The 72,089-nt window shown below is 38.2% G+C and overlaps 1 protein-coding gene across 1 annotated transcript; it reads left to right on the top strand.

The window, feature by feature from the left end:
- The first annotated feature begins 33,276 nt into the window (after nucleotides 1-33,276).
- ADGRF2 (adhesion G protein-coupled receptor F2) lies at nucleotides 33,277-69,322 on the top strand. The gene is made up of 8 exons (XM_049764731.1): nucleotides 33,277-33,409; nucleotides 33,557-33,658; nucleotides 45,239-45,390; nucleotides 49,147-49,389; nucleotides 52,007-53,368; nucleotides 59,071-59,112; nucleotides 61,150-61,209; nucleotides 69,143-69,322. The coding sequence occupies exons 1-8, from the start codon at nucleotides 33,277-33,279 to the stop codon at nucleotides 69,320-69,322; spliced, it is 2,274 nt and encodes a 757-aa protein (XP_049620688.1).
- The last annotated feature ends 2,767 nt before the right edge of the window (nucleotides 69,323-72,089 follow it).

Genomic DNA, 72,089 nt, shown 5'->3' with positions numbered 1-72,089 from the left:
AGAGATAAAGATGAGGAATAGGATTGTTTTCCTCAACAATGGAGTTAAGGAAAAGGCAGGGAGTGGGCAAAGGAGAGGGAATGTAACTTAAAGTTGTGAGGGTGTTTTAGAACTTGACAAATGCATTTTTTTCTGGTGACTGTGAATTCAAACCAATGTATTTTCCTGTCCTGTCAAACAATAGTGGGTCTAAGCATTTCTTCCTGCCTGGCTGCAAAATAATACCAAAAACAAACACATACCACTCAGGTCCTTGATTTCTGGGAAATATCTGCTCTTAGAAGATAAACTTTGAACCCTATAAAATGACTCATTAATACTAGCAGTTTATGGGTCAGGATGCATGGCTTAGGGACCGAAAACCTATACAGATGTGTATGATGTTGAAATCAGCAACAGCAACAGCAGCAACAGAAACCACAAAAATAGCAGTTTCTTCAAGATTGGTTAAAAGCTTTTGCTGTTGAGTTCATCTAGTCAAATGATAATATTATAAAATCTACTCAAGCCCCCAAAGCCCCTAATTTTCAAGGTTTATGTATATTGTAAATATCCTCCCAGATTTCCTCTTCTAAAAACCTATTAACACTTCATATGTGGGGCCAGAGAGTTGGCTCAATGGGCTGAATATGTGCTTTGCAAACAGAAAGTCTGGATTTGATCCCTGGTCACACAAGAGACACTGTGCACCATCAGCCAGGTATGACCCACCTGATCAACAAGAAATAAAAAATTACCAAGGTGGCATTATTTTATTACATGCAATAGATCTAATAACCACAACTTCACTTGATCAAAAGATTTTCCAAGAGTCATTAGTTAGTTAATCTACCAATAGGGAATTGCTGATAAGATCCTCTAAAGAGTTTTGTTGTTTCATGTTACACTATATCATATCAAATTGCCATTTGACTTAATTAAATGTCAGGATTTTTCTGTATCCTTCCAAAATCTGGGATCTAGTCATTTCTGAAAATGTTTTTAATATTTGGACATTCAAAAAGTGCACAGAAACCTTATTTCAACATTAGTTCTGTGTGTTTTGAAGTGGACAGTGTGTGTGTGTGTGTGTGTGTGTGTGTGTTTGTGTGTGTGTATAGGGGGAAGGTCACTTTTGAGCCACATCTGATAGAACTCAGGGCTTTGCCTGGCTCTTTTTTTTTCTTTTGCCTGGCTCTTTTTTCGAGACACTCCTAGTGGTGCTTCCCTCCTTCATTATATGGCAATTCTTCTCTTCCTCTCCTCTCCCTTACCAGTATTCCTAGAGACCAATTGAAGCAATGATCGTAGTTGAAATTACAAGCCTATTGTGTTCACATACCAATATTTACCATGTGTACTGCTTTTGTTTTTCTGGTAGGACAAATAATATTGTACTGCAAGTGTGAATCCGAGGTTCAAGATCTAGCACCTCAAAAATAAATAAGTAGGGGCCGGAGCAGTGGTGCAAGCAGTAGGGCATTTGCCTTGCATGCACTAACTAATTCTATCCCCCCGATGTCCAGTATGGTTCCCCAAGCCAGGTGCGATTTCTGAGCGCAGAGCCAGGTATAACCCTGAGCATCACCAGGTGTCCCAAAAAGCAACAAGTAAATAAATAAATAAGTAAACAAATAATAGATAATTATCAACTGTGTTAAGTAAAATAAGCAGGGTCCAGTAATTCAAAATGATGATGTTGGTAATAAAGGATGGAGAAAGCTATTTAGGAAGAATGAGGGCATCCTAAGGGATCTATTGATACCCAGACCTGAGATAAGAGTGAGGTGGAGCTCAGTGGTAGCTGCAGAGTGTCCTAGGACACAAAATTTAAGGAGATTCTCACTTTCAGGATCATGCACATGCAAGTTTAGCATATAAACAACCCTGAGAACGAAGGTTTCCTTAAGGTTCATTCCCAGGATCATCTCAACAACCAAATATTTACAGATAGATGAACAGATAAACACATGTTTATATATACAGTGGAATGTTTTTCAGAGGACATGTAACATCCTGTTACATGTTATAATATGAAAAACAAGAATAAAATGTGGGATGAAGAACATCTTGTCACAAAACAATTCAGTATTATTATGCTTACTCAATTATTTTAGGAACTCAGACTTGCAGAAACGTAGTAGAAGAATGGCTGTTGGTAGGGTTGGTGGGAAGTCATAAGTTTAGTTGTCAGTCATGTGAGATTAAAAAAAGAGAAATCAATTGCACAGTAACATGAATATATTTAACATGAGCACTTTGCTCTCTTAAGTTTGGGGGTGGTGGTGTTTGTTTATTTGCTTTGGAAGCCATAATGAGCAGTACTCAAATGTCACTCTCAGAGCTTAGGGGTATCTTCTCCAACTAGGCCCTGGGGACCTAATTGGGGAATGACCTGCTGGGGATTGAACTCAGTTTTCCTGAACAGACTCTTTCTCTTTCTCTTTTGATTTTCAGGTCACACCTGGTGGTCCTCAGGTCTTATTCCTGGCTCTGTTTTCAGGGATCACTTTTGGTGGGACTTGATGGACAGTCTATGGTATTGGGATCCAACTGGATTAGTCATGTGCAAGGCAAATGCCTTAACTTTATCTGCTGTACTATTTCCCTGGTCCTTGAACTGTACTCTTAAAAATGGTTAAGACAGTAAATTTTATGTTATAAATTCTTCTTCTTTTTTTAACCCACAATTAAAATATAATTCCTCTTTTATGTTGCAGTTGTGATGACCAGAGCTCCCACATATTTAGTATGATGTGCAAAGGTTGCTTACACACAGAGATCACACCCTGCTTTCCCCCAAATAAAGACTATCCTAGCTTCTTCTTCCCTTCACTCACTCCTTTGAGATGTTAAGACAGATCTAGGCTTGATTAGCACGAAATAGGTACTTTTGTCTCTTAACAATGTCTGCCCTCAATTTCACATGGATTGAGCCTGGTCAAAGATTGTAGAGGAAGGTTGATTGGGTCCATGAGGCTGGAAACACTTTGATCACTAATCTTTTTTCTCTCATTTCTTGGTTTTGTAATTTTCGTGGTGACCCTGCTTTAGACTCATTCTCTTGGGATTAGATTATGGCAAATGGAGCCCTTACATGCTAGAGATTTTCATTTTGACTGTAGTGAGGTTCCCGAATGGCAGTGCCTGTAGGATGGATTGTGCTTGGTTTAAAGGTATTTTGCAGTTCAAACTCTTGGCCTCACACTTACTAGGCAAATGCTCTATCGTTGAGTGCAAACTAAGGCCTCTTTAGAAACTATTTCTTTAAATTAAAAACAAGAAAAGAAGTGTTTTTCCAAAAGAAGTAAGTGCTTGCCTCAGAATGCTGACAAGTTAACAGGCAAGGTGTGACTGTAGTGAAAGCATAACAGATGGAAACCATCCAGGAAGACGTGGTGTGTGTGTGTGTGTGTGTGTGTGTGTGTGTGTGTGTGTGTGTGTGTGTGTGGCCCAAGAGGATGGTTCTCAAGCAGCATATTAGCTAGAGAAGAGTAGAGATAGTCATGAATGATGGGGGCTGTCAAGATAGTATAGTAGGTGATGTGTGTGTGTGTCTGTGTGTGTGTGTCTGTGTGTGTGTGCGTTCGCACGGCCCAAAAAGATGGTTCTCAGCAGATTAGCTAAAGAAGAGTAGAGATAGTTACAAATGATGGGGCTGTCACGATAGTACAGTAGATAAGGGGCTTACCTTCAAGATCATTGAACTTTGTTATATCACCTCATCACAAGTCTCTCTTAATCAGTGCCAAGAGTGACCCCTGTCATAGAGCTAGGAGTGGTCCCTGAGAACTGCTGGGTATGGCCTCCATTTCCATCCCAAAGAATAAGGGGCCAAGGGAATCTTTGTTGTATCTTGTTTAAAAGAAACCAGCTGAATTTATTCTAATGTTAGTGGAATGATTGGGATGTGCTGATTGGAATGGAATGCTTGGGATGATTGGGATGAGTTAAAGGGAGAGGTTGAGAAGCAAGAAATGGGAAAGCTGAGCAGGCTAAGGAAAGGGGAACTTCCTGAAAAAGGATAAGTTTTAGTTTTGTTTTATTAAAATTGTATTGAGTTCAAAATGTGGCTCATATAACTTTTTCACATTTGAGGCCTTCAGCTTGATCCCCTTAATTACCACCAGAAACAAAAAGTCACGTCACATGATAATATAACCGTCTATAAAGTTCAGGTGTGCATCATTAAAGTCAATCTCTCTATAGAGACATTAAGTTTATTGCTAAAATTCTAGGCTATCTTTCACCAAACATGGACTCCTTTTACTCTAAATACCACCCACCTCTCTCACATAATAGACTTTGGCAAAAGTTCTTCAGGGGATGCAAGAGAAGGTGAACTGCCTACTGGGGAAGAGAGGAGAGAGTTTGGAGATGAGAAGTGGATAGCATTCTCATCAGCTGGTTTCTATTTTCTCTGTAATAGGTGAAGTCACCAAATGCCAGGGCCTGGGAGAAGTTGTGTCATTGGTTTGAAAAGACTAAATGTTTGTCCATTAGTCATCCAGGATTGTGGAATAACGAGGCTGTCTGTGAATCACAGCCAGAGAAGCCAACTGCATGGAAGGCTGTGGAATTCTCTGTTTATTATTTTATTTTTAGTGATCTATTTTAAATTATGTAAATCTTTAAAAAATTGCTTTTATAAGTGTAAATGTGTTTAGGTTTTAGGGATGCAGTGTTACTTTCGCACACTTACAGAGTGGCAACATCTCTTATAGTTAGTTCATTGGGCATATTCGTTATTTCTTTTTCTTTTTTCATATTCATTATTTCAATTCTCTCCTTTTACTTTTTTGCATTGCCACAATATTAAACCCATAGTCTCATACATATAAAGAAAGTGATTTACCACTGAGCCTCATTCCATATTCATTATTTTAAAGTAAAGCAAGCATATTTTATTTTTCATTGATGCACCTCTGAAATTGGGCTACATTCTGATATTATTCAATAGCTTTAAAATTGGGGGTGTTAAAGTTGACCAAAGCTGGCCTGGACCCAGGTTGGGGTCCGGGGTTGGAGATAGCCAAGCCTGGGGAAACCAGGTCAGCGATGCCCAAGGCCCAAGGAAAGCCCACCGCTCAATTGAGGAGACACAAACCTTGGAGGATGCAATCACATGTAGGTTTATTCTTTTTCCAGGATCCTGGGGTGTCACCGCAAGCTGGGAATTTGGTCTGCAGTGAGACCCCAAGAATCCAAATTCACAAACATTTAAGAGAATTCATATGATAATGAGCATGATAATGAGCATACAGGTCAAAGCATTTCATAGTTTTATACAGTTTGAATCATCCAATGATTTTTTTACAGAAAAGGCACAATTTTCTGTCTGTTCCGCCCCTTCATGACATCATTTATCCCCAACTCCTAGGCTGATGGCATGCAGAGATATAGGTTGAACCCTTCAAGTGGTCGCTTAATCTACAGGGTGGAGAACCCATTTTCTTGACAGTGTAGTGACTGGAGCGATTAGGGGAAGGGAGCCTTATTCATTATATCAAGCAAGCCAGGGACAGAAGTGAGAATAGCATTAAACTAGATTTTACCCTTATTCTATACCTATGTGTTATTCTATCTATACCTATGTGTTATTCCTTTTTAGTGACTGTATGCAATTATTTCTCCCTAATCTTCAAGAGCTATCTGTCCTCTGCGGGGGATCTCCTTCTTGAGGGTCGAGGTGTTCTCCTGTTGGAATGTAAGGTGTCTGGTGGAAAATAAGATGTCCTTGCATTCCGTGGAATGTCCTTTGTGATTTACAGCCTGGTCTCAGGAATCAGCTGTCTCCTTGGGCCTAGTCTCAAAAGTTACACACTTAAATCCAAGGTTAAAAGGCTACACCCCAAAATCAAAAGTCACCTCTTTTCCAGAATCAACACGGGGAGGCAGTTATGTACTTAATTTTGGGTTTTGGGTCACACCTTGTGGTGATCAGGGCTTAGTCAATGGTTCTGTGTACTCAAGAAATCTATTTTTTTAATTTTGTTTTTGGGTCACAAAGAGTGAGGCTTGGGGGTTACTCCTGGTTATGTGCTCAGAAATCACTCCCGGCTTGGGGGACCCTATGGGATGCCAGGGGATTGAACCGCAGTCCATCCTAGGTTATGTGTGCAAGGCAAATGCCCTACAACTTGCACCACTGGTCTGGCCCCTCAAGAGATCCTTTGTTGCCAGAGATCAAGCATAGGGTAGTTGCATTCAAGGCAAGCACCTTACTTTTTGTACTAAAATGTTCTGAAAGGCCATTTCATAACCTGTGGCTTCTTAGAAGCAGGGAAATAAGGTAATGTTGTTTTTCTGTCCAGGTTGGCTTCTGTATGATGACTAGGAAAAGTTTTTTCTTCCCAACTTGTGTTTCAAAGTAAAAATTAGCTAGCAAATGGAATAAAAACAAACAAATGGTGTCCCATTGAATTAAGACATTGAGTTAAGAACTTTCTGCTTTTTAAATGATGACCAGATATTCTGGTCACACTTCACAGGCTGGGAGAATATACTTGCTCACCTGACAGAGGCTAATATTTAAGATATTTAAACCACTTATAAAATTTAACAAGAAATAAAAATAAACCCCATTTTAAAAAAATGTGAAGGCGAGAATAACAGAAACTTTCTCTTAAAAAAAAAACTTTGATTTATTGGTTGGTTTTTGGGCTACACACAGTGGCACTCAGGGGTTATTCCTGGCTCTGCACTCAGAAATCACCCCTGCCTGGCAGACTAGGGGACCATATAAGATGCTGGAAATTGAATCGGGTCCCTCCTGAGTCAGCTGCATGCAAGGCAAACGTCCTACTACTATGCCATCTTTCCAGCCCCAACAGAAAATTTCTTGAAGAAGACATGCAGATGACTAACAGATCTATCTATGAAAAAATTCTTTGCATCACTTATCAGGGAAGTGCAAGTCAAAACAATAATTAGTTATCAACTCATACCAGTGAGATTGACATACATCACTAAGAACAAATGCAGCCAGTGTTGTCTTGGATCTGAGGAAAAAGGAGCCCTTATTCACTGCTAGTGGGAACTTTGACTAGTTCAAACTTTTTGGAAAATATTACGAACACTTTACCACAAACTAATTAAGCATCATCGTATGACTCAGCAATTCTATTTCTTGGTATCTACTCCCAATATCCCCCCAAACTGTTGCAAAATGCAGTTTATGCTCCTGTATTCATTGTATGACCATTTATAATATCCAAAATATGGAAACAACCCAGTGTCCAACAGATGACTGGGTAAATAACTATGCTATGGGGGCTGGAGTGATGGTGCAAGCAGTAGGGTGTTTGCCTTGTACACAGTTAACCCAGAACAAACAGCAGTTCGACCCTCCAGTGTCCAATACGGTCCCCAAGCCAAAAGCTATTTCTGAACACATAGCCAGGAGTAACCCCTGAGCATCATCGGGTGTGGCCCAAAAAGGAAAAAAGAAAAGAAAAAGAAACTATGCTACATATATGCAATAGACGACTACTAATCTATATGAAAAGACAAAATCATGCAAATTGCCACTACATAGATGCTCTGGAGAGTATTATACTGAGTGAAGTTAGTCAGAAGGAGGTCAGAGAATGATTTCTCTCTCAAAGTAAGGGAATAATAAATAGCTAGAGGCAAAAGAAGCTGAGAGCTTATCTACAAAACTGAGCTTACCATGTTAAAGGGAAGGGAAGGGATAGGAAATGGGTTGAGGAGGGAACATTGAGACAATGGTTGAAGGAAGCTGACACTCTGGTGTAGAGTGTTGGAACACTATGTATGAAACTATCAATAAAAGTATTATAAACCATCGTCCTAAAATAAAAATAAACAAAAGGACAGTAATGCCAAATAAAAAGGTTAAGTAGATAGCAGTTTGAAAATAGCTGTTAGTCACAGAGAAATCTTTCCAGGTTCATTTAGGAAATAAAATTATAACATGGTATAAACACTGCCTTCTCAATTGGTCAGCTCTTTAGCATTAAAATACTTCTCTGGAAAGTCAAAAGGCCAATTTCTAAAATCTTTATCCAGGTGGAGACCTGGAAGACTCTCATATGATCTCAAATTCTCAAGTAACAAGTTTAAATCTTTGTGCTGAGGTGCCTTACCATTGAATGCTTAGGACTTACATATCCTGATAGGGAAGAAAGAAGCTTGTGTTTCTAGTTTATTTGCCAGACATTAATTACCCATTTGTTGCATGCCAAACAATCTATGTTTTAATTTTGTAGGAAGGTAGAAATAAAAATAAACAAATCTGGGTCTCTGATCTAAAGAATATTGCCATCTACTATAAGAGACAGACAAGATATAAAGAGTTGCCACCAAAAGTATCCATTCCTCCAATCAGTTGTATAACTTTATGGAGTTGCTACAGTGGCAGACACAGTTCTAGTGTCTAGGGACATAGAAGCAATAAATTACCCCCTAGAAAGAAAAGATAATTTACTAATAACATACAACAATAATCACGATAACATTGGCTAGTGATTATACACATATAAATATTACCGATTGATCTCTACTTTAGATGATATCAATTACACTATTCTGACTACAAGTAATAGTAACTTTAGTAGTGGTACTGAGAGAAAACTTAGGACCATTAATTATTTACTTAAAGGCCTATAGATGATTGATTCCAGAGTAGTCTGAGTCATTTCCTGGCATCCTCAAGGACAAAAGAAGGTTGTTTCTATCTTTCTGTTCCTCTCAGGTTTGTTGCCTCATGCTTGCAATGTGGCTTCCAATAGCTATAGACATTGCATCCTTTTACAGTTTCCAAAACCAGATGTGAGAAAGTTGTGGGAGCAGGAGGCAAAAAATAAATCCTCCACCTGGTGCCAATGTAGAGCCCCTTTGTATCCAGAAAGCAACCCACCTTCAAAGTTCTCTTACACCTTAGCATATTTTTTCCTAAAGCTTAATGAACATAAATGTTCACCTCCCTACAGAAATTCAGTGAGCAGCAAAGGAGATCTGTTATTATAACCAGTGTAAAAATAAGCTTGAGTCATCAAGTACAGATGTTAGTCAGAAATTAGGCAGCACACAGTAGATATATTATACATCATTATACATATATCTATACATATACCACATGACATATACAGATACTCCTCACTTAATGACCAAGTTCCATTTCAAAGACTTGATTGTTAAGCAAATTAGTAGTTAAGTGATGAACCGCATGTACTATATACAGTAGTACAGCATATGCACAGCACTTGACAATACAGTATTCTGAATAAGTAAAATAACGAGAAAGATCAAACTGAAAACTTCCACTTGTTTTAATTTGCATAGATTGTGTAATTTACACACAGTACTGCAATGTATCACAGAACATAAAGTTAGTAAAGTGGGTACATTAAAGCACCAACAGCCACAGTACTATACTGTAGAGTGTACAAGATGGAAAGAGAATATTTAAAATAAAATAAAATAATGGTGAAGAGATGGACATAAATGCGTGCGAGCAGTCGCTAAACTGGTAGGTCATTAAGCAACTATGGACCATGGACTGGTTCTCAAAAGAGATGGCCTTAAAGCTGATACCTCAACAATACCATGATGCCAGTCTTGTGCCATATACCAAGGTGATGCCAAGTGAGGATCTGGGTCGGAGTAATTGTTATAGACAATGTGGTGGTAGAGGTACTTGAGGGCAAGAATTAGCAAGGTGGAGTGATAGTTGGAAATGGGTAGGGCCTTTCAGGCTGCAGTATAGGTCATGGGGGAAGAAAAGGATTGAAGATGAAGCTAGGAGAATAAGTCATATCAGGTTATAGGCATGCTAAAAATGATTTTAGAGGGCAAATTTATATTCTACCATTATAAACTGTAAGGCTAATGAGGGCAGTATTTCCTTATAATTGAAGGAAACTTTCTTAGCCAACAGATTTGTTGGGTTGAACATGATTGAGGACAAAGAGTTAGCCAACCGGTAGGGTGTCCTTAGAATAGGTCACAGGGCCAGGGTGATAGCTCAAAGAGCATGAGCACAGGATTTAGATGTGCAAGACTTAAATCTGATCCTCTGATACCACATGGACTCTTGGTTCCCACTGGGCATAACCCCTGAACATCACCAACTCAGGCTTAGTCCTTGCCCAAAAGACAAAAAAGCAACAACAAGAAAAAAGAATGAGACACCACAAAGGATTGCGATGATGATACCAAGAAAGGCATTTCCAGGGTGTAACATATAAGCCAGGAAGCAACTGGAGATGAAGACCTGCTTTGGAGTGCAGCTTTATTAGCTCAGGCTCACATTTGTCAAAAAATACCCACATGCCAAAGATTTCATTATTTGAATTGTTTTTTCTCTTTTTCAAGCTTGACTGATTTCCAAGAACCATCCCATTCTTTTCATTCCTGCTCTCCAATAAATACTCAACCAAAGCATTCTGAGCAACAAACTAGGAACCAGCAAGCCTCAATCTTTCTTACTGTCAAAATCTTATTCATCAATATAAATTGAATATGCTTTCAGGCTTGTTTCAGATTATATGCTCTATGAAGTGGTCTCTGACTTCCAGTCTTCCTCAACCCTTCTCTTTATGAGGACTTACTTCTTCAAAAGCAATCAGCAAAGAATGATCTTGTGTATTTCCACATTCATTCAGCTTCTCTGATCAGTTGGACAGTGAGGTCATATTTTCAGTGAGTAGTTAGTTTACAAAAACATGGCATATTGAAAGATGGTAGATACACCATGATAAAACACACTTTTCCTGTCAGATGAGCAGACTAGAGAGAATTTCCTCAAGGGAAATTCTAAAACATCTCACCACACCTAGAAATGATCCCTCCAAAACTATATGGAAATGAATTTTTAATCATAAAATTCAGAAAGGAATTTTGCTGTTCACGTTGCTTTCCAAATATCTTGGTCCCTGCCCCAGTCAGACAGTTAGGTACTGATCAGAAGTGAAGGTAACAAATAACTCCAAAATTGCAATGATTAAGAGCAATAAAGTAATTGGGAGTGGAAATGAACAGATATTTTGATGAAGAGGATATGTTGAAGGCTATAAACATATACACATCTGAGTGTACATTATTATTGATTATCAGGAAAATGCAAATAAAAGTAACAACGAAGCATCACCTAATACCAGTGAGACTGAGACGTATTAAAAATATTGGAAACAGGGGCCAGAGAGGTGGCACTAGAGGTAAGGTGTCTGCCTTGCAAGCGCTAGCCAAAGAAGGACCATGATTTGATCCCCCGGTGTCCCATATGGTTTCCCCAAGCCAGGGGTGATTTCTGAGCGCTTAGCCAGGAGTAACCCCTAAGTATCAAATGGGTGTGGCACAAAAAAACCCAAAAATAAAATATTGGAAACAAAAAATATGGACAAGAATGTAGTAGAAAAATAATCATCATTCATTGCTGGTGTGAATGTGGTCTGTTTCAGTCCTTTGAAAAAGAGAGTGGAGATGTCTCAGTAAACTAAAACTAGGTCTTCTGCAGGACCCAACACAATTCTACTTTCTTGGCAACTACCTCCCAAATACAAAGACGCTAAACTGAACAGATATATACAAAACTATATTCATTGTTGTGCTAATTAAAATAGCCATGTTATAGAAGCAACTCAAATGTTCAATGACAAACAAATGACTTAAGAAGTTGTGGCATGTTCTTAATGAAATACTATGCAGCTGTAAGAAAAGATGAAATAAAACCATTCACTGCAGATACTAGTAGAAGACTGCCAGACTACACGTGTTTCACCCTCTGCCTGATCTGGATTATTTCTTGTACATCCCTGATTCAGACTCGTTCATCTGGGCCTTCAAAATATGATGTGTTGAGGTGATTTTACAACTTGCACCTGAACCTTGGACTGACTTGAAACCTGGACCCAAGAAGCAACAATGGTGAGTGCTTTGCCTTATGGTGGTTTTTCATGGCTTTCTTAAACTGGACTGAGAATGGAGAGCCCAGAACACACATGGCATCTGTTCTGAATATGGTGGAGGTTTCTTCAGGTAGGACATGCACTAAAAATGAAGGGGGGAGAGCTGATCATTTGGAGCTCCCCCCAGAGGCCTATGCATGCAACCTCTCTCCTACCAAAGGTACCTTTTTCGAGGACTATGACCTCCCAAACTGCAAATAGAGGTAGCTGGTTGAAAAAAAGCCAGAAACAAATCTCCTTGGAAAGAGACTGGTAGCAGAAAGAGTAGTGGGTTCCCTGTATCCCAGATTCCAGCCCAGAAGATCTTGGCAACCTAACACAGCATGTGAAAATTGAGAAGATGTAGGATCCAAGACCAGGAAGGAGAAGCTGTTTTTCAGAACTTTCAGCATCTTAACTTTGGTTCAGGTTAAATCTCTTGGCTCTATTTGCATCTGTCATTGTCTTCCTGGTTAAATTGTGTTTTATCTGTATTGTCTTGCTGGTTAAATTGTGTTTTCTTTGTAAGGATCTTATCGTTTTGTTCTAAGCCCCATTGCAAACAGAAAATTTTGTATCTAACTTTGATGGGAAATGCATGTTAGAGTTTTGAAAGTTCTTAGCTGTCCTAGTGAATGTTGTTCAATTTCTATGATGTTTTATTGTTTATCTAATATAACAACCTTTTCTCAAATTATGTCTGCAAAAATGTTCTGATCTCTTTGTCCACAGAAGTAGATGGAAAAGGAACTTGGGATGGAAAGAAGTAGATGGAAAGGGAACTTACTATAGACTATTATTAACAGTGCTCGTTATAAGAATGTTTAAGCAAACTTATTTTTAAACTCTATATATCGGTGGAAATGTTCTTGTGATTTTTGTTTAATGAAGTTTATGGAAAGGAACTCAGATGTTCTAGACTTCTATTACAGTGCTCAGTGTAAGAATATTTAAGAATTTTCTAATTAAGTGTATCTGCAGAAAGGTTCTAATGTTTATCAGAGAAGTCTATGAAAAGTGTTGTGAGGTGTGAAAAATATGAAAAAAGCTGATTGTTTTGAGAATGATGTATAGAGTCTAAAATTTGATGCTATTACAGCCAACTTTTACTGTGCCTATGCAAAATAACAACTTTTGCAAATTCTGATCTGGGGTTCCTGCCTCTAGCAGAGAGCAATAGAACATGGCTTATGTACCCTTCAATTTTTTGAACAAAAAGGGACTGTTGTTGGGTTACACCTTATTTTACCTAAAACAAAATTTATTGCTGATTTCTTTGTATCTGTTTGTTTACCACTTGGTTTCACCCAAAACTAAGATTGTCTTACTTTTAAACCTAGGTGGGTTTACTGCCCCACCCAGGAGTGATCTCTGTACTCAATAAAAATGGTAGTTTTGGCAGGCATCGAGCCCCATACTAGGTAGAAGACTGCCAGCCTACATGTTTTTACACCCTCAAATCACTGCAACTTGGATGGAATTAGAGGGCATCACGCTCCAATAAGCCAGAAGGAGAAGGGCCAACACTATATATTCAATATATCAGTGCTGTGTAGGGAAACAGTAAAAAGGTATATATTCTATCAATAGATAACCAATTGGATGCTAGTGGACTGAAGGTGGCACAAGGGCTTGGATGAGGTGTGGTAGGTCATGGGCACTTTGGTAATGGTCAGATGAGGTAACTTTTTTTAGCAAGACTATAGATGCCAACATCAATAACTGTTAGTAATTAAGGCCAGAGAGATAGTACAACAGATAGGGAGCTTGCCTCACATATGATCCCCAGAGCACTGCTAAGATTAATTCATGAGGGCAGAGCAAAGAGATTCCCCTGAGCACTGCCAGGGGTGTGCCCCAAACCAAATAAAAACACCCCCCCCAAATACCACCCCAAAAACTATATTAATAATTAAAACAAAGCTTAAAACAATGAAAAGTGCACTTCTTTGCTCCTGCTTCTTGCTTGGGCTGCAAAGGCCTCTACTTACCCTCTCTCTTAGGGAGTCATAATGATAAAAGAATTCCCATTTTACATTGCTGGAAAGCAGGTCAGAGCAATAGATGTGATGTCATCCAACCACAGAAAGTTCAACCTGGTGCTTGATACTGGGACAACAAGAAACCCTTGGAGAACCCTCTCACAATCAACCAAGTGATCAGAAAGCCAACCCCAGTCAGAGCCTCAAACATAAATGCTGTATGTTTTCCATTCCATTTTCATGGCTTAGGCAGATTCAGGAGGTGGTTAATAGCTTTGTCCAAGTCCCAGAGTACTGAGAGACAACTGACTCTCTTGACAGAAGGGGAAGTCTTTGCTTCTTTGTGGGAGTCCACGTGTGTCACCTTCTGCATGACTCATCTGTCCTCCAGCAGAGGGCCCCTCCCACAGTCCTCCCATGCTGGACTCGTCTATCAGGCTGTACTGCCCTGCATATGGGACTGGCTTCAGTGCCAGGCTAGAGCCCAGCCCCGCCTTGGGATCCATCATTTGGAGCTCAATTGACTGCTCAGAGGTGCTGGAGCCCAGCCTGCTGATTTGGGACAAGATATGGCAAAGAAAAGCCACTGATGCCTGTGTCTCCAGTTGCCAGGGAGTGGGGCAGCTTTGGTGATGATTTTGGTCTTGTCCAGCCACAGTGAGTAGGAGCAATTGGGCCGGTTCTTTCTCCTTCTACTGATTCGCTTTGGAAAGAAACTTCAGAGATGAGCAATCAATTTGGATATGATAGTTGTGAGGTTTTATGCTTAGGCGGACGGGGCTGAATGAACTCCATCTCTATACTGATTAAGTATCAGAAAGGAGCTTGGTAGACTGGAAGTCACTTGATACCACTCTCTTGGGGCACTAGTCCAGTATAAAAATATTTTTGATCTCATTGATTACTTTGTTCTTAGATCTCATCTAGGAATCTTTGAGGGAATTATTTCCTTTTACTCTTGACATAAGTGGCTAATTGGAGGCTACTGAACTGATATTCTTATTTCTAATTATGAATTTTTCTAGAGATTCATCTATAAATTTTGGGTATTATTAAGATGTAGGCAACTTTAAAGGTTCTTTAAACCTAGAGGGATATTTTTACAACTTTTCTGACAATCACGCATTTCCAGGAATAACCAGCTTTATTTAGAATTCTGAATTTGGGGGCTGGGCTATAGTACAGTGGGTAGGGTGTTTGCCTTGCACGTGGCCAACCTGGGCTCAATCCCTGGCACCCCATATGGTCCTTTGACCCTGCCAGGAGTGATTTCTGAGTGCAGAGCCAGGAGTAATCTATGAGCACTGCCAGGTGTGTTCCGAAGAACAAACAAAAAAAGGAATTATGAATCTGTTTTCCCCATATCAAATTTTCTCAAAAGGAGCATAGGCCTTGCGGACATTTCTTGTGGTTTATAAGTTTGTTTACATGGGTTGGTCTTTGCATTAGAGACTTTGCATTAGAGGCTTAAATGTGTCATTGTTAAAAATATAGTTATATTTGATTATTAGACCTTTAATTTTTTCTTAAACAATTCTTTGCCAATATTAGTTGAATGTAAATTTAGAAAGTTTAACTTTGTCTACAAATGTTTATTCTTTGAATTTTGACAAATGTGATTTCTCCCTAAAGCAAATTTATAGAATTGAACTGATCTCACACTAGATTTGGTTTATGAAATCTTCTTTTCCTTTTTATATTTTTTTAGTTTTGGGGCTATATCAAGTGGTTCTCATGGCTTACTTCTGCTTCTGCACTTAAGTATCACCCCTGGCAGTGCTCAGAGGAACATAGGGGAAGCAGGGCATTGAACCCAGTCGGCCATGTGCAAGACAAGAGTTCTGCCACTGTACTATAGTATGATCCCTTAAATCATCTTTTGCAAGATTCATCCAGATTCTTATATTTTGGGAGGAAACTGAGGAGAATTCTTTATAGCTCAGACAATTTATTCCACATCCATTTCTATCAAACGATGAATCTAAAAAGGACTTAGAGTTTATGTCTGTAGGTGTTCTAAGATTCTTTTGATTGAAATTCCTTTCTGATAGCATTTGCATCATACTATTATTAGACTATTATCATACTATTATCATACATCAGATTATTATTTTTTTCAAATAAATAAAAATTCATAGGCAAATATAAAGATTAAAAGACAGTGAAATTAGGGAATAATTATATTTCCTATAGATAATGAAATAGTTTTGGGACACTTAGTTTTTCTAACATTCAAAATGGGAGCAGGGAGATGGGGTAGAAGTGATTTCACTTGGTTATATTGGGGTATAAATTCTATAGAACAAAACATTAAGATATAAAACTAAAATAAATAATGCAGCTCACTAAAATTAATTTGCCTTTTATTATTAACATCATGTGGCAATTCTAAACCATGGCACTGAAAAAACACTCCCCACTGGGGCAAGTCATGCTAACTGCTCCCTTTTTCACCTTCTTGGAATGGTGCCTAGCTGACATGGTACAAAACTTGGCTTTTTATGTCAGTGGACAAATTCTGTTTTTTGAACACTGATTATTCTATATAACATAGTTCTCCTTGTGGTTGAACAGTTAATGCCATTTTCTTGGGAACTCATCACTTTTAGGTTTTTAAAATGTATTTCTTTAAACATAATCACATTTTCTCATACCAATAAACCCTCTCATTTTATTTGCCCCTGTGATTTCAGTGAATGAACTCCTAAGATAATTCCCTAAATTGCCAAAGTATATAATATTATATGACACTAGGGACTCTTATGGAACCAATGTTCTACATAAAATAGCAGGTCTCTAAGGTCAACAGATTCTCTTTCAAATCTTTTGCTTCTTGATGTAGCTGCTCCATTTTGTATTGTCCTTTATGCAGCTCAGTTGTTCACAGGTGCATATTATTACCCCAATGGCTTAGTCTCAATTTTTAAACTATTAGCACCTGGGGAGTTTCAAACACTCATCCATCCTAAGGAAGAGTTTGATTTAGATATCTGAAGAAGTGAACCAGTGCTCAAGTCCTATTGTTTCAATTTTCCAGTGGTAATAAAATGATTCAAAATAAAGAGTTTCACTGGGTAACACTAGTGTTCCAGGTTTACCTCTAGAAATTCTAACGGAAGAAAATAGAATGAGAATCAATACTACTTTTTTATTCTTTTGCATTGCTGGGAATGGAATCTAGGATCTAACACTGGCTAGGAAGACACATCCAACTGAATTTCTTTTTCAGCCCCTCGATTTTGACATTGAAAAAAACATCCTCTAGGAATCTTAATATGCAAAGTTGGAAATTTCTGCAGTAGGCTACTGTCTTTTTGAATTCTCCAGGAGTTAGTGAATCTCATTTCTTTGCTTTTGCTGAATCTCGGAAATCTCTGTGGTTAGGACAGGTTGGCTCAGTTTGGATAAGTCAGTCAGCTCTGGTCTGGCAGTATTCAAAAGGGCTGTAGGTACATATACTCCACAGAAAGGGTCAGCAGTTTCTGGACAAGCATGGGTGGGGTGAGGGAACAGCAAGGCAAAGTAATAATATAATAATAGGCATTATAGTGCTAATGATAGGTGGCCAATGTCTTCCTTTTACAAAATGCAAATGTTCTGAACAGCTATTCTTGAGAACATCTGACTATTGAGAAACCAAAGTCACTCCTATTCATGGCTATTTTTCAAGTTATGGGTTTGTTTGAAAAGATTGCATGGGGGGTAATTTTTTTTGTTAGTCTAAAAACAAATTAGCCAAGTACAAGATAAAAATGTTTCATAACATGACCCCATACTTTGGTGGGCCCATGCAAACGATAATTGCCACACTAACACAGTTTTTACAGTGCTCCTTTGACTCCAAACCTTAAAATAAGTTGATGATCACTATCACTAACACGTATAAATAGCACAAACCTGAGAACAACAATCCATTTTAATTTATAAGAATTGTGTCCTTGTGGTGTCTTATAAATAATGCACTGTATGCAGTACTGAATAGTTGCATCATGCTGATATATTTAATTTTGTGTGTATGTTGTAATGTTTTCAGAGAACTTATTGTAAAGGACAAGATATACCTTTGATGTACTATACTAAGCATTGAATGTGTTGAGTTTAGAATGGTAATACTTCCTTATTAAAAAAATGTTTCATGATAAAAAACCTAAACACCATCAGCTTGAAAAGCAGACCTGACATAGAAAATACTACCAATAAAGGTCAGTGTGAAGTCTAATGTTCTAGTTATACCAGATACAAAGTTTACCCACTTACACCTGACCTTTTAAATCTTCCATTTTCAGATTGGGTAAATGATTCTAAGGGCTCTATTGCATGCTTTGCATAAGAGGGTTCATATAAGCTAGCTTCATGGTCCCTATCTAGCACTGTTGGGTGTGCTTTTTCCTCTCAAAATTTTTCATTTTCACAAAAAGCTCTTTATTATTTAATTTTTTATCACACTCATTCATGCACAGGGGTTTCTCCTGGCTTTGCATTCAGGAATTGCTCCAGGCAGAGCTTGGGATGACCATATGGGATGTCAGGGATGGAACTCAAGAAAGCCATGTGCAAGACAAGTACCCTACCTGCCGTATTATCACTCTGCCTCCTTTACTAAGCAATCTTGCAAAAAAGGACAGAAATTATGAATTCCTAAATACCTCAGGGTCCTGTGGGAGTTCTGAGAGTTTTAAGCATTTTCCAATTGTCTTCTTGCTTGCAAAGTGTGGCACTGTCACTTCTGTCTAAGTTTGATCATGAAACCTTTTGTATTGGTATTTCATGCCTTAGATTTCAGGTTTCCTATATTTTTTGCTCCCCAAATCACCCACATTAGGTTCTGTTACCTCTAAGGACACTATGTAAAAACTAGTTGTCTCTGGGAAAAGTGACACTTTGGGGAAAATGTTGGTGAGAGAGGCAGGCTTCAAATGCCTGAATTCAGCTGGTTCCAAAAAGAACTGTAGCATGAATTTGACTTTAAGAGAGAGAAATACTCTGATATCTGTAGGAAAGGAGGGAGGAATAAAGAAGCAAGAAGATGTAAAAGTAATTTTATAAGCTTCCCTGGAAGTTACAGAGGCTGCATAGTCACTGAGGCCTGAGAAAAGAGAGAGATACTGCCACTGACTGTTCAGAAGGGACCTAAGCCCAAAGAGCAGCAAATGATCAGCAGAAGCTTATTCTGAGATGCTTTTATCCCAGTGCCTTGATATCATGCCAGCGGAAGAAGGAAAAGGAAATGAAGGAGGAAATGTTGAGTTGATTAAAAGACACTTAGTTTATACAACAAAGTCAATGCATTTATTTACCCTGCAAGGAAAAATTTCTATCCTGGCTTAAATCAGAGCTACAGTGCTAAGAAAATTTTGCTACAATGCAACAAAATACACTTGCACAAGTGTGTGTGCATGCATAGATTACTGACAGATATGATGATTGCAGAATGTGGACTGCTATAGAGTAATTACTACTTTTATGTATTTTTTTGCCACACCCAAATGTGCTTAGGGCTTTCTCTTAGTGCTGCTCTCAGGATTCACTCCTCATAATATTCAGGAGCCATTTGCAGTGCTGGGTATCACATGCACTGGGCCACATGCAAGGCAACTATCCTGTTCACTGTCACATTTCTTCAGTCCTTCTAAGTAGATATTTCACACATTCTTTTTCAGTAGACTTCCCCTGAAGACCTTACTTGAAAGTTTCCTCCCAAATCTAAGCCATGGCCCTGAAGTAATTGCCTCTTTCACCATAGACCCCATATCTGAGTTTTTTCTCTTTCAAGACCAGCCTTCTATGATCTCATGCTGGAAACTCTTTTCAAAATATACTTAATGCAGAAGGAGTTTTCTTTATAAGGACCATGTTTGAAGCAAACCCAACTTTCAGAAAAAGACAGTGATCTTTTGTTTCTGCACTCACTCACTTAATCATCCAGAACTGATGTACAAACACAATGTTTTGTCAATCTACGGGTGAAGTTGCCACTCAGAGAGGTCTTTATTGAAGATGTGTGAAGAGATGCATCCTAGCTAGATGTAAAACAGAGAAAATGCACACAATAAAAATAAGAATGTTAAATACCAGGCATCCTCCAAAGGAAAAATGTCTATTTCTAATATATACAGGATGCTTATTTTTTTCAGGTTGAGGAGCTGTTTACACATTGCCTTTTGTTTTTCAAAACCTACTTGAGAACATTTTTTTGGTCTATTTTAGGAAATAACTGCTTAAGATGCTTCCACATATCTGAGATATGAATAATTATTTTTATATAATGTATTAAGGATACCAAATGTGAAATGAAATAGAACTAAAGAAGAATTAATAGAAAAATTAAGAAGATGTTCAGGGGACCATATGAGATGCTGGGATTTGAACCACTGTCCATCTGCATGCAAGGCAAACACCCTACTTCCATGCTATCTCTGCAGCCCAAGTTCTGTCTTCTTTTAACACTAACAATGCACCTGAGAATGCTTGGCCCTGGCTCCCATCCTTTCATATTTGTGTTTCTCCTCTTTCACTCAGTTTTTTTCCCTTCTACTTGCTATACAAGTGGGGCAAAGGGTGTTTGAGGCAACTCCCATTTTGACCATTGCATTTCTTCATGCAATCATTCTAAATGCCACATATAAGTGATATCATTCTATATCTTTCTTCTTCTGGCTTATTTTATTTAAAACAATATCTTCCAGTTCCATCCATGTAGCTGCAAATTGCACGGTTACATAATTTTTTTACAGATATGTACAGTATTCCATTGTATATATGTATCACTTCTTCATGATTCATTCATCTGTTTTTGGACATGTAGGTTGATTCCAACTCTTGGCTATTGCACTAAGTGCTACAATGAATAGCGATGTGCATACATCCTTTTATGTTTTATGTCTTGGGGATAGATATTCAAAAGAGGAGTTTCTGGGTCATATGGCAGCTCATTTTTGAGTTTATTGAGAACCCCTAAACCATTTTCCAGAGAAGTTGGACCAGGTAGCATTCCCACCAACAGCGGATAAGAGTTCCTTTCTCACCACACTCCTGCTAGCACAGATTATTCCCAATATTTTTGATATGTGACATCCTTATAAACCCCCAAGTATATGGTCAATTGTTCTTTGACAAAGGAGTCAAGAATTTGAAATGGAATAAAGACAGTCTCTTCAACAAATGGTGTTGGAAAAATTGGATAACCACATGTAAGAAGTTAAAGATTCATTCGTATCTCACACTTTACATCAAAGTCAATTCAAAGTGGGTTAAAGACTTTGAGATTAGATCTGAATCCATATACTTTATTGAGGAAAAATTAGGCAGAACACTCCAGAAGTTATACATCAAGGAAGTCTTCAATGGTAGGCTGCCAATGGCAAGAGCTATAGCATCAAACCTGAAGAAAGGGGCTACATCCAACTTAAAAGTTTCTGTATGGCAAAAGAAACAGGCTAAATTTAGAAGACAGCTTACTGAATGGGAGAAAATTTTTGCACTCAGAGCATCTGATAATGGTTTGATATCTAGGATATACAAAATACTCGCAAAGGTTAACTCCACAAAACCTAAAAAACCCCATTAAAAATGGGGAGAGATGGGGCCGGGCGGTGGCGCTAAAGGTAAGGTGCCTGCCTTACCTGCGCTAGCCTAGGATGGACCGCGGTTCGATCCCCCGGTGTCCCATATGGTCCCCCAAGCCAGGAGCAACTTCTGAGCGCATAGCCAGGAGTAACCCCTGAGCGTCACCGGGTGTGGCCCAAAAACCAAAAAAAAAAAATGGGGAGAGGAACAAACACTTTTCTGAGGAAAACTAACAGATGTTCAACAGACACATAAAAAAATGCCCATAAACACTTGTCATTTGTGAAATCCAAGTCAAGACAACACTAAGGGCCATATTATTTCTTTCAGGAGACATGAAGCTTTATTATTAATAGGCCTTAGTTACTATGTGTGGCTTCTAAACTACCCTTTTAAGTAGCTCCTTAAGCTGCCCTAAATTTAATCTCAAATCTGCCATCTCTCCATGTTGCCTACTTCTGCTCAGGCTTCCCAGGGCCACCTTTATAAAAACCTTCCATTGCTGTACTGATCCAAGTAGGAATATTACTTAAATTTTCTCACTTGAATATTATCATTTTATATAAAAAAGAATAACGGTTCTTGGTGAACATAATCATGAGAGCTTAAACTATATAAATATTGGGTAAAGAACATAGATCAGGAGTTGGAGTGATAGCACAATGGCATTTTCCTTGCAAACAACTGTCATGGGTTTGATCTCCCACATCCCATTATGGTCCCCTGAGCCTGACAGGGGTGATTTCTGAGTGTAGAGCCAGAAGTAATTCCTGAGCATCTCCAGGTGTTTCCTCAAACCAAAAATATATAAAAGAAGGGTCTGGAGAGATAGCATGGAGGTAAGGCGTTTGCCTTGCATGCAGAAGAACAGTGGTTGGAATCCCGGCATCCCATATGGTCCCCCGAGCCTGCCAGAAGCGATTTCTGAGTGTAGAGCCAGGAGTAACCCCTGAGTGCTGCTGGGTGTGATGCAAAACCCAAAACAAATAAAAAAATAAAAAAGAACTTAGATAATTTTGGGGAAGAACACAACCAGCAGTGTTCAGGGCATACTCCTGGCACTCTGCAATAAGGGTTCACTCCTGGCCCACTTGGGGACCATATGTAGTGCTGGGGAATTGAACACAATTGGCTGTGAGCAAGGCAAGCTCTCTCCCTGCTGTTTTATTACTCTGATCCAAGAACTTAGATCTTTTGACTTTCAGCTTGTTTCATACTCTGTAACATAACATTTCAAACATGTTATTTTTTTCCTCATTATTAATAACTTTTAGGAAATAGAGGCTACATAGAGAAGGAAAATTAAATTTTTCTTATAATCACTAATATTTTGGTACCTTTCCAGTGTTTTTAACTTTATGCTGCCTTCTAAAAACAATAATTATAAAATAGTAAAATTTTAGGAATAAGTATGAAAATAATAAATCACCCACATTTCTAAACTCCAGAATTATTTACTATTAGCAATGGCTATATCTGGTTCCAGTCTATTTCTTGTTTAATATATTTTTAGGTTAATTCTATGTTTTGGTAGAAATAGTATATGCTTATTCTTGATGACTACAAATAGAGAAGAACAAATTGTGTGTGCTTGGGAGCTGGGATTGGAGGAACTCCAGGCTCAGGGGTGGGGGCGACCATGAGGTGCTAGGTTTGAATCCAGGACTCCTGCATGCAACATAATTCAAGAATTCCTGCACGTTGAGCCTTTTCCATGGTGAGAGCTGAAAATTTGAAACATAAAACAAAAAGGCACTATGCCAAATTCTGTTAACTAAAAGTACACATATTTAATATATATTTCATATATGTATATAAGAATAACAAAGCAATTATGAAGTGGTGGCCTATCATATTTGCTTCTATTGAGGAAAAGTCGCTAAATTTTATGTAAATTAAATTGAACATAAAAACTCAATTAAAACATGAGGGACTCTTGAACTTAATTTTTTTCCTTTTACAAAAGATTATTATTTTTGAGAAGATATTTCTCACATTTATAGTAATGGTGATGAGGCCAAAGGGATAGTAAAGCAGCTGAGACATTTGCCTTTCATGCAGTTGACATGGATTCAATTCTAATACCACATCTAGTTTGCCAAATCCTGTCATAAGTGCTCTTTGAACACAGATTCAACAGTAAGCTTCAAGAACCACTGGGAATGGGCCTAAAACAGAACAATAACATGGGGACTAGAGTCATAATACAGCAATTAAGGCACCTGCTTTCCACAGTCAACCCAGGTTTGAATACAGAATCAGGAGTCACCCTACAGCACTGCCAGGCATGACCCGTCAAAGTAATAATAATAATATTACTATAATGCTTTTAAATGAAATTAAAGGATTTTGAGATATATTGAAGTTAGAGGTAGCCTTTTAAAATAATATCCCTGTTAATTTAGTGTGGATTAAATTTCTACTAGAAAGTTGACATCACTTTATATTTCATCTACTTACATAGTGATGTTTTTCTCTTTTTGTTTTTCTTTTGGGGCCTCATCTGGTCGTGCTCAGGGATTACTCCTGGCTTTGCATTCAGAAATCAGTCCTGGCAGTGCTTAGGGGACCATGTGGGATACCAAGGATCAAACCCTGGTCAGCCACATAGAAGGCAAAAGACCTACTTGCTGTGCTATCTCTCCAGCCCCTACACTGATGTTTTGAATTCCTTGTAAACTCTAGGAAAGTATATATATATATATATTCCATACTTTGGATTGTTATTAGAGTTCATACCCATCCACTCCCTTTTAGGAACTACAATTATTCTTGGTTTGTATCACTTTGCTTAACATTCCTTTTCTTTTTTGAAAAATGTTTTAATAGATATCTGGTGAGCTACGAAGTTATTCATGATTGAGTTTCAGGTTTTGAAACACTGAATTCCAACAACAATCTCTTCACTAGTGTTTGCTTCTCTTTCCAATCAGTGTCCCAATTTCCTGCCCACTCTTCCACCTGCCTCTATGACAGGCATTTTATTTCTCTTTTAGGCACTGTGGATTATGATAGGTGTTAGTTTCTGGTTTTATGTGTGACATTTTATCATTTTCCAACACCACACCCTGCTCCAAGCAGCCACTTTCTCCCACCCTCCTCTATCTGCTTTTAAATTAGAATTTTAAAATTAGAATTTCTCTGAGTTCTTCCAAAAATTTCTTTTATTCAATATCTGCCTAAGATTCTTTTGTTTGTTTGGGGACCATACCTGGTAATGATCAGTGCTTACTCCTGAGTGCTTACCACAATTGATTAAAAAATGTTTTAAAATTAAAATGAAAAAAGAGAATGATTTCTTAGCATAGAGTATTGAGTATAGCTGGATGTGTACCCAAAACAAAAGAAAAAAATATAAAAATGGAAGGAGAGAGGCAAGGAGAAAGAGGAGAAAGAGGGGAGAGGAGAGAAGATGAGAAGGTGAAGGAAAAGGAGAGGAGAGAAAAGAAGGGGAGGGGAGGAGAAGGGCAAGGAGAGGAGGAAAGGAAAGTGGGGAGAGGAGAGGAGGGGAAAAAGGGGAGATGAGAGCAGGTGAGGGATGGTGAGAGGAAGGAAGGGATGGGGAGGGGAAGAGAAGGGAGGATGGGATGGGGAGGGGAGGGGAAGGAAAGATAAGAATGGGAGGGGAGGGGAAAGGAGAAAGATAGTAGAAGGATCCCAATACATATTGAGATCTGGAAGAGAGAATGCCCATTAGGAAGTGGGTCCAGAGAACTGTCACAGTAAGGAAGAATAGGTATTTCCATCTCACTGCTCTTTTATCATATTATAAAATGGTCACATAAAATAGTACAGTTACTGCACACAAATTATCAAAGTTCAAAATTCTCTACAATTATTTTTACTGTATGCTTTATTCTTTGATTTATTATAATTTACTGTTTTTACTCAATTATTGACATCCATACCATTTCTTTTTAATATTATTTTTATTTTTATTCATTTTTTGTTTTTTTGGACCATACCTGGTTATGCTGAGGGCTTACTTCTGGTTCTGCACTCAGGAATTACCATATGTGGTGCCAGGGATCCAACCTGGGTAAGCCTTCTGCAAGGCAAGTCCCCTATTCACTCCCACTGTTCTATCTCTCTGGCCTGACATCCATATTCTTTCTATAGACTTCATTTTGTTACGGAATATAATTACCATTAATAAGCTTGATCATCATGCTTTTCCTGTCTGAGTTATGACTAAAAGACAGCAGCAGCTCAGAAACTCTAGCGCTTCAGTGGTTTGGCTCTCCCTGTTTATTTAGAGTTCTCCATTCTGCGTGCTATTACAGTCCTTTAATTTATCCACTGACTTTCAGGTTAGAGTCTCTCTTTGGTTTAGAGATGACTCAGAAAGTAGATGATTCCTGGGACACACCTTTATCAAGTGCCTTATTTGGGTGCCATTTGCACCTGTTCATCCTTGTTTACTATTTTTCAGTTAGGGCTGAGTACTCAGCTGAGTACTTCAGCATTGCTTAAGACCTGCAAGTATTACAGAAAAGTGTTCTATTAAAACTGGTTTAGACTAACTGGTCAAGGCTCAGGTGAGCCAATCAAAATCATTTAAAGTTGAAAAATACTGGGCTTCTGGAGCCAAAAGGAACTTGCCTAAACATAGGGGTTAGCAGCACTGGGAGTATGGTTTGAACATGGATAATCTTTTCTGATTTCAAGAATTTGAACTACAGACTTGTCAGTGCTAATATTTTCGATAACATGGGAGAGGCTACTTCTAAAAAAAAATCCCTGTGAAAATGTACATTGAGTTAAACCCCACAAAACATTAAGGTTCAATGTAAACTAAGTGCAGAACAATTAATTTTATTAATTAATATTAATTAATATTTAACTTGTCCTTCTTGGCAGTCAGAGGAATTGTCAAAAATTAAGACTCCAAATTAGAGACTCTTTCTGAACAAGATTGCTATGGAGAGAGGTGTTTTGTTTGAAAAGGACATTCTAGACTGGAGCCTGTAATGAGTCTGAGATTTTGGGCCCAGCATAGGAGAGAAACCCAATACTGTGTGTGATTTTATGTGATTATACACACATACATACACACATGTACATATATATAACACATACAATATATAAATTTGTTTTTGCCTCTCCAATAGGACAGGAATAAAAACAGAGATAAAATAATGTAGATAAAAGAGCTCTGGATCAGAAGTCAAAAGAGAGTCTTCCTTTATATATATATACACACACATATATATAAATTACTTTATTAAAATTAGTTATTTAAGCACTATGTGACAAAATTGTTCATGGTTGAGTTTCAGTCATAGAATGTACAGAACCCTTCATCATTTTAAGAGCGACTGCTTCTTCTAATAACTTGAGATATGACCTTAGGGAAGTTCCCAACCAGTTAGACAAATAACTCTTTGTTAAAATGAGGAAAATGGGTAACTTCTCTTAAAATTATGCAGCATGTCAACATGAACATTACATATGAAAATGTTCTTAAATATCATAATTATTCTCATACTTCAATCAGCATTTCTTATTTTAGAAATATAGGATGACATGATACCTAACACTCACCACCTAACACTCACCCCACAAAATCACATACTTGGGTACAGATACCACTATTCCACTGAGCACCAATGAGGTTAGGCAAGGTCAGCTTTTAGTCCCTTACCTTCAGAAAATTGTGGAGCTCACATGGGTTGTGTAGTTACATGAAGACATTAAAAGCGTGAGTGCAGACACAGAGGAAACACACAATCACTATTTGTTTTATTTTCTTCCTCCCGTCCATAATGTCTGGGTCATTCAGATGGGAGGGATGGCAGGTCATTGACTTGAGATGAAACGGTGGAACAGCTAAATGACAGACGCTGTGGAATCTCTATGCCTGAGATCATTTGAAGTCTATTCTCACAGTCTGTCTGGAAATTTAATAGCATTTTGTAGAACCTCACTGGAAGCCTCAGCAATTCACTCCAAAACCTAATTAAGCAAGTAGTAACCATAGAACATCAGCTGACAAAGCTGGCGTTTGAAAATATTCCTGCATGGCCGATCAAGTTCTGTCTGGAGTTGTTTACCTTAGTTTATAGCTACTGTATCTGCTTTTCTACTACTACTCTTCTAAAATTCTAATTAATATTTAAGATTTTTTCTTGTATAGTTTCTCCCAATCTCCCTTCAAATAACTCTATAAGATTGCTTTTGCCTCGTGTGTGTGTGTGTGTGTGTGTGTGTGTCTGTATGTGTGTGTATGTGCACACATGCGCATGCACATGATTGTATTTAATTGCAGCCAATGTTTGGGTGTGCTAGGAACTTCACAAAACATGTCCCAGCATGGAGCTCAGAAGTTTACTAGCTACTTGTCTTTATTACTAAGCTATGTCTATTGCCAGCCAGCTATATGCTTTTGGGATAAAGAAATTTGACCAAAAAGAAGGGATTTTTAGAAATGAATTGTAAACAAACTTGGAGCTCACTTTGTGGAACCTGAAAATTTAGGATACTTCCTCTCATATTTATTGAATTAGTTTTGACTTCTAGGGTCTGGGAATCTCTAGCGAACAAACCTCCTTCAAATCTCCAATTCTAAATCCCATGTCAGGATTCAAACAGCCCAGTGTTGACTTTCCCAAGGTGAGGTGAGAAAGAAGCCATCTCAATTACTGCTGGCTCATTTCTACCTTTAAGGACATTGTATTTTGTTATATAAACACATACATAAACACTTTAAGGACTTATTTAAGATTTGGAAAGCAGACAATATGGAGCAAGAAAATTTGTTCTGGCTGGGGTGGCTGGAACTGTTATCTCTTTGTAGATCTAGCGATTTACAATGGTTCTTGCTGTTCCCTTTTTATATTTCCTGTTTCTTTTACAAGAAGAGGGAAGCAGTTTTGTAATTAAAAAAAATGAACACTTTGTGTTTGGCTCACTTTATTTTGTGATAATTCAGAGTTGATGCAATTGTTTCTTTCTGGTGGTTGTGAATCACACGGGAGATGCCTATTTTTTCAGGTTGCATGTTCTTGAGTGATAAGCTTATTCTGAAATGCCTGTAATGAGTTTCTGGCTTGAGCTTCTGTGAAATGAACACTTTCAAGCTAGCATGTATGTAGTTGAGAAGGAAGAGTTTCAATTCCAGACAGCCTTGTATTTCAGAAAGCAGTGGTGCTGGTCTGGGGAAAGACCAGTTTAATAGCCAATAAAATGGGTAAAGGAGGTTCTGGGGTGGGTCACTTGTGGAGGTCAGAAACTGTTTCCAGGGGCCAGAGAGATAGCACAGCGATAGGGCGTTTGCCTTGCATGTGGCTGATCTGAGAGGGACCCGATTTGATTCCCGGCACCCCATATGGTCCCTAGCCTGTCAGGTTGATATCTGAGTGCAGAGCCAAGAGTAACCCCTGAGCATTGCTGGATGTGGCCCCCCAAACCAATCAATGAACAAATAAATAAATAGAGTTAAAAAAAAGAAACTGTTTCCAGCTTCTATTTTGTTGCTGTTGTCCCTCCTTTTTAGAGTTTCACAGAAATGATGAAAGAGTTAGCTACTCACTGCCTTACGGACAACAGATTTGGAAGAAAATATAATTTTAAGCACAGATTTAAAATAAAACTTCTTTTTTATTTTTTGGTTTTTGGACCACTCCCAGTGATACTCAGGTGTTACTCCTGGCTCTGTGCTCAGAAATTGATCCTGGCGTGGGGGACCATATGGGACACCAGGGGGATCGAATTGTGTGCAAGGCAAAAGCCCTACTGCTGTGCCACTGCTCTGGTTCCTAAAATAATACTTTTTAATAAAGAACAATTAAGTTTCCTAAAGTAAATTTTCAAAAAGTTGACCTTGGAATATATTACTTGTATTGAAAAGACTGAGGGACAAGAAGATAACTAAGTAGACAATTCATGTCTAACATGGACTTGACCCTGAATTTGATTGCTGGTGCTGGCTCTTTATGGCCCTTTGATCACTACTGGATGTAGCACCACCCTCTTCCTGTCCTCTGGGTATCTTACTGCATCAGTGGTCGTGAGCTTCAGAATGCCTGCTGAAAATTCTGTGTAGTCCTCTGTAAGACTACACCCAGCTATTAACCCAAAACAAAGACATTCCAGTAAATCCTTCCTCTTTCCAGTAAATTTCTCCTTTAATAGGTAAAATCCCACCTGAATTACTCTTGACCGTCCCATTACCTTCTGGTTATGGGAATTGGTTTAATAAAGAAAAAGGAGTTCTGGCTTTTGGCTCTGGCAGATATCACAAGGGAGAAGCTACTAGAAGACATTTGACTTTATTACTCTCTCCTGACTTGCTTGGGTTACTATTTCTTTGCCACAACTCAGCTTCTTCAGACCCCTCTGTGTAGGGTTTAGACATGGTGCCCTGGATGATCTCACAACCTGTGGATTTTATTTTATAATCCTTCACCCAGAGCTCTGAAGAAAAAATAATAGCATGGTATTAATATCCAGAGACAACAGATGCAAGGGCCAGGAACAACAGTCCATGATAGGAAGTGTGCCACAAAAAATGGGGAAATGCAGTTAGGGTAGAGAAGGAAACACTATGACTATGATAGTAATGATCACCCTGGACAATGATCAATCGATTACTCTGGATGCTGAAAGAAGATAGAGTGATAATATGCATGACACCCCTTCAGTAACAATATTGCAAACCACAGTGTCAAATGGAAAAAAATGGAAGAGAGAGAGGTAGAGAGAGAGATTTTCCACAGAGGCAGACAGGAAGGCAGAGGGGAGGGCAGGAGGGAAACTGGGGACATTATGTGGCAAATGTGCACTGTTAAAGGATGGGTGTTGGACACTGCGATTGAAACTCAGTCATGAACAACTTTGTAACTGTGTATTTCACTGTGACTCAGTTAAATAATTTATTTTTTAAAAAGTACTTGGAAACATTATTGCTAAAATGTGGGAGAGATATCATCTCAAAGCTGTGTCCCCAATATTTTACAAAAATGTAGACCTAGGATCTTAGGAAATGTTCAACAATTTCGATACTTTAGGATAAATGCAAGATGATATCTCTTATTTGTGGCATTTCGAATAACTGCATGAAGAATGCAATGGTTTAAATGGAGGCTGTCAAGAACACTCTAGTCTAGTGTATATACTCATAAACTGATAAGGAGAAGGAAAGAAATTAGTGGAGGACAAAGACAAATACCTTTGAGAGGATGGAGAGGGAACAAAGTGTCTCTGGTTCACTGTCAGGGTTAGAAAGGACAGGACTAAATATCCAAGCCAGAGTCAATAACTTTAAAATCCTGAGATCCACACAGTTCTAATCTCTGACCTAAGACATACAGTAGATCTAACAAATCCTAGAACTATTTAGAAGGACACAAATTGAACACATATTGAACTCATATATCTTTTGTATATTTTATGGGTATTTTCTTTAACTGCTATAACTCTCTATATATTCTTCTACCATGATGTTTCTATCCACTTTTTATCTTGTCTTTTCTTTGTAAGCTGTTCAGTAAGGATTGTTGGTGGAACTGTCCCTCAGTTTGATGCCTATGATTGAACTATGTCATGGAAATTGCTGGTCTTGTTCCTATTGCTTCCAGATGCACCAATAACGCTTCATGGCATTGATCCTTGTTTGCATAGACACATTAAAATGGGAAAACACCATACATACAGATAAGTTCTTATCTAATAAATCTCAGTACAATGTACCTTACACCCTGAACATTGATATAATGACCTGGCACAGGCCTCAGAAGAATGGGCATCCTCCATTCACGCCAGAACCAGGCAATCTATCTACGAAACATCCAAGGTCTTATATAGCAACAGCTGGAAGCAGTCCTCTACCAGGAAAGACACTACCAAGGGTCTGAGATCGACTTCCTAAAAAGAGACTTCCGTTTACACTGAGAAGACTTGACAACAACAATGACCTGCTCTACAGGACATGGTTCTCTCTAGTGCCCCTTAAGTGTGAGGGGGAAACGAGAGAATGCTCTGCACCATCCTGACTGCAATATGGGATATGCAGACTCCAGGATCTTTAATACAGAAGCATGATACCAACAACAGAGACTATGTGAGGAATGGAGGTGTATTGCCACTACAGACGATGACTTGAATTGGACAAACTAGTTTGCCTGGAGCCTAGAGTCAGTCCTGTGCCAGGAAACTTCAGGGGTAGGGTCTCCTTGTATTTAGACCATAATTTGTCTTTCCATGTCCCTTATGTTTTGGTGGGCCTATGCAAACAAATGCCACTTTAATACCGTTTTTTACTATGTTCCCTTGACTCCAATCCTTAAGAAAAACAACCCACTAAAACTTTTGAGGTTAACTTACACTAGTAAGCATGTGCATGGAACTAGAGAAATGTACTTTGCCTTGAATGTTTAAGGAGTTACATAAGTCTAATGTCTTTAGATTATATTGTGTGCTGCTAAGAATTAGTATGTACTACAACTGGGGATTTGAGGGACAAAGTAATTGTATTGTACATGGGTTCAGTTTTGTTTTTCTTAATGTTCTTTGGCTGAAAGTTCAAGGCTGGGATATCATCGATGGGACTACCGAGAACTCTGTTTATGGGTGATTGGGCTTCCACTGTAACTTTACCCTGTCCTCTTTCTTTGCATCTTTGTTGTCATAATTAAAATAAAATAAAAAAAATTATTTTTCAAAAAAAAAGTTAATTTGATTCAGTTAAATTTAATTAATATTATTACAACCACTTTACCTAAGCTAAAGTTAATGCAATTCAGATAAGCAGGACTTCTGGTCATATTTTATAAGAATTGAATTAGCAAATACATCAATGACCCTAATTTTTTTTTTTACAATTTTGATGGTTTTATCCAAAGTGTATCTGTACTGATGATGATTCTGGTGAGTCATTTTGATGATTTAGTAGATTGTAATAAAGAATGTCAATAGGGCTGCAAATTGTTTAAAATTTTGGGTCTCCATTTGGCTTGGTATTACAAACATTTAAAAGTCATGAGCAATGAAGTGATGCTTTTATTTAAATGATTCCAGATCTCCAGAAAATTGTCAACAAGCTGAAGTAGGCAAAGCAAAATATTGCAAATAATCACTGAATATCAGTGGATTCAGAGAAATTTTCAGAGAAACAAGTATTTCAATGCAGAAAACATGGTTTAAAAATACATTTTTCTTTCTTAAAATAATAGCTTTGTTTGCTATAGTATGATGTATGTCTAAGATAAACAACTTTTTGCCTAAATAAGATGAAAAAATATAAATGATCAAGCACTGAAAAAATTCTTGCTCTTGACAATATTCAGTCTTCTAAATTCTTCGATCTGAAAACAAAGAACTGCCAAGTATCTTTCAAAGATAGTCTCACACAGATTAAACTATATATAAATCATTAAAATTGAATATTAAAAAATTCAGTGTATGAGAAGCCCTGTACAGAACACCAGTCCTTATGTGAATCTTTGGTTCTGCCTGATTTCCTCCACTCCTTCCTTTCCTTTATTGAATAGTTTATGTGCCCTCTATGTCTCAGCACTGTCTGAAGTCCCATATAACCACTGTAGTTCTGGCAGAAATAACAGAAAGTAACAGGTCACATCTTAGATGGTTTTTCAAAAAAATTGCCATCTATTTGCAAAAAAAAAAATGCAATGATAAGCTTCTATGAGAATGAGGGTTTAGACATCACACCTGGTGCTTACATTTCACCAAAAGATATTTTGAGACTAATCTTGCACATGGTCAGTCCAGCTTGTCTTTCACCAGAGCCACTTCCACGTTTCTCAGCCTTGCCTTACCCTGACAATGAACTGTCATTCCTTCTTTTGACCTCACAAGGCTGTTGTTCTCAATCACACCCCATGGGCAGTTCCCTTGAGAGGGAGTCCTATCCTATTCGAGGTTCCATGCACAAGCACAGGGAAGAGCCACTAGGTCATGCAGTGAAACCTGGTGATCCCCTTGCTGGCTGGGGCTCATCCCTGCTGCCGTTTGGTACAATCAGTGGGGGCCAGGGCAGCTATCTCTGAAACAGGAGCAGGGAGACAGGACCTAGTTTTGGCATCTGCAGGGTCAACAGTGTAGTGGCATTTGAAAGGCTTCAGATGGATGATATTGTGGCTTTTCATTGATTTTTTGCAGTAGCACGAAAGGCATTCTGTCCTGAAGACGATGACGCGTATGTTTTTGCTGTGTGGTCTGGTGTTTCTTTTACCCACGGAATCCTGCAAGACGTTATGCCAGGTATGAAAAGGGAAAGTGGGAGGGTAAATTGGTAGGGAGAGTCGGTGGAAAACCAAACCCATAACATGACAGTTCTCAGTTATTCAACCTAAATTGAAGGGAGATTGTCCACACAAAAGACATCACAAATAACTGAGTCCCCAAACCCATTTTAGCCTACAGTTTCTGGCAATTTTCCAGTAATTTTTTCCCCATAAGTTCTGGAGATGCAAGGAGTCTCAAAAGATTTAAGGACAACAAACTCTTTCCCCATTTCCCTTGATGGTGAAATACTGTGTTTGTGCTTCACCAGGGTGGAGCTGTTTTTTAGGGTGCTTGAAAAGGTGGAGGTGGTGAGAGCTGTCAAACTGTGTAGATGATATTAATGGCATTTTGTGGGCAGGACCTTGGAATGATCTGGCACAATGAAGCATTGTCCCACCCAAATGGCACTTTGAGAAACTTGATAGTGAATACCATGGACAGATGGATGGGAAAGAAGCAATAAGAGTTAAGGATAAACTGGGTGGGGAACAATTTTTATAAGCTTTGTCAAACAGTGTATCCAATTGCTCTCTCTAGAATCTTTTTCCTTTTACACATAGTAGTTTTTCTTTTTGTTATATATGTATAATATTGAATGGAGAGAGAATCAAGCTTCTTGAGAAGCAAAGACATAACTCAAAGAGTAGAGCACATGCTTGACATGTACAATGTTCTGAGGTTGCTTCCCAAAATCTCATGCTTTTTCTGGGGAGTAAGTGACCCTCAAACTCCACCAGACCAAGCTCTGCTGAGAGAGACCCTGGGTTCTTTAGCACTACTGGGGATGACACTGATTAAAAATAAAACTAGTCTCCTTGGATAGATAAGATTTGTTGACCACAATTACGTAAAATGGATTTTGAAATATTGGTGATGCTCCTTTCATTTTATTTATTTTTTATTTTTATTTTATTGGTTTTGGGTATGCCCAGCAGCGCTCAGGGGCTATTACTGGCTTTATGCTCAGATATCGCCTCCAGCAGGCTCAGAACCACTGTCTGTCTGCATTCTAGGTAAACACTCTACCTCCACACTATCTTTCCGGTCCCCATGCTCTCATTTTAGAGGGAAACTGAAGCTTACATTGAGGAATGACTCGATTGAGGTTACTTAGCTACATACAAACATACTTAGTTACAGAGCTAAGGTCAGACTACTAGGTTCTTGTTCTTTCTATTTTAATATTTTCTTTCTTCCTGAGAATTACAGCAGAAAGAATTTCATTTGGATCTTCTTTCTAAGGGCTCTAAAATGATGATGTTGTTCTCTGGCCGTCTGAACCTAGATGGAAATTTTCTCCATGATCGAACTTCCTTAGTGACAATCAGCTGGTGTCTACTTAATGGGAGACTTTAGAACCCACTTAAAATATCTTTTTCTTTTGAGGCATCTGCATTATTTCTTCTCTCCATCTCCTCATTTACATTTAACCACAAGGCTGACTAGGAATATGGGCAAAGACTGGGAGATTTTGGTTTCTGGGTATCACCTGACCAGGAGTACCCCATCTTTTTTTCCTTCATTTACAAGCTGCTAGATGCTGTTCTACCATGACTACCCCATTTTCTGATCTGCTAACTCCTAGGTGGGAATCACAGGTTGCAGATTTGCAGGTGTCTTTTTCAAAGTTAGAATGTGGAACCTAGACTGTATCTAAAGAGGTCCTTAGTAGATACCACCACACCCTGTCCCCTATCCTGAAAGAAAATATCCAGAATAAGTCATATGTGAATGAACTTTGACCAATTAGAAGGAAAGAAGTAAATGGGATCCACCATGTGGAAAGGCAGCATTTCTAGGTTTCTTATAGACAGAATAGCTTTATCTGCTCATTTTTATCTTGTTTACAGACATTTCACTGGATTCTCTTTTTTCTATATTAATATCTTTATTTAAACACCTTGATTACAAATATGATTGTTGTTGGGTTTCAGTCATGTAAAGAACACCCCCCTTCATTGGTACAAAATTACCACCACCACCAATGTCCTAAATCTCACTGGAGTCTCTTGAATGGACTAAGGCTTGTTTACTTTTACGTGATTCCAACAAAAAGTGAGGGTATCTTGAGATGCTGATGTATCCACACTGGTACATCCTTTTTCTGCCTTTTTCATGTGGGCATGGGCTGGCTTGATGGAAAGAAGAGTGGTATTGGAATGAATGAGCTCATACTTAAAAGAAACTCCTTGGGGCTGAAGAGATAGCTCAACAGTAGAATATATGTCCTTGAGGGACTTAAAATTTAATTAAGCATTTAATATATAATATACAAGATAATTTTTGTGACAAACTGTGTCACACACATAAAGTTTTGACTATAATGTAACATGTAAGATGAGTATATACCAAGCATTTAATGAGTTGTACAAGGATATGGATAATAAATCCTACATGAGCCTGAGAAGAAAATCTATGTCATTTAGAACTGAATTAGAAAAGACTTTGAAGACACAAACTTGAACTTTATAGGTGATAAACATTCAGAATGGCTGTGTTCAGAGAACAAAGAGAACTAAATCTTCAGTAGCACAAAGATAATCAAGGTTCCAGAACATTGTAAGTGTTTTCCATAGATTAACCTTTTTATTTCCTATAAAAATGTTCTTAGGTCAACAAGTGAGTGACTAAAGAAACCGTGGTACATATAAACAATGGAATACTATGCAGCCATCAGGAAAATGAAGTCATGAAATGTTCTTATACATGGATGGACATGGAAACTATTATGCTGAGTGAAATGAGTCAGAGGGAAAGAAATTGACACAGAATAGTTTCACTCATCTATAGGTTTTAAGAAAAATAAATGATAGTATGGTAATAATCACCAGAAATAAGGTTTGAAAGGTCCAGTGCGTGATATGAATCTTGCCACAAAGAGTGGTGAGTGCAGATAAAGAAATAACTACACCAACAACTACCATAGTAATGGTAGTGAGTGAGAGAAATAGAATGCCTGTCTTGAAGACAGGCAGAGAAGAGGAAAATAGGGGTCATTGGTGATGGGAAGGTTGCAGTGGTTAAGGGGGTTATTCTTTTTATGATTGAAACCCAAATACAAAAATGTTTGTAATCATAGTACTTAAATAAAGATATTATTTTTAAAAATGTTCTTAGATGTCATATGATTGTAGTACTACTGCCCCTATTTGACTGTACAGATGAGAAAAAGGAGACTCAGAGAGATACACCAACTGGTACATATTGGAGTTTGAGTCAAGGAGTTCAACTACCAGAGGGCACCCCTTTATCATGATGTGACATTTTATCTCAGTGAAGGCCTGATCCGATATAGATGATGAAGAAAGGTGCTCATAAAGAGAGGAATAGGCTTTGGGTGACACCCTGTACATGACAATAATATAAAACTGCAAATACCGAGTTAAGGGGAAAGTGAATATTTAAAGAGAATGAAAAAAGAATCACATGGAAATGCAAAATTAGAAATGCTGAAGAGTATTATATTCCAAAGCTACTAAGGATTATTTAGTATAAAATTAAGTAAATAACATTTTATTTTACTTTGTTAAATTTTAAAAATAATTTTAAAATTGATTAATTATGCAAATTTGTAACATTTCCCTATTTTTGGTGATACAACAATTTTTGTAAATAACATCTTAGTGGATGGGGAGATGGTTCAAAGGACTCATTGTATGTGAGAGTTTCAGGTTTGAACCCTAACACTCATTGTCCCATGAGTACTACCAGGTATGGCTTCAAAACAAAAACTTAACCAAACCAAAGCTAACATTAAAATTATTATTATTTTTTGTTTGTTTTTGGGCCATAACTGGTGATGCTCAGGGGTTACTCCTAGCTATGTGCTCAGAATAGCTCCTGGCTTGGGGGACCATATGGGATGCCAGGGATCAAACCTCGGTCCGTCCTAGGCTAGCACGCGAAAGGCAGATGCCTTATCGCTTGTGCCACTGCCAGCCCCTAACATTAAAAATATTTAATCGTAAATAAACTTATAACATTTTTCTGCAAAAATATTTAGACTTTTTTCGATGGGAAAGCAGAGAGTTTCTTCCATTTTCCCTCTTTTTATAGGAGGGTTTTGAAACAGGAATACATTCAGCAAGTTTCTTTTGTTTATGAACTGCAAAGTATCAAGTCACTTTGAATATTCTTCTATGACAATTGCCTATATTCCTAAAATTGATGTTCTTAGAGATGTCATGTCCCAATTCTAACATGGAGATGACTGGAAACAAAGTAAGTCTAGGGTACTTAATCCCAGTGAAAGGTTTTTCAGTTCAACTTCTTTTTTTTTTTTTTTCATTTTTTATTTTTTTATTTTTATTTTTTTAATGCATAATTTTTTTTATTTAAACACCTTGATTACATACATGATTGTGTTTGGGTTTCAGTCATAAAAGGAACACCACCCATCACCAGTGCAACATTCCCATCACCCAAGTCCCAAATCTCCCTCCTCCCCACCCAACCCCCGCCTGTACCCTAAACAGGCTCTACATTTCCCTCATACATTCTCAATATTAGGACAGTTCAAAATGTAGTTATTTCTCTAACTAAACTCATCACTCTTTGTGGTGAGCTTCCTGAGGTGAGCTGGAACTTCCAGCTCTTTTCTCTTTTGTGTCTGAAAATTATTATTACAAGGGTGTCTTTCATTTTTCTTAAAACCCATAGATGAGTGAGACCATTCTGCGTTTTTCTCTCTCTCTCTGACTTATTTCACTCAGCATAATAGATTCCATGTACATCCATGTATAGGAAAATTTCATGACTTCATCTCTCCTGACAGCTGCATAATATTCCATTGTGTATATGTACCACAGTTTCTTTAGCCATTCGTCTGTTGAAGGGCATCTTGGTTGTTTCCAGAGTCTTGCTATGGTAAATAGAGCTGCAATGAATATAGGTGTAAGGAAGGGGTTTTTGTATTGTATTTTTGTGTTCCTAGGGTATATTCCTAGGAGTGGTATAGCTGGATCGTATGGGAGCTCGATTTCCAGTTTTTGGAGGAATCTCCATATCGCTTTCCATAAAGGTTGAACTAGACAGCATTCCCACCAGCAGTGGATAAGAGTTCCTTTCTCTCCACATCCCCGCCAACACTGTTTATTCTCATTCTTTGTGATGTGTGCCATTCTCTGGGGTGTGAGGTGGTATCTCATCGTTGTTTTGATTTGCATCTCCCTGATGATTAGTGATGTGGAACATTTTTTCATGTGTCTTTTGGCCATGCGTATTTCTTCTTTGTCAAAGTGTCTGTTCATTTCTTCTCCCCATTTTTTGATGGGGTTAGATGTTTTTTTCTTGTAAAGTTCTGTCAGTGCCTTGTATATTTTGGAGATTAGCCCCTTATCTGATGGGTATTGGGTGAATAGTTTCTCCCACTCAGTGGGTGGCTCTTGTATCCTGGGCACTATTTCCTTTGAGGTGCAGAAGCTTCTCAGCTTAATATATTCCCATCTGTTAATCTCTGCTTTCACTTGCTTGGAGAGTGCAGTTTCCTCCTTGAAGATGCCTGTAATGTCCTGTAGTGTTTTGCCTATGTGCTGTTCTATATATCTTATGGTTTTGGGGCTGATATCGAGGTCTTTAATCCATTTGGATTTTACCTTTGTACATGATGTTAGCTGGGGGTCTAAGTTTAATTTTTTGCAAGTGGCTATCCAATTGTGCCAACACCACTTGTTGAAGAGGCTTTCCCTGCTCCATTTAGGATTTCCTGCTCCTTTATCAAAAATTAGATGGTTGTATGTCTGGGGAACATTTTCTGAGTATTCAAGCCTATTCCACTGATCTGAGGACCTATCCTTATTCCAATACCATGCTGTTTTGATAACTGTTGCTTTGTAGTACAGTTTAAAGTTGGGAAAAGTAATTCCTCCCATATTCTTTTTCCCAATGATTGCTTTAGCTATTCGAGGGTGTTTATTGTTCCAAATGAATTTCAAGAGTGTCTGATCCACTTCTTTGAAGAATGTCATGGGTATCTTTAGAGGGATGGCATTAAATCTGTATAATGCCTTGGGGAGTATTGACATTTTGATGATGTTAATCCTGCCAATCCATGAGCAGGGTATGTGTTTCCATTTCCGTGTGTCCTCTCTTATTTCTTGGAGCAGAGTTTTATAGTTTTCTTTGTATAGGTCCTTCACATATTTAGTCAAGTTGATTCCAAGATATTTGAGTTTGTGTGGCACTATTGTGAATGGGGTTGTTTTCTTAATGTCCATTTCATCCTTATTACTATTGGTATATAGAAAGGCCATTGATTTTTGTGTGTTAATTTTGTAGCCTGCCACCTTGCTATATGAGTCTATTATTTCTAGAAGCTTTTTGATAGAGTCTTTAGGGTTTTCTAAGTAGAGTATCATGTCATCTGCAAACAGTGAGAGCTTGACTTCTTCCTTTCCTATCTGGATTCCCTTGATATCCTTTTCTTGCCTAATCGCTATAGCAAGTACTTCCAGTGCTATGTTGAATAGGAGTGGTGAGAGAGGACAGCCTTGTCTTGTGCCAGAATTTAGAGGGAAGGCTTTCAGTTTTTCTCCATTGAGGATAATATTTGCCACTGGCTTGTGGTAGATGGCCTTCACTATATTGAGAAAGGTTCCCTCCATTCCCATCTTGCTGAGAGTTTTGATCAAGAATGGGTGTTGGACCTTATCAAATGCTTTCTCTGCATCTATTGATATGATCATGTGGTTTTTATTTTTCTTGTTATTGATGTTGTGTATTATGTTGATAGATTTACGGATGTTAAACCAGCCTTGCATTCCTGGGATGAAACCTACTTGATCGTAGTGGATGATCTTCTTAACGAGGCATTGAATCCTATTTGCCAGGATTTTGTTGAGGATCTTTGCATCTGCATTCATCAGTGATATTGGTCTGTAATTTTCTTTTTTGGTAGCGTCTCTGTCTGGTTTAGGTATCAAGGTGATGTTGGCTTCATAAAAGCTATTTGGAAGTGTTTCTGTTTGTTCAATTTCATGAAAGAGTCTTGCCAAGATTGGCAGTAGTTCCTCTTGGAAAGTTTGATAGAATTCATTAGTGAATCCATCTGGACCTGGGCTTTTGTTTTTCGGCAGACATTTGATTACTGTTTTAATTTCATCAATGGTGATGGGGGTGTTTAGATATGCTACATCCTCTTCCTTCAACCGTGGGAGATTATAAGAGTCCAAGAATTTATCCATTTCTTCCAGGTTCTCATTTTTAGTGGCGTAGAGTTTTTCAAAATAGTTTCTGATTACCCTTTGAATCTCTGTCATATCAGTAGTGATCTCTCCTTTTTCATTCCTGATACGAGTTATCAAGTTTCTCTCTCTCTCTTTCTTTGTTAGGTTTGCCAGTGGTCTATCAATCTTGTTTATTTTTTCAAAGAACCAACTTCTGCTTTCGTTGATCTTTCGGATTGTTTTTTGAGTTTCCACTTCATTGATTTCTGCTCTCAACTTTGTTATTTCCTTCTGTCTTCCTATTCTTGGGTCCTTTTGTTGAGCATTTTCTAGTTCTATTAGCTGTGTCATTAAGCTACTCAGGTAAGCTCCTTCTTCCTTCCTGATGTGTGCTTGCAAAGCTATAAATTTTCCTCTCAGTACTGCTTTTGCTGTGTCCCATAAGTTCTGAGAGTTTGTGTCTTTATTGTCATTTGTTTCCAGGAACCTTTTTATTTCCTCCTTGATTTCATCTCGGACCCACTGGTTATTGAGCATGAGGCTGTTTAACTTCCAGGTGTTAAAGTGTTTCTTCTGAGTCCCTTTGGAGTTCACAAATAATTTCAGAGCCTTGTGGTCAGCGAAGGTAGTCTGCAAAATTTCTATCCTCTTGATCTTATGGAGGTATGTTTTATGTGCCAGCATGTAGTCTATCCTGGAGAATGTCCCATGTACATTGGAGAAGAATGTGTATCCAGGTTTCTGGGGATGGAGTGTCCTATATATATCCACTAGGCCTCTTTCTTCCATTTCTCTCCTCAGGTCTAGTATATTCTTGTTGGGTTTCAGTCTGGTTGACCTGTCCAGTGTTGACAAAGCCGTGTTAAGGTCCCCCACAATTATTGTGTTGTTGTTGATATTATTTTTCAGATTTGTCAACAGTTGTATTAAATATTTTGCTGGCCCCTCATTCGGTGCATATATGTTTAGGAGAGTGAATTCTTCCTGCTCTACGTACCCCTTGATTAATATAAAATGTCCGTCTTTGTCCCTTACAACCTTCCTGAGTATAAAGTTTGCATTATCTGATATTAGTATGGCCACTCCAGCTTTTTTATGGGTGTTGTTTGCTTGGATAACTTTTCTCCAGCCTTTTATTTTGAGTCTATGTTTGTTCTGACTATTCAGGTGTGTTTCTTGTAGGCAGCAGAAGGTTGGATTGAGTTTTTTAATCCATTTAGCCACTCTGTGTCTCTTAACTGGTGCATTTAGTCCATTGACGTTGAGAGAAAGAATTGTCCTGGGATTTAACGCCATCTTTATTTCAAAATTTGGTGTGTCTTTTGGGTAGTCTTGTCTTAGATTAGGTCTTTCAGTTTTTCTCTTAAGACTGGTTTTGTGTCTGTGAAGTTTCTGAGCTGTTTTTTGTCTGTGAAACCATGTATTCTTCCATCAAACCGGAAAGTGAGTTTTGCTGGGTATAGTATTCTGGGTGAAGCATTCATTTCATTCAGTCTTGTCACAATATCCCACCACTGCTTTCTGGCATTGAGCGTTTCTGGTGACAGGTCTGCTGTAAATCTCAGGGAAGCTTGCTTGAACATGATTTCCCCTTTTGATCTTGCTGTTTTCAGAATTCTGTCTCTATCTGTGGGATTTGTCATTGTGACTAGGATGTGTCTTGGGGTGGTTTTTCTGGGGTCTCTTTTGGTTGGTATTCTTCGGGCATGCAGGATTTGATCACATATATTCTTTAGCTCTGGAAGTTTCTCTTTAATGATGTTCTTGACCATTGATTCTTCCTGGAAATTTTCTTCCTGGGTCTCTGGGACTCCAATGATTCTTAAGTTGCTTCTGTTGATCTTATCATAGACTTCTATTTTCGTCTGTTCCCATTCTTTGACTAATTTTTCCATTGTCTGCTCATTTGCTTTAAGTTTTTTGTCCAATCTCTCCTGCTGTATGGAATTGTTATGTATCTCATCTTCCACAGCACCAAGTCTATTCTCAGCTTCTGATACCCTGTCCCAGAGCTTATCCATTTTGTCATTCACTTCGTTTACTGACTTTTTCAGTCCTGTTAGTTGACATGTTATTTCAGTTTGGAGTTTTGTCATTTCTGCCTTCATATTTTCTTGGTTCTTATTAGTGTTCTGTTCAACTCGATCCATGGTTTCTTGGAGTCTGTTGAGCACCTTCCATATTGCTAGTCTAAAGTCCTTATCTGAGAGGTTGATTAGTTGTTCAGTCATTATCTGGTCCTCAGAATTGTCATCTTCATTCTCTATGTCTGATGCTGGCCTGCATTGTTTCCCCATTGTCACACTTGTATTGTGGGTTTTTCTACGTGTTGTGGTGGTATTCATTGTCTATATGATGTAGGCAGCACACTCCTCTGGCTCCTCCCTTTCTGGATGGGCTGACTTGCCTCTAAGTGAGGGGAGTCCTCCGTGGATGAAGCCTCACACTGGGTCAAATCTTAGGCCCGAGCATGCAACAGAGAAGACAGTCCAGAGAGAAATGTTTGCTTCTGTGATATAGTGCCGTTCTTAGTGTGATTTTTCCTTCTTGTTGCAATGGAGTTCTTTCCTTAGAAAGAGTGCACGGCCGCGTAGCGAAGCGGAGCGGCCGTGCTCCTCTGAGCCTCTTTTTGCCCCACTCGCAAGAGTTTCACGCAAGAGGACAGTAGACAGACATAGACAGGTCACACTCACAGTCTTTCACAGCTGAGCCCCACTGGGCCGGTGTACTTTGGCGGATTTTCCCCGCCTGGTGTCACACACAGGGAGCCAGCTTTTGCAAAGGTTAGCCGGTTTTTATGCTCTGAAGTCCCTCCCTGAAAATGGCGTCTGGGCGAGCGAGGTTTCTGGAGGCTCTTTTTGCCCCACTCGCAAGAGTTTCACGCAAGAGGACAGTAGACAGACATAGACAGGTCACACTCACAGTCTTTCACAGCTGAGCCCCACTGGGCCGGTGTACTTTGGCGGATTTTCCCCGCCTGGTGTCACACACAGGGAGCCAGCTTTTGCAAAGGTTAGCCGGTTTTTATGCTCTCTCAGTTCAACTTCTACTTGTCAAGATTCTAGTAATCAGATGGTTCGGAAGTGTTAGCCAGAGTCAGAGAGCGTGTGAAGGTGGGAGAGTATGGTCGTTAAGTGATTTTGCTTTTGAAATCTCAATAAAATCTTGATTACATGAACATGTTGTTAGATCATTTCCAAGGGCTTCAAAAAAGGCCCATATAAGTAAAGAACCCTACAGCTTAAATTTCATCAACCTCCCAGTCACCCCCTCCTGGTCCACTTCCTAGGGAGGAAGCGGATTATTGTTCCTGTAATGGAACAAGGATCCAGGTGAAGGTCAGAGGAAGGGAAAGCAGTTCAGACTGGAGGGAAATGAAACCTTGGGGAATCTTCCTACTGAAAGAATGTGGTTATTGTGGTTGGTGGTCTGTGACTAAAGTGAGTCTTTGCACTGGTACATGGGTGTAGACATAAATTTTGATTTTTCCCTTCCCAGGCTGCCAGAAGAAACAAGGAGATGGGATCTTCTAGGCCATCTGGTATGTTGACAGCAGTTGCTGATAAAAGGAAGTTGTGCTGTTAATCTGTTTTACAGTCATTCTCAGCCCTGCCTAACGGCCAGGCAGATGGCTCTCCTTAATGACTTATACTTGACTCTTTATTTTTCTTCTATGAAATTGGATCTTTGACCCCTTTTCTCCAGCACACTCTGAGAATTCTTTGCCATAAATCCTTTAGATTTATGCTAACTCACTCTGATTCAGTCACTAGACCAGGTCTATGAAAACCTGCAGATAAGTTTGTAAAGGTCATTATAAATTTCTGAGCAGGGAGTTGGCTGGAGAACACCAGCTGTGGGGATTTCAATCTGTATTCTGAGATGCTGCTGTCTGAGGAGTAAATGGTACATTCCTGTACAGTCTAAACTGCAATCAGTTTAGGGACTGAATTATGGGCTTTTCCATCTTTCAATTAGCACAGACTTACTTTTCATTTCTTTTGACTTTTGGACTACTCCTGGCTGTGCTCAGGACTTAATCTGGCTCTGAATTCAGGGATAATGCCTGGCAAGACTCATATGTAATGCTTGGGATTTAACAGGGGTTGGCCACATGCAAGGGAGATGTCATAATCCCTGAATAGTCTCTCTGGCTTCCCACTTTAATCTATTTTATATTTTTAATAGTAAGTTTTAACTGGAATTTCTAGGATATTGTGGGAAAAAATCTATGACAACCATTAATATATCTCAATAATTTTCCACCTCAGATAGACTTCTAATGTCTACTTGACTGAGAAATCTTCACCTTGTGGCCTCTGGTAGATTGACTTGTGCAGCTCAGAGACCAAACGTCACCCATAAAAGCTAATGTCATTGTTTCTTTCCTCAGCTATATGTGATGGTGTCTGTGTGGACAGTTCACACTGCAGTCAGCCTTGCCCTCCTGACATTCAAGGAAATATGGGATTTTCATGCAGGCAAAAGCAATGGCACAAGACCACTGACACCTGCCGGACTCTAAATGCCTTCAGTATTTTTCAGGTAAAAATCCTTTCTTTCACAGGTAAAGTGTGACCTCACATAAATATTATGTATTTTAGCTCTCTGTAAGAGAGTAAGTGGAAAACAGAGACAGGTTGAGTTGTGGTTTGTGTACAACTAAATAAGTCCCTTCTATCCTCTCTACTCAAAAATATAGCTTCTTTTTTATTAGTCTTATTTGAAACAATTGAAGTAGCATGAATTACAAGTGCAAATATCCATAAAGTTTTATGGATTGGTAGCCCAATAACATAATTGGTATAATAATATAATTGGTAGCCCAATTATAGAATTGAGTGTACCAAATAAGGAGAAAAATGAGTTGGCAGGAGATGGTGAAACTGGAAGTAGTATTTGGACAGTGATGGCAGGTCTTGGGCACTATAGCGGTGGTGAGGTGAGTGAATATATTAATATCATAAACATTAACACTATGGTAACCATGGTCCCTAAACTATAAAAATTAGTTTTAGGGATACATTGTTTTTGTATCCTACCAACTACCAAAGTTCAATAACCCTCCATCACTTATTCATAGGATTCTATCTGTTCCTTACCCTCAGTACCCTCAGCTCTGAGGTCATAGTCTAACAGTTAATTTTCCTTGAATATTGTCGTTTCTCTTGCTTTGTTTCTTTACATCTCATGCTTGAGTGGAATCATCTGGCATCTGTCACTCTTCTAATTTATTTCACTTAGCATGACACTCCCTGGTTCCATTCATTTTGTATAAAAATGCAACATTTTGCTTATAAACAAATATTTCATTGTGTATCTATACACCACAGTTTCTTTCATTTTAATTTTTATATGATAGTTTCTTTAACCATTCCTCTGTATTGGGCACTGGGTTGTTTGTAGATTTTGATTGTTGTAACTAGTAGTACAATGAGTGTAATGTACATGTGTCTTTTGGAATAAATATTTTTTGTAGTTTTGGAAGAGAATCTAGGAGTGGAATTGCTAGATCATGTGGGACTTCTATTTTTAAGTTTTGGAGATATTTTCATAGTTTTTCAGATAAGGCAAATGAATTCCTAGGACAGGAAACAAGGATTCTTTTTGCTCCTTATGCACCAGACACTTGTTTGTTTCTGCTTTAAAGTAGGCTATGTAGTGGTGTGAGGTCTTGCTTTGCAATTTCATTTGCATTTTTTGCATTTGAATTTATCTGATACCTGGTGGTGATAAACATTTTTTCTCTATGCCAGTCAGACAAGAATGACACATTATGTTTTAGGGTGGAACTCCCCAAAGGTGCTTAAGATATTTAGGGGGCCCTCCTGGTGATCTGGGCATTAGGCTAGCTGTTTAATGAGAGGGCACCTGAGATCTATTTCCTGCAGTACTGGATTAGTTGGTCAACCTGTGCTCAGGGATCTATGAGACCAATTGAGAAGCAGTGTTCTGAGGACTATGTGGTGCCTGAGATTGAACAGGTTTGGCCACATACAAGGCCTGTGCCTTAACCCTTGAACAATATCCAAATGCTCAGTGCTCCACAATGACATTTCTTAATTCTGGGCACCTATAATTCATGGTCTTTTTCTTCCACATCTTTCATAAAATAAGAGAATTCAAACATTTGGGTGAGAGCTTGACTTGCTGTCTATAGTTATCATGGCAATTCCTCCTCTCTTTATTCTTATCTCTTTAATTCTTTTCAATATTGAATGTGTCCTGCTGTGACCATCCTGAAAAAAATTTAAGATAGGGGTGATAGAAGAATGAATAATAGTGATTGAGTGAGTGACAGAGAGCAGGTTGGTTGTTTGCCTTGCATGAGGCCAATCTCCTATATGGTTCCTCGGGCACCAATGCATGTAATTATTGAATTACAAACTAGTTCTCTTTGAGCATTTTTGGGTGTGCTCCCCAATTTTTAGGGAACTAAAATTGAGGTACGACACTTTACTGGATGAATTGGAGTCTTCATTTTTGAAGACTCTAAATTATATTTTGGGAGGAGGGAATATTTGGTATTTCAGGACTTTCTTCTGGTTCTGTGCTCATGGATCACTTCTTGAAGTACTTGAGGGTGCTTGGAATCTATTCTGGGTTGGCTAAGCCTTATCTGCTGTACTATCTCTCTGGGTCCCTAATTTCTGTTCTCATTAAATCATGAGAAATATGCTATTCTCAAGGAATTATCTCCCACCTACTTAAATTATTAAAGGTAAGTCGACTTTTAATGAAATAAATAAAGTCAATGTTATTTTATTCTTTTACTTCCTGTCCTCCATTTTTCTACTAGGAACTTTGCCTTTCTAACATTCAAGTCCTCTTTGACTGGACTCTTTGTTTTTCAACTTCTGGCTCTTTTATTGAAATTTGTATATTTCAATTTTATGGTTCTGGAACATTTTTATTCCTAGGACTCCAGAGATGCTATACATAAAGAGTGTGACTGAACTTTAAATATTCCAGCTCCAGGATGTGTTACTCTCTGTCCACTCCACATTTGAGGGATCCAGACAAAGTTTCAGACTAAATGATTAGTTTTACTTTATTGAGGTCATACATTTGATTCCTCTATACCAAATTAGTGAAATCACATTTTCTTACTTCGTTCAACATTTTATGATGTGCAATTCAAACTTATATGAGTTTCAGTGTTATGTTACTTTAAAAAAATCCAGTGCTTCATATATATAATATGTTTTAATAATTAAACTTGCAATCTTGCTTCAACCACAAAACTGAAGATATTCTATCTGCCTCCCAGATCATGTTTCATCTCAAACCTCCATGCAAAGGAAAGCCAAGAGTGCTAACTTAGAACCCTGAAAACATGTATAAGATATAAGATATATAACAGATATAAGAACACTAGTGGTATGGCTCCTTCTTTGCTGCACAGGTTCTGCGAAAGGGGCTCATGTAGATCTTGGAGGTGGGCTTGATATTATAGAGCAGAAATCCAAGTGTCTGTAACCCTTGACAGAATGTGTTCAACCAACAATAATGTCAATTCTAGGTGTGTCCTTTAGATCATCATTTTTCAACTGGAGGCCAGATGGTAAATAATTTTGGCTTTTTGGTCTTAGTTATAACTAGGTACCACTGCTGTTAAAATGAAAAAAAAATAAAAAACACCAATTCATAAATGAGTGAGTTGACTGAATTTTGATACAACTCTATTTTCAAAAAAGCAAGTCCTGGAGGCATCCCAACTCGAAATATAGGACTAACCCAGAGCAGCAATTTATGAGTGACAGAATCTATCATTATTTTTAATTATTCTTTCATCTTGGTGCTCCAGTTGATTTTATCAAATGCAGCTCAGAATTTTATCTTAAAATATGCACCAGTATCATGCTTTCCCTGGATAGAATATTAAAATATGTTTAAATTTTTTATACAGATGAAATGAAATTTCTGTATACTTGTAGAATTTTCATGCAATATATACACAATAAAAGGTTTGAAGTACAATGCCAAGGAAGTCAATGGCTACATGTAGAGAAAAAATGATGGGTTAGATAACTGGCAAGCTGGAACTTTTTTGTTCATACACCTATAGCAGATATGACTTTGAAATATTGAATAGAAAAGCAAAATGCATGTCAACATGTACCTAAAATATTACTGTGAAAGATATATAATCCACTTTAATAAAAATAAAAATCATTATTAAAAAAAAAGAAAAGATGCAATACTCAATTGTGGAATTGAGCTGTACTCAATTTTAGCAAGTGTACTCTTTTATTTAAAACAAAAATTACAGAATGAAAACTTCTTTTTGTCATTTCTTAGGACACAGCAATTAATTTTGTTCAGCCACTTAAACACAATTCTGAAGTGTATGAATATTCTGCAAAGCAAGAGACCATTAGTGAGATGTTAATGCGGAGGTGTCCAAAGGATTTATCCTGTGTCATTAGGAACATTCTGCATTCTCCACGGATGCCAGGAAATATTGCTGTCATTGTGGAGCTCTTGCACAACATATCCACCCCCACAGCCTTTCGGGAAGGCGTTGATGAGGCAAAAATGAAGGTGAGTAGCTATGAAGATTTGGTAAAGTATTATTTTGTTGGAAAAGAATTACAGGGAAAATGGGCCACAGCAATAGCACAGTGATAAGGCGTTTGCCTTGCAAACGGCCAACACAGGACCAACGGTGATTCGAATCCCGGCATCCCATATGGTCCCCCATGCCTACCAGGAGTGACTTCTGAGTGCAGAGCCAGAAGTAACTTTTGAGCACTGCTGTGTGTGACACCCTTTCCCCTCAAAAAAAAAAAAATAATTGCAGAGAATGAAGGAGAATGGGACTATTAGTGATAGGAACTGACAGTAGTGGTGGGATTGGTGTTGAGATATTGTATGTCTAAAACTCAACTATTGATAATGTCCTAAATCAGGGGTGGCGAACAAGTTTGACACAAAGAGCCAAAATTTTAAACTGTGAGAGTCAGAGAGCAACACCACGCAGTGACCTGACAAAACAGACAAACACTCACACAAAAGCATCTAATTTTAACAATAATATATTAAACACATATTGTATTTTGCCATTTTGAGTGAGGGTCAAAATCCTGCAGCGATGGTGAGAGTGTGCTGTGTCCTCCACACCAAGAACTAACGGCCAGATGTGACCCAACCCGTGACCCACGGGTCCCCCTGCTCGCAGGCCTGTGCAGTTGTTTCCGAGGGATGGGAGACGGGACTCCGCGCTCGGAGATCTCTCCTCAGAGGTCCCTCCTCAGAAGCAGCAGAACAAAATTCAAACTTGGCAAAGAGCCACAGTATACAAAAATTATGATAAGAGGCAAAGAGCCACATTCATTTTGGCCGGAAGAGCCGCGTGTTCGCCACCCCTGTCCTAAATCATGGTTCTTTAGCTATAAATGAAAAATTAAAAAACTTGCAGATGAGTTGAAATGTTCTATGACTTTTTTGAGTACTGTAATCCTGTATTTGACTGTATCTATAATGCCAAGTATAGCAAAAATTAATAAATATTCATCAAAGAAAGAATGAAAGCATGAATGGATTTCTTCTTTGTCAAAGAGTCTGTCCATTTCTTCTCCCCATTTTTTGATGGGATTAGATGTTTTTTTCTTGTAAATTTCTATCAGTGCCTTGTATATTTTGGAGATTAGCCCCTTGTCTGATAGGTATTGGGTGAATAGTTTCTCCCACTCAGTGGGTGGGGGGGGCTCTTGTATCCTGGGCGCTATTTCTTTTGAGGTGCAGAAGCTTCTCAGTTTAATATATTCCTATCTGTTAATCTCTGCTTTCACTTGCTTGGAGAGTGCAGTTTCCTCTTTGAAGATGCCTTTAGTCTCAATGTCTTGGAGTGTTTTACCTACGTGTTGTTCTATATATCTTATGGTTTCGAGTCTGATATCGAGGTCTTTCATCCATTTGGATTTAACCTTCGTACATGATGTTAGCTGGGGGTCTAGTTCAATTTTTTGCAAGTGGCTAGCCAGTTGTGCCAACACCACTTGTTGAAGAGGCTTTCTTTTCCTATACATGGATGTACATGGAATCTATTATGCTGAGTGAAATAAGTCAGAGAGAAAGACGCAGAATGGTCTCACTCATCTATGGGTTTTAAGAAAAATGAAAGACATTCTTGCAATAATAACTTTCAGACACAAAAGAGAAAAGAGCTGGAAGTTACAGCTCACCTCATAAAGCTCACCACAAACAGGAATGAGTTTAGTTAGAGAAATAACTAAGTTTCGAACTATTGTACTAATGAGAATGTACGAGGGAAATAGAAAGCCTGTCTAGAGTACAGGCGGGGGTTGGGTGGAGAGGAGGGAGATTTGGGACATTGGTGATGGGAATGTTGCACTGGTGATGGGTGGTGTTCTTTACATGACTAAAACCCAAACACAATCATGTATGTAATAAATTTATTTAAATAAAAAAATTTTAAAAAAAGAAAGCATGAATGGAAAAATTGAATATGTTTAAATAACAAAAATTTAGAAAAACCACATACTGGATACTGGATTGGACACTGAAGTATGCTTTTCCAACATAGATTTTGGCTTTGGTAAACTTCTAAGGGATAAGAGTGGTTTTCTGAAGTGATTTTTTAAAATATGAGTCAGAATATATGGCTAAAATGCAAAGTAGCCAAGTGTAATTGCTACAGAAATGGGGAATGGAACAGAATTCATTAATTTTGACATTGAGCCTAGAGTGAAAAGTGGATATCAAGCACTGGAGTCAATTTCTAATGGACTAGTTTCTGCTACAGCGCCTCCCCCCCCACCCCCCTTTTAGGACTTCACAGATATTATTCATGTAATGGGTGTTCCCAACTGCAAGTTTCACCCAAGTAAGATATGGAACTGACCATGGAGATGAGTATGCTGAAGGCTACCTACCTCTTGTCTTACAGGATGATATATAAATGTGAAGAAGGGAGTTTTCTCGTAGCTTTATGCTTCAATTTGAGCTGTGGTGATATTGGAGTTACATGAATCTTTTGATGCTGAAACTTATTTATTAGATCTGGATTGGGACTTGAGATTTAATATCTCTAAGATCTTCCCAGGGGATGCCTAGGATGCCCATTTTTAAAAGCCAATCTTAAATGTACCGACAGATTCAGAGAGTACTAATGCAAATATTTTTTTTTTATTGGCAGAGTTACAGTACCATGGCCAACCACATTCTTAACAGCCAAAGTATCTCGAATTGGACCTTCATTCCTGACCAAAACAGCAGCCACATCTTGCTACACTCAGTCAATTCCTTTGCAAGGAAGTTATTTCTTAAAAATCAACCCATTAATATATTGAAAGACTTCATTCATACTACGGGAACAACCATATCTGGAGAGAACGATGAAAATAATTTAACTTTATCAATGAGAGTGAATGACACCTACGTTAAGGTCATTGGAGGGGTGATGATTAGCAAAGATGAACTTCACAAGTTGCCTTCCCCTTCTCAAGTGATCAGTATCGCCTTTCCCACTCTGGGGGCCATCTTGGAAGCCAGTCTTTTGGAAAACAAGACCGTGAATGGAGCTGTTCTGTCTGTCATTTTGCCCAAGGAACTTGAAATTATCTCCCTGAGTTTTGAAAAGATCAGTAAGGCTGAGGAAAGGAGGTCACAGTGCGTTGGCTGGCATTCCTTGGAGAACAGATGGGACCGGCAGGCCTGTACAATGATTCGAGAAAACTCCCATCAAGCTGTTTGCAAATGTAGGCCAAGCAAGTTGTTTACTTCTTTCTCAATTCTTATGTCACCCCACATCTTGGAGAGTCCAATCTTGACTTACATAACGTACATAGGGTTGGGCATTTCTATTTGCAGCTTGATCCTTTGTTTGTCCATTGAGGCCTTGGTCTGGAGCCAGGTGACAAAGACAGAGATCTCTTATTTACGCCATCTGTGCATTGCTAATGTGGCAGCTACCCTCTTGATGGCCGATGTGTGGTTTATTGTGGCTTCTTTCCTTAGTGGTCCAGTGACACACCACAATGCCTGTGTGGCGGCCACGTTTTTCGTTCACTTCTTTTACCTTGCTGTGTTTTTCTGGATGCTTGCCAAGGCCCTCCTTATCCTCTACGGAATCTTGATTGTTTTCCACACGCTACCCAAATCAGTCTTGGTGGCATCTCTCTTTTCTGTGGGCTATGGGTGCCCTTTGATCATTGCTGCTATCACAGTAGCAGTCACTGAACCTGACAAAGGCTACCTGCGGCCTGAGGCCTGCTGGCTCAACTGGGATATGACCAAGGCCCTCCTGGCCTTTGTGGTTCCAGCTCTGGCCATCGTGGTTGTCAATCTCATCACAGTCACAATAGTGATAGTCAAGACTCAGCGAGCTTCCGTTGGCAGTTCCATGTTCCAGGAAGTAAGAGCCATTGTGCGAATCAGTAAGAATATCGCAATCCTCACACCTCTGCTGGGTCTGACCTGGGGATTTGGAATAGCTACAGTCGTCAATGATCGCTCCCTGACCTTCCATATTATCTTCTCTTTGCTTAATGCATTTCAGGTAAGTGTGATGCAACTGAGAACACTCAAAGCGAGAGAATTCAGGAAGAAATTTTGTAATCAGGAGCTTAAAGTATACTTCTACACAAAAGACTACAACACAGTGCATTTCAGAGTCTGTTAAAATAATAAGCTTTTGCTCTAGAAAGGCTTAGATTCAAATTTGACCGTTTCATTCAAGAATGTATAACATTCTTTGGAGATATTCGCTTGACTTTTTCAATGTTTTTGCTATCTACAGGTTTGTTTTTTTTTTTTTAGAAAATTTAAATAAAATGATGATTGGAAAATAGTTTAAATAATCAAAAGATACTTAGTCAAAAATTGATTTATTACTGTTAGGAAATTAAATAATGTCATTACTCTCAAATCTAAGGAGGAATCTGGAAGTATTAAAATACATGTTATTCACTTTAACTTATTTTAAGCAAGTAACATTACAAACATTTTTTGGTTTATAACAGTACAATAGGTTCCATGTATACATCATTATAAAACAACATTACATTGTATATGCTGAAATGTGTACATTTGTTATATTCTTTATTCAGAATTCATATTTGCCATTGGAAGCCATCAGAATTTAGTGGGGAGTCATGTAGACTGGCTTTAAGTAGCTATTTTTCTCTTATCTCACCTCTATGAATTAATCAATGTCATAGTTAAATGACTCCTGGTCAATTCCAATGCTTACATACAAGGATACTTTCACATAATATAAGGGCTAAGCAACAGTTTATGTTTCTATCAACATACTTTTCATTTAAAAATGCATATTTGCATTGGGATGTGGCTCAGAATTCATGTCTCAATTCTACTAGGCCCTGGGTTTAACCCCCAACACTGCAAAAAAATAAATTGTAGCATGTTAGCAGGTTAGTATGTTCAGATGCCATCCTTAATTTTCTTAATATAAGTTAAACTTTATTATACTGTGTTATATATGTAGCTACAACTAATTATAAAGGAAGTCTTTATTTTTTTAATACTTTATTGTCTTTTAGCAACAGGACTATTGATATTTTTCTCCTTAAATGTATTTTTATTTGAAAATAAGTGTTTTGCTTAAAATATAGATATTTAAATTTTTTTCATTTTTATCTTATAATTTTCAAATATGAGTGATTTCATTTATTATAAAAACTCTGATATCTTGAAGGACAAAGTTAATAATAATAGGAATGGCTTACCTTTTGAATCTATTTTACATTTTCATAGAACATGCTAAGTGTTGTAAATATTTTTTGTAGTTACCAATGACCTTACTCACATTTATGTGAGTAGTAATTTATTGGTAGTAATGTGATAGGAAACTTAGGATTTCCAAATTTCTGCTCAGGAGAGTCTTAAGGCCTTTGAATCACATCTTATGCCTCAGTGTTCTCCTTTGCTCAGCTCCTTTGGGGGAACCTAACTGATTTTTGTTTTGGATAAGACTGAGTACTCTTGTATTTTGGTACCATGATCTCCTCTACCTGTCATAACAAGATTAATTTGCATTTTCAATTCCATTCCTACTTCCCAAGAAGCAGATTGAGGCCCCTCTATGTACTAGTGCTGGTGGAGCAGTGAGGAGATGAGAACAGTATTGGGTGGCAGGAAATTTTTAGGTAGTGGGGTGCTGACACTAGCTTGTATTGGCTGGTTTTGAGAGATGGCTGCTGTTTTCAGGAACTTTGGTGAAAAGTGAAGACATGTTTGAACTTGTAGTGAAATGTATAGAGACAGATACCATTATAATGATAGTATGTGGAATTGTAATTAAATGAGTTAGAGACAATGCAAATATCTTATATCGTTGAAACATACTACACTCATTTTCTAATTATTCTCCTATAATTTACTATACTGCAGGTAATTAGTATACCTTTTGTCTGTATGGAAACATGGAAGGCTATGATGCCCAGTTATTTTCAGTTATTTTCCATATTGGGAGATGGTACATAATTAGATCTAAATCAGCCAGACGGGAATATTTAACCATGGATATTGCAAATTGCTTAGGTGAGAAGTTGTTAATTGCTATTTACTAGTATGCAAATGAAGCAGAGTAACCTTGGGCTGGGTGGAAAGAAAGGAGGGTCATATATCTATTGACTAAGGTGTAGCTGATCAACTGAGCTTTAAGAAGTGGGACAAGTAGAGTTTAGAATGGGCTAAGAAGATGAACAGCTAAATATGATCTAGAGAAAACTTTGGTGGGAAAAAGTGAAATATGTTGGGCTTCGTTGATAATATATATATATATATATATTGTATAAGAGAATTTAAAATATTTGAGGATACAATATTCAGTTTAAAGCACATGTTTTGAAACTTTAGAGGGCCCTTTTAAATTTCCTTGCTCAAAGTGCACTTTTTTTTCAACCCAATAAAATGCAAAAAAAAAGTGGCTACCAGAAAATTCTACTTAATCAGATACATACTTTATAATTAATAATTTATCTAAATTTTCTGAATGATATTTTCAAGTGGCACTAGGAACAATAAAAATGTGACTTAAGTAGGATATTTCCCTGTGACAAATATTGACTAAAGAATTCTGGTTGTAAATAAAGCAATTAAACATACAGACATATACACAAATGCTAGTGCACAGACACCATATTTATCAAATATTTATTTTATTTTGTGTCAAGTATTATGTTAAATGTTAGAGATACACATATATTCTCAAGAAATTAAAAATCTTGGAGAGAAATTTACTTCATCTAAATTCTTTAAAAAAGCCTTTAGCTAAAAAAATAAAAAGAAAATCCTTTAGCTAAAGAAGTATATACTTGTAGAGAAATACAAAATTGTAAAAACAACTTTTATTTTTACAAAGTGTAAAAAACTTTGCAAACTTTTAATTCTCAGATGTTTAAAACTCCTGGGTAAAATTCATGGACACTCTACTTCATTATATATAAAATATCCTAATATATATAAATAATATCCTAGTACCAAATCTAGATTGGAATATATTTGTGTCATCAGAAATGCTAGGTTGTTATGGGGCCAGAGAGATATCATTGGCATCCCATTTGGTCCCCTGAGCCTGCCAGGAGCTATTTCTGAGCACAGAGCCAGGAGTATCTCTTGAGGGCTGCTAGGTGTGGCCCAAAAACCAAAAACCAAAAACCAAAACCAAAACAAAACAAAACAAAACAAAAAAAAAACCCAAACAAAAAACCAAAAACAATTAGGTTGTAAGAATAGATCACATTGGGGCCCGGCGGTGGCGCTAAAGGTAAGGTGCCTGCCTTGCCTGCGCTAGCCTTGGACGGACTGCGGTTCGATCCCCCTATGTCCCATATGGTCCCCCAAGCCAGGAGCAACTTCTGAGCACATAGCCAGGAGTAACCCCTGAGCGTTACCGGGTGTGGCCCAAAAAAAAAAAAAAAAAAAAAAGAATAGATCACATTGACAACAATCCCTCCAGAGACCTACTGAGAGATTTTAATGGTTATCTGTAGGCTACTAGTGTCACATAAATCTATGAAAGTACTCTAGAATTTGTATTATTTGCTGGGTCTCCTGAATTAAGAGGCATATTCTGTGGGAAAATGAATAGGACACATAGTTCTATGTTTATCCCTGTGAAGTCATCTACCCATCAGCTGAGTTTTTATAGATTCTTGAAGCTGGAGTGTTAGTATTGTTTCTTCTGAATACCAACTGGTCATAGCATCTGTATGATGTCTTTTATATATGGCTTAGCAGGCCTATGCCTGGGTAAAGACTCATATTCAGCTATGTGATCAGAGTAGTTGTACAGACAGAGCTCATTATCTCCCTTGCCTTCTGAGGTGAATCAAAACCTGAGTAACCATCCCTTGAAGAGAAATTTCATCTAATAAATGTTATGATTACATTTTGAAAGTTGAATTTCTCAGCTTCCTATCTTAGCTGAAAAATAGTCTGAATACTTTTCTTCTATCTTATGAGAGAGATTTTGTGACAGTGTGAATAGGAAAAAACCCAAAAACTCAAATGAGTGATAATTTTAGAGGGCCAAGCTCCTTTAGATTTTCTTGGAATATTTCTTTGTATAGATAATATGACGTGAGCTAACTGATTTTTTTTCCTCTGGATAAGATTTGAAGCACCGGTTCTGGGTACTCTGTCTGTGTTTGGAATTTCAAATTCTTATTTTGCCCGGGGGTAAGGGAAGCGACCAGTGCTCAGGGCTTACTCCTGCCTTTGTGCTCAGAGATCACTCCTTGGGTGGACCAGATGTAGTACCAGGGATCTAACTGGGTCAGTTTTATGTAGGTAAGCACCTTACCTGCTGTACTCACTGCCTATTCCCTTTCATCTCTTTTGTGTCTTGGTTTTCATGAGAAACTAAGTTCTTGATTATTCCTGACAAGTTTTGTAGAGTTTTGGGTTGAGGAAGGAGAGAAATGTTCTTGGAAGCTGAGGTGATGTCTTTTGTTTGTTTGTTTCTCCTGTGATAGTTTCTTTCCTTACTCAGTGATAATAAGGCGGTTTCTTGCTTATCTCATTTTTGGGGTTTGATTTAGATTTTATTTTAGGGGCATATATGGTGGTATATGGGGGCATTAAATCTTTGCTCTATGCTTGAAAATTACTTTTTGTTGAAGGCTAGAATGATAATACAGTGGTTAGGATGCTTGCCTTGCAAGTGTCCAACCCAGGTTTGATTCCCTGGCATCCCATATGGTCCCTTGAGCACTGCAAGAATAATTTCTAAGAACAACTGTGTGTGATACCCCTCTCCAACTAAAGAGGAAATGGTTACTTTCTGTGGTGCCTGGAGAACCATGTAAAGCTGGGGATCAAACCTGGGCCTCTGGCATGCAAAGCGTCTGCTCATCTACAGGGCAATCTCTGGCTCCAAGGGGTCATGGGCATGTCCGAAAAAAATATTAGTTTGTGAAGCTTGGAATTTTTCTTTTCTTTTCCTTCATTCCTCTTCTTTCTTTCTTTCTTTCTTTCTTTCTTTCTTTCTTTCTTTCTTTCTTTCTTTCTTTCTTTCTTTCTTTCTTTCTTTCTTTCTTTCTTTCTTTCTTTCTTTCTTTCTTTCTTTCTTTCTTTCTTTCTTTCTTTCTTTCTTTCTTTCTTTCTTTCTTTCTTTCTTTCTTTCTTTCTTTCTTTCTTTCTTTCTTTCTTTCTTTCTTTCTTTCTTTCTTTCTTTCTTTCTTTCTTTCTTTCTTTCTTTCTTTCTTTCTTTCTTTCTTTCTTTCTTTCTTTCTTTCTTTCTTTCTTTCTTTCTTTCTTTCTTTCTCTTTTTTCTTTCTTCCCAGGACCTCATGATGCCAAGGCAGAAATTATAAATGAGCCAGATCTCTGGACCTTCTTGTCTAATTCTTTCCTAAAAAAAATTTTTTATCAGATTCATCACTCCAATAAATAACAAAATATTTTTATTTTGTCAAAATAAAAAGAAATTTCTATGATAGTTCTGTAAGAATTAGGAACCTTGGTTCATTTAGTTAGTACGTTATCCCAAATGTTTAGATAGTAACGTACTTCCAATTATCTAGATCAGTGACTGGTATATAGAAGAGATGAGACAACCTATCTGTTGATTGGAAGAATTCCAGTATTGTGACCTTAGAATGAATCAAGTGGTTAAGAACATCATTCTAATTTTATTTTTGATAATTTTGTCAGTTCCAAAATGAATTCTGGTACTTTTTATTATTGTCATCATTATTCTCATGTAAATGGATCTTCTTCTCTTCACTTTCTCAGGGCTTCTTCATCTTGGTCTTTGGAACAATTCTGGACCCGAAGGTACTGTACAATTCACTTGGTTGATTTCTGCTTTATGAAAACCTGCCTCTAAAATGACAAATTGTAAAACCACTTATTGAGAGTCTCTCATCTTCATCATCTATGTAGACACATGTCCAGGGCCTGCTGCTCTCTACAATGCAAGCAAGATGCACCATCTTTCAAGCCCTTATAAGGCTGATACTTTTATGTACATTAGTTTCTAGTTGTTAAAATAAATTTTGAATTCCTATTTTTAGTTTCTAGGTGAGGAAGTAGATGCGGTGATGAAGTAGTTTGCCCAAGATCTGTTCAGAAATCCACTCTTACTAGCTGATTTTATATTGTATTAAAATCTCACAATATTATCCTTGGAAGATCTCTTTTTTTCTCTTATTTTGGTGGAGACACAGCCAGCGATACTTACGGTTACTCAAGAATTATTCCTGGCAGTACTTGGGAATCCATATGTGATACTGGGAATCAAACCCACCTTGATTAAGTGCAAAGAAAACACTCTACCTGTTTTACTGTCAATTGGGCTCTCTATGAAGGTCTCTTTTTTGGTTTTTAAGTGTGGATGTGATGCTTCAGGATAACCTGTGTCACAAAATTACTTCACAAAAGACATTGTAACTTTTCTGGACTTGCCAAGTCCATGTCAGGCAGCGTATATATATTTCAAACTAGACTACTACTGTCTTGAAAGTTACTTTCCACCTGCTACATATCTGTTGGGCTGCACCCAGGTCACAAAACTGCATCTCTAAGGGAAATGGGGAGGTGGGGGAGACTGAGTGGATTCTATACTAAGAGTGGGTTAGTATATTCTGAACATATACTATATATACATATATACATATATACACATGTATATATACCTATATACACATATACTATATATACATATATACCGTGTTTTCTGGCATATAAGACGACTTTTGAAAAAAAAAAGTTGACCGGGGGTCATCTTATATGCCGAGTATATCCTGAAAAATGTTTCAATATGACGCTAAACAAAAATTGTTTGTTTGAATATTGTCACTAAACGAATTTTCCAACTCGATCCTGCACCAATCACTGCAAGACTGCTCGGACCGCCTCTCTAACTCAACCAATCCAAGCAGGCTTTTGATGCGTGCAAATTAGACAATGTTCTGGACCCGAATCTACACTGTCAAAAGCCTGGTCAGATTGGCCAGAGTCAGAGAGGAAGTCTTTTACAGTATAACCTTTGAACCTTTGCTTGTTGTGATTGGCTCACTGTGGTACATGAGCACAGGAACACATGCAGCACAGGAACGTTCTGTCTGATATAGCAAATATAGGCCTACACTTAAGTTTTAACTGCAAAATTAGGGGGTCGTCTTATACGCCCAGTCATCTTATATGCCGGTAAATAAATGTGTATATATATATATATATACAGATATATGTATATACAATATACTATAGTATATTCAGAACTGTTCTGAACAGTGGGTACAGAAAAAACTCTTTAGAGAAAGATCAGTGTGTAAATATAGAGGATGGAGAAAGCAAAATCTCAATAAATGAAACAAAGTTCTAAATGTCAACTCCAGTTTCTATGATTATTTTGTGAGGTGTGACAGCTGGATGTCTCAGGGATCATTCCTGACAGTACTTAGGGGATTATATGTTGTGCCAAGGATGGAACTAGTGTTGGTTAAGTGCAAGAAAAGCAACTTTATCCTTGTTCTATCTCTCTGTCCTCCTCCTTACTAAACTCTCAAAAAAGGTTTGAATAAGTGACAAGTTGTAGGAGAGAGTCAGTGAGCTGGATGCTATTTGTTTAAAAAAATACTTTCAAATCTATGCCAAGGATTCTTCAAACTTATGGGAAGTGATTTTATATCCTTGAGTCTTTAGGGTCCCTGAACCAGAGCCACATTTTCTCTCATTTCATTGCTCCAGCTCCTCTCAGAGAGATCCTCTCTGCCACTGGTCTCTCTCCCTAGCCCACTAAAAGGACTAGACCTCCTTGTCAACTTCTATAGGATTTATTTTAATCATTAACTCCTTTTTTTCACTTTTCAGATAAGAGAAGCTTTAAAGGGACGAATAACCTCTGCAAAATGGATCTCCAGATTATCAGAGGTAAAACTTTGCACATGTATTTTTGCACTGAAATGTTTGGCAAGAGAACAACATTGGTGTTTCTGGCACACTTTGTGTTATAGATTTTCCCAATGTGACAATTTTGTTCCTTGTTTGAGCCCCTTTGGTACTTTCTGTAATACTGGAATCACATCCAAAAAGAAGAAAGTCATACTCAGAGGATCTCTCAACAAGGTGGTAGGCTCAGCAAGAATGACCCTAAAACCAGAGCAGGCAATCAGGTATTAAAGTCTCAGATCCCTCTTGCTTTCTATGATTCTAATTCCTTAAACCACACCAAAGCTGGAAGACTGCAGGGAAACAAATTCTAATCTTACACAAATTACTTCATGATAGTTTTATTTTCTAAAGGAGCAGGCTGCCATGGTTCCATCAGCTGGGGAAGAAAGCTAGGAGGTCTGTTAAGGGATGTTGTAGGAGGAAGTTTAGATAGTAGTATACATGACCTTGACTTGATTTTCTATTCCTATATTTTAGAAAACGGGTGTTGTATGATCCAGTGAAAGTGTGAGTGAAGTATATCCTGAAATTTATTTATTTATTATTGCACAGGAGTTCGGCCAGACCAGGTAATATTCCCAGTTTTGTGCTTAGGGATCATTGCTGGTGATGCTTTAGAGACCAGGTAGTGTGCACCACTAAACCCAGATTTTATGTACGCACAGAATGTGCTCATTTTATTATGCCATTTCTCTGGCCCTGGGAAAAATTTGAACTAAAACCAGGGTAAAACTACAGAGAATGGTTACACATCACAAAACAGAAACTGGCACACATCACGAAGAATAAGAACAACCAGTACAGGAGTGGAGTGGAGAGAAAGAAATTCTCATTCACTGCTGGTGAGAATGTCCTCTAGTTCAGTTTTCCTAGAAAACAATATGAATATTCCTCAAAAAAACTGGAAATTGAGCTCCCATATGATCCAGCAATACCATTTCTAAAGATATACCCTAGGAATAAAAATATATAATATTTTTATTATTATTTATATTATATATATTTATATCACATATATAAATATATATTTATATTATTATTATATATTTATTATTAGGAGAGCGCTGCTCTCCTATGTTCATCACAGCACTATTTACGGTAGCCAGAATCTGGACAAAACCCAGATTCCCAAAAACAGATGAGTGGCTAAAGAAACTATGGTATATTTACACAATTGAATATTATGCAGCTGTTATGAAAAATGAAGTCACGGGCCTGGAGAGATAGCATAGCGGCATTTGCCTTGCAAGCAGCCGATCCAGGACCAAAGGTGGTTGGTTCGAATCCTGGTGTCCCATATGGTCCCCTGTGCTTGCCAGGAGCTATTTCTGAGCAGACAGCCAGGAGTGTGGCCCAAAAACCAAAAAAAAAAAAAAAAAAGAAAAAAAGAAAAATGAAGTCATGAAATTTGCTATAAACATGAATGAACATGGAGACTATTATTCTGCAATGAGCCAGAAGAAGAGGGATAGATATAGAATATTTTCAATCCTCTGAAAATATAAGAAAAATAAAAGACAAATAATATCCAAATATAATAGAGATGAGGGCTAAAAGGACCAGATCCTTATAAGAAGCTTACCACAAAGAGCAGTGAGTGCAGTGAGAACACTAATTGCAGACAACTACCATGACGTTAATAGTGAGACAGAGACAGAATGCCTGCCTCAGAGACAGGCAGAGCATGGGGCTGGGGAAGGGAAAGGGAGACATTGGTGGTAGAAAAATTGCACTGAAATCTAACTACAAACATTTTTATAATCACGGTGCTTAAATAAAGAAACTATTTTTAAAACTCAAGGTGAAACCAGAGAATATACCCCCCCCCCCAATTAGAGAAATGGTGAGCTGGAACTCTATGCCTACATCTGATTAGATCCATATATTCTGGAGAGATCTGTGGGAAAGAGATTTGCAGGTGACAGAAGACGGGTCATTCAGAAGCTTATGCACCCTAAGGCTTGAGTATGTTTTCTTTATGTTTCTTGTCTTTTCATCCATTTATAAATCTTTGATTTTTTTTAGCTCTAATAGAGTTGATAGCTAATAACTTATTTTCATCCTTTTAATTTTGAAATTTCATTTTTTCCTTATTACTCTCTTAAATTTATAACTGTTGCCCAATCATTGATGTGAGATTGTTGACCTTTCTTCAGTTTTTCCAGTCCCAAAATAAAAAGCCAGGCTTCCATCAATAAATAAAATCAATGATCTAAAGTCTCAATCCTTATGGAACCTGGGCATCAAATGGGAAACCTCAGAAAATGTTGCCTGGTACTATTAATGGAGGTGCTAGTTTAATTGGTCTGCAGTGTGGCTCAGGGTTGGGGAATGTAGTTGAGGCTGACAACCACTCATTACAGGCTGTGTTGAAGTCTTTGCACAGTATAAATATTTGTGTTCAAACCAGCTTACCTGATGTAAGCATTTTACTACGACCTCACTCTGGTTTACCACAGTGTTCTCCAGGGTTAGGTGGGGCCCTTCCACTAAATCCACCCTGCTTCCTTCATTATTTGCTTTTAGTCTGCCATGCAACCACCACAGGGAAACAGCTCCGTAATGATGTTCTAAGGTGTAACCATATCCACTTATCTGTGTTTTAAGAGAAAAGAAAGTCAGAATTATACTTAGAACTTTAGTGACGGTTGATGACTGTCTGAGTCCATGGTTTTTAATGTGGATTAAACTTTAATAATACCTACAGGGTTTTTTCAAAATACCAGCATCCATGCTCCACCTTGTTCTTCTTAAATTTAACCATAATTTTTTGGAGGTAAACCCTAGTTACTTCTTTTGTGTGTGTGTTTCTTTTGGTGGGGGGCATGCCTGGCTATTTTCAGGGTTTTTTCCTGACTTTGTGCTCAGGGATTACTTGTGATATTTCTTGTGGGACCATATGTTTTAGGAATTGAACTGAGGTCAGCACTATCTCTCCCTAGTAAATTGGGGGGGGGGAATTTGGGCCACACCCAGTAACACTCACGGGTTACTCCTGGCTATGCACTCAGAAATTACTCCTGGCTTGGGGGACCATATGAGACACTGGGAATTGAACTAAGGTCTGTCCTGGGTCAGCCAGGTGCAAGGCATTAATGTCCTACCACTGTGCTATCACTGGCCCCCTTAGTGAATATTTTTAAACTCTCCATTGATTTTTTTTATGTGCCACAAGGTTAAGAAAACTTGATATAGGTACAATGTAATCACAGCAAACTTGGACACTTTCATATAACCAATGCAAGTGAGCTTTATCAATTCTCTTCAGAGAAAGTGGACTACTTACTTCACATCTTCTCTTCTCTTGCTCTGTGAGTCTCTGATTTCCAGGGAGCAACCTTCTACAGTTCAAACTTAACTGTCCTCTGTTGTATTAATATCAAATATAGAGTCCTGGCGTTGGTAGGGTGAGGCCTTCCTTGGCTTGGTCAGGTTACTGTAACCCCTACTGCAAGCTGGTCTGTAGGTTACAGGGTAATGGTGGAGACATAATTTCACAGGCAGTCAGATGAAGATTCAGGAGATATCCAGCTTTATTTCACAGCCCTAACCACCATGTGCATTTTCCTCACATGGCCTCTATGCTAAGGTTTTCTTGCAGTCTCTCTCTCTCTCTCTCTCTCTCTCTCTCTCTCTCTCTCTCTCTCTCTCTCTGTCTCTCTCTGTCTGTCTGTCTGTCTGTCTCTCTCTCTCTCTCTCCCCACCACCAGCCTCTATCCAAACAACAACCCCTCCCAGGTGTGGGTGGGTCTGACATTAGCATATGGAATGGGGGAGTAACTGTCCTCTATCCGAGGTATATTCATCCCAGTTCTCCAACTTTCAGATAATTAATGTGCTCATTCTAGTGATGGATATGGTGCTAGAACAATATCTGCATACAAAAATCATTTGCAGTATTGAAAATTACAGCAGCTTCATAAAAAATGGGAAATAATAAAATGTTTTATGTTATATACATATCTAGAGACGATTTTTGCATCACTTATAAAATAAATCTAAATAACTTTTTAAAATGTATCCCCTAAATAAGATAAAATAATCTAGATTTTTAAAAAATGCTCTTGGCTATGTTGTTTATTTTATATCTTATGTGATGAATTTGCTTATGCTTATGTGATAAGAATTCTACTACTGAATTAAAGCATTACTCATCTTGGATATTATAAACCTAAAACAAATGGTTGTTTACCTTTTAACTTTATTTAAACACTGTAGTTTATAAAGCTGTTTATAACACAGTTGTTTTGGGCACACACTGTTCTGAAACTGATCTCACATCAGTGTGACCTTCCTTCCACCATTGTCCCCAGTTTTCCACCTACTCTCAAAGCCTGCACCTTTGCAGGCACAAAATAATTGATTTGTATTTCTTGTTATACGAAATGGCTAATCGAATTATCAAACATACTTCAGTAAAATAAAATTGTTATATCTCAGTAGTATCATAAAAGTAATGATCTGACTACTAAGCTCTTTGTTGCTAACTGAGCTTTCTGTATTATTGTTTTTACTTATTGAGCATAGATGGTTGCTATGCTACTTGGCATCTAACTTGATGTGTTCCTAAGGGATGTGAATATGTAGAATTTGGAGGTAGTATGCAGCCACATATGTGCTCATGTGTTCCATGATCTACAGAATTGGGTCAGTGGCTTGATTTGCATCTCTTCTGAGGTTAGTTGTGAAGTTAGGTTATTGTTTATGTGGTGGCAGCTGTGGAATATAAGTGTGATTGATGGAACTTTTAGTAGTATAAAGGGGAGAAGGAAAACTATCCACTCCGAGAAGACACCAGAAGTTCCAGCTCCAAACCCAATGTACCTGTAATTTTCATTGGCATCTCTGCAGAGATTAGTCATGAAGCAGTTAAAGTGAGATGTGCTGTTTACATATTGGTGGCTGTGGGGTGTGGCTGTGGCTACTGGGGCATTAGCAAGGCAAGATCTTAGCCCAGACCCTTCCTGAGGGCACTCCAGAGTATGAAAAATGTTTTATTTCATGTATTAGGGACTGATCAGCTTAACTTAGGGATCATATGTTCTGGAATTCAAACCAGGAGTTCCTACATATATAGCATGCACTCCAGGTCTTTGAGCTATATCCCTAGACCAGAAAGATGTTTTAGATGCAGGTGCATTATCAGAGTAGCTGTAATACTGAAGAATTCAGCAAGCTATCTGGAAAAGAGCAAGTGTGGACTAGAAGCCATGAAAACTAGGCTTATTTTTCCCTCTATGCCAATCAGCTGTTCTCTTTACCTCCCTCCAAACTGAACTTTACATGGGCGAGCAACTCAGCAGGGAGAAGAACCTCTTAGATCATCCTGTTACCATGTTCTTAGTAGATCTAATACGGAGAAAGAGGACTTAGGTGAATGGAAAAATTAAATTCTCTAAGTGAAAACAGATCTCTCTTTAACACCATGCACAAAAGTCAAATCAAAATAATGAAAGACCTTGATATTATACCTGAGATCATAAGGGACATAGAAGAAAATGTAGGAAGAACACTCCATAATTTTGAAGCTAAAGGAATTTTTAAATATGAACTACTACTGGACAAAAAAGTGGAAACAAAGAAAAACAAATGGGGCTACCTTAAACTGAGAGGCTTCTGCACCTCAAAGGAAATAGTAACTTGGTGACAAAGACTCTCCATAAAATGGGAGAAACTACTTACCCAATATTTTATCTAATAAGGGCTTGATATCTATGATATACAAGGCACTGGTAAAACATAGCAAGAAAAAAATAACCCTATCCAAAAATAAGGAGAAGAAATGAATAGTAATTTCCTCAAAGAAGAAATTCAGATGGCCATAATGCACATAAAAAAGTACATCATTAATCATCAGGGAGATGCAAATCAAAACAACAGTGAGATATTATCTCATATCACAGAGACAGGTACACATCACAAAGAACATGAACAACCAGTGCTGATATGGAAGTGAGGGAAAGGGTCTCACATTCACCGCTGGTGGGAATGTCAATTGGTCTGGAAAACGATATGGGTTTCCTCAGAAATAATATGATACCCCTTCAGCAACAATATTGCAGACCATAGTGTCTAAAAGGAAAAAGGCAAAGAGAGAGAATGAGGGAGAGAGAAGAAAAATGTCTTCCCAGAGATAGGGAAGGAAGAAAGTGGGAGAGAAACTGGAGACATTGTTAGTGGAGGATGTGCACTGGTGAAGGATGTTGTATTTTGTATGACCAAAACTCAATCATGAACAATTTTTCAACTATGGACAAAAGAAACAAACTAACTATACTCTGAAGAACGTTGTAGCCCTGATGTTTAAATAAAGTAATTAATAAAAAACACTCTGTCTAGAAAAATTAAATTCTCTAGATGTTTTGAATAATTGCAATGATGATTTATTCGTCAACAGAATCTCTCTTCTGATTTCACCTGCCAGCCAACCAAAGGTCCAAGCTAATAAAGCATTAATATAATCTAGGGAGGTAAGTACAAGCCCCACCTCCATTCTCATATAAAATACTGCATATGCTCTTTCTATAATGAGAATAGCAATTTTGTTTATTATAATTTAGAACAAGTTTTTCCCTAATTGAAAAAGTTATATTTTTACAATCTCATCTTATCTAGCTATAGTTAAGGATGTATTCACATTTCTAATTATTAAACAATAGAAAGTTCCTGTGAAACTATTTCCCTGAATGCTTTCAAATTAGCTCAATTGAAGAAATATGAGAATGAACAGAAGTTCCTGTTTCTTCAAAGCTGCTTTGACTTCTCCTTTTGTTTCTTTGGATGTCAACAGTATCTCCCAAATTTCCAGTGTTGCCCTCTTTTCCATATTATTACAGCAGAGACAGAGGCAGAGAGAGAAAAAGAAGAGAGCCCCAAGGGAAATCAGAAATGTTATGCTCCTTGGGGCCGGAGAGATAGCATGGAGGTAAGGCATTTGCCTTGCATGCAAAAGGTCGGTGGTTCGAATCCCGACATCCCATATGATCCCCTGAGCCTGCCAGGAGCGATTTCTGAGCATAGAGCCAGGAGGAACCCCTGAGTGCTGCCGGGTGTGACCCAAAAACCAAAAACCAAAAAAAAAAAAAAAAAAAAAAAAGAAAGATTTGGTTAGGAAACACATGGATACGTGTAGGCAGGCCTTTCATCTTCTGCTTTCCATTTTCCCTAGAGTTACAGAAAGAACACCCAACCAGGAGGCAAAGACCCCTTCCCTCTCAGATCTGCATGTATAGTGAGACAGATAACTGCAGAGACCACGGAGTTCAGAAAGAGAAAGAGACAGACAAACAAAGAGAAACCCAGAGGTTTAGTTTCACAAAAGGGACAGATTCAGAGCATTAGGGACAGAGCAGAGGGAGATGTTGAGAGAGACACTAAGGAGAGAGAGTGAGGCAGAGTGACAGAGAGAGAAAGAGAAAGAGATAGAGAGTTCTCCTGCTTTATTCCAGGCAGAATGACACTCGGCATACTTGTCCAAAAGACATGAATAGTCCCAAGAGTGAAATAAGATGAAACAAGGTTTACAGCTCCACAGTGGCAGGCACTAGATTTCAGAATGACTAGAAGACTCTCCAGTGGATCAGACACTGACTGACCAAAGAGGCTTTTGTTCAAGACAGAGAGAATATGCCAGGCAAGAATTATGGTGAGGTCTTTGTGTCTTGTTGGCTGGACTGTTAACTGTGATTTTTTTCTGGTCTTGACAAGGTCATACATTCCAGCAATGGCGGGGGCCCCCGGAGAAATGTGCTTGTTCCTGTCTTCTGGCCTCTGGGAATATGAAGAAACCTCCTACTCTGTGGTGCTCATGGACAAGGGCTCATTGGAAAGATGAAAGGTCCTTCTGTCTTCTTTGCTGCTCAACTTCTTCCCAACTTGGACCTATACACACTGTGCTCTTTATGTCCTCCAGGAACCTGTGGGGCTTTGGTCTCCCATGGCCTCCAGACCATGTTGCTGGATGGAGTTACTACTCAGGAAAAGTGTTCCAGCATATCTGGGCAGAAGTCACGTGGCCTGCATGTCACCTGACCGGGTTCTGTGGGTAGCTGAGGGCAATGCCCTTCTGAGTAGTCATCAACAGTTGGGATGACTCTAAGTAGGTCATTGCCTATTCTTTTTACACAAAAAGCTGCCAGCCTTTCCCACCCTCCAATTTTCAGCTCATTGCTTGGGTGTCCCAACCAGGACTTAGTTGAAACCTCTTTGGTCACGAGCTTAATGAAAAGTTGGACTAGAAAGACACTCATTTTAAATGAAGGAAACAGAAGTCTGAAGTGAGAGATCAGAGATAATCAAGGCTTGAGCCAGCAGTACAAACCCATGTCTGATGACAATCAGCTCTGGACTTTTCTAAAATCCAAGGAGCCATGAAAGAAATCTTTGTGAGTTCTGACAAGGTAGTATTAGCTTTCCACAACAATGTTTTGAAACTTAGGATTGGAAAGGGGAAATATTGTATTTCCAGTAGAGAACTGCTCATTTTCGTACTGTGTATGTAAACAAATTCAACATTCAAACCAGGAGCCACTGGATATGGCTACCTATACCAGTGGTACAGGTAAGAGTCTTTCTAGGAAGGTAAAGAAAAGAAACTATTTTATAAAGTATACAGCACACAGGCAAATAACAAATAAAATTTGTGAATTAAGGAAAGGGGGCATGAGTAGCCCCAAATAACCCCACCATGAATTAATATTAGTGTACGTTACATTACAAATAGAGACTTTTTCTCTGCATACTCTTTCCTCTCCCCATTTCTCTAAGTATGGAAGTTTCTGTTTTGTTTTATTTTATTTTATTTTGGTTTTTGCATCACACTTGCCTCACTCAGGGATAACTCCTGGTTCTATGCTCAGAAATTGCTCCTGGCAGCCTCAGGGAACCATATGGGATGCTGGGATTTGAACTACCATCCGTCTACATGCAAGGCAAATGCTCTACCTCCATGTTATATCTCTGGCCTTTGTTTTGTGTTTGGGTCACATCCGGCAGCGCTCAGGGGTTTACTTCTGGCCCTGTGCTCAGAAGTCACTCCTGGTAGGCTCGGAGGACCATATGAGATGCCTGGATTTGAACCGGGATCCGTCCTCTGTTGGCCATGTGCAAGAAAAATGCCTTACCATTGTGCTATCACTCTGGCCCCTAAGTATGGAAGTTTTATAAAAGCAAAAAATAAAATAAAGAGGACAGTTAGAAGATAGGAAAATATAGCAATCTGGAGAATTTATCTTTCAAGTGGCATTGTTCGTCTTAGGGCAATTGCATCCATTTAATAATGCCAGCCATTAACTAGGTGGCAGGATACTGGGGCCATTTCTGGTGGCTCTCAGGGGATGCTTCTGTGCTCAGTACTGAAAGCTTTGGCTCATTGCTGGAAGAGCTCAGGGGATTTATAATGCTGAGGATCAAATCTGTGTCAACTGCATGCAGGGCCATCACTTTTACTACAGACAATGACTTTGAGTTGGTGTTTTCCAGAATATCTCTTGGGTTTCCTTAATAAAGGGGAGATAGACAGACACAAAGAAAAAGTTACTTACCCAGAGTCAGTCGATTAAAGAAAGGATGGAATGAAACTGAGTAATTATAAGATTATAACCAGGAACTACTTTATAAAATACTGAGTTCAATTTCTCCATTTTACAGTTGGGAACTCTGAGCTTTGGTGGCAATAAGAGATTACTTGTGCTGTTTACTAAATATGCATGTTGATTGGAGATGCAACCTGCTCAAATGTACTTATTCCTGACACAAGGTGGAGGGGAAGGCATTTTATCTTGGACTTCTTATTGACAAAGAAAGGTTTTCAATGCTGTTTATGAAATTCTTTGAAGGAAGATCATATTGTTTCCTAGGTCCACAACCCAGTTTGTCTTCTCTGAGAGATGCCCTTGCCACTCTTAGCAGAGGTAGCATCAAGAAGAATCCAAATGAAGACTTATTCATGTCCTATTCATCCCTTACCAGGGAAGGGATGTGGGATGGCTCAAGAAGAAATTTGTGTTCTTAAGGTCTCAGACAAATTTGAGGAGAGAATATATAATGGCTAATAGTCCTTGGGTTAGTTGATTCTCTTGGATTTTATTTTCCTCTCTATAAATTGAGAATAATAGAGCTTACTTCACAGGGCTGTTCTGAAGATTTAATTAATAAATGTATGTACAATATCTGGAATATGATTTTGTAGATGATAATTGGCTATTAAATGATTAGCTATTTTTATGAGGGTATGTGTGAATTTATCCATGCACACAAACAAAAGCAAACATAGATACGATCTTTGCTTGAGGTGGTATATAGAAACTCCCATGAATATTAGGCTGGAGAGGTGGCATAGCAGTTAAAGTGCTGGTCTTTCATACAGTCAACCCATGATCATTCCCTAGAATCACACATGGAAATCTGAGCTTTGCCATGACATAAGGATAGAGCTTGGAATAAAGTCTGAGAGTAGCCTGGTGTGGCTCAAAAATCATCATCATCATCAGAAATTAGTTTATTAACTTTTCAAAATTTATTTTCATGGCATATTATTGATATATGCTATCATATTAGTTTTAGCTAGGCACCCAAAGATTGGATATTTGTATATATTATGATCACTGCAGTAATTCTAGTTCACATTGCTTCTGTAATAGTACATTTTATTTATGATGAAACTTTCAGGATTTACTCTCTTAACAAATCTGAAACATAAGTATTTAACTTGAGCCACTATGCCATGCATTACAGTTTCAGGTCTTCCTTATTTTATAGCCCAAAGTGTGTACCTCTCACTACTTCTACTTATTCCCAAACCCAACCGATGCCTCTGGAAGCCACGAATATGCTCTGTGTTTATTAATTGGTGTTTTTGG

This window comes from Suncus etruscus, chromosome 18, assembly GCF_024139225.1.
Source record: "Suncus etruscus isolate mSunEtr1 chromosome 18, mSunEtr1.pri.cur, whole genome shotgun sequence".
NCBI lineage: Eukaryota > Metazoa > Chordata > Mammalia > Eulipotyphla > Soricidae > Suncus > Suncus etruscus.
The sequence above is the reverse complement of the archived record's forward strand: the minus strand, read 5'-3'. Positions and strand labels throughout refer to the sequence as shown.

Coding starts and splice junctions, on each gene's coding strand:
- ADGRF2 (XM_049764731.1), top strand. CDS start 33,277: ATGGGCAGTTCCCTTGAGAGGGAGTCCTATCCTATTCGAGGTTCCATG. Junction 33,410..33,556: donor CTCATCCCTGCTGCCGTTTG/GTACAATCAGTG, acceptor GATTTTTTGCAG/TAGCACGAAAGGCATTCTGT. Junction 33,659..45,238: donor CCTGCAAGACGTTATGCCAG/GTATGAAAAGGG, acceptor TTCTTTCCTCAG/CTATATGTGATGGTGTCTGT.